The sequence below is a fragment of the Ochotona curzoniae genome, unplaced genomic scaffold (genome assembly GCF_017591425.1).
Source record: "Ochotona curzoniae isolate NIBS_2020 unplaced genomic scaffold, NIBS_Ocur_1.0 contig_2927, whole genome shotgun sequence".
NCBI lineage: Eukaryota > Metazoa > Chordata > Mammalia > Lagomorpha > Ochotonidae > Ochotona > Ochotona curzoniae.
Genome location: NW_024465654.1, coordinates 2,617,280 through 2,687,841, shown reverse-complemented (window position 1 = coordinate 2,687,841; position 70,562 = coordinate 2,617,280). Strand labels below are relative to the sequence as shown.

At 51.9% G+C, this 70,562-nt stretch overlaps 1 protein-coding gene across 1 annotated transcript; it reads right to left on the bottom strand.

Moving 5' to 3' along the window:
- Positions 1 to 37,913: 37,913 nt before the first annotated feature.
- On the bottom strand, positions 37,914 to 70,192 carry CD9 (CD9 molecule). Its single transcript, XM_040978765.1, has 8 exons — positions 69,954 to 70,192; positions 48,832 to 48,940; positions 42,005 to 42,102; positions 41,200 to 41,274; positions 40,581 to 40,679; positions 40,355 to 40,444; positions 39,447 to 39,530; positions 37,914 to 38,443 (listed from the first exon to the last, which is right to left on the bottom strand). The coding sequence occupies exons 1-8, from the start codon at positions 70,017 to 70,019 to the stop codon at positions 38,378 to 38,380; spliced, it is 687 nt and encodes a 228-aa protein (XP_040834699.1). The 5' UTR covers positions 70,020 to 70,192; the 3' UTR covers positions 37,914 to 38,377.
- Between the last annotated feature and the right edge of the window lie 370 nt (positions 70,193 to 70,562).

Sequence of the window (70,562 nt, the reverse complement as noted above, 5' to 3'; positions counted from 1 at the left end):
AAATAAACAATCCCTTCAGAAGAAAATGAATCTTTTCCATGATCCAGTCATTTTGGAGTGAAAGTTAATGAAGATTATTTTTTGGTAAGTCTGAATAAATGGTAACAGAGATATAAATCATGAAAGTGTCTCTGATGTATATTACTTTTCTTTGAAGATAAAATCTTCATCTGGTGAAAGTAGATGTGAAACTTTTCATTTCCTTGAGCTTGAAGTCATAAAAAATATGCAAAGGGCAATGACCCAGACTGGGTGGCTGAAAGCCGCAGGCTCAGCGCCATCTACAACCCAGAGCCAGGGCTCAGATCTGCAATGCCAGGTGCTTCGGAAGACACACAGGCATGCTATTTCGTGTTCCGATTGGTCCTCTTCCCATCCAGCTCCCTGCTGGTAGCTTGAGAGAGCAGCAGAAGATGGCTCAAGTCCTTAGTACCCTGCATCCATGTGGGAGAACTGAAAGATGCTCCTGGCTTCACATTGACTCAGTTCTGGCTTTTGCAGCATTTGGGCTGTGGACTAGCAGATGGAATATCTTTCTCTGTATGTCTGCTTTTTCAATAAAAAATTATTAAAAATGAAACGCATATGTAATTTTTTCATAACTGAAAATTTCATGATATATTTGCAAGACTTCTGTATGGCATGGGCTTCAAAATTTTCCAAACCAGAACAAACCTATCTTTTAGTTTCATCTTCTGTGAACAGTTTGAAATATCCTCGAATATAACAAAGACACCAAGCTCTCTGATAGGTTTGTGCTGATTTGATTAAACAAGAATGAACCAAAGCCAAAATTTACAAATCTTTTTAATCTGTTTGAAAGACAGAAACATAGGGGCTCATAGTGGGAGGGGGGGAGCAGAGAGAGAAAGATTTCTACCCAAATGCCAACAAAATGTAGGATTGGCACACTCCATCTCTCGCGTGGGTGACAGGGACACACTATTTGAGTCATCACCTGCCACTTACCAGGGTGTGCACCAGCAGGAATCCAGAGAGGAAGCGGACCAGCCGGGACTCCAGCCCAGGCGCTCTGGCAGAGTTCGTCAGTTGCCTATGTGGTGAGTCGCTGTGCACCTTTCAAAACGCACATTTTGAGATGCTTTTTTGTTGGGGCTTTGAAGCTTTTCCACTCCAAGCATTCTTACAGTCTGGGGGAGGAGGTTGTGAGAGGATGAGTTGTATGTGAAGTATCTGACACGGCTTGAATTACTTTTTAAAGATTTATTATTTATTATTATTTTTATTGGAAAGGCGGATATACAGAGGAGGAGAGACAGAGAGAAAGATCTTCCATCCGATGATTCAATCCCCAAGTGAGTGCAATGGCCGATGCTATGCCGATCCGAAGCCAGGAGCCTCTTCCGGGTCTCCCACATGGGTGCAGGGTCCCAAAGCTTTGGGCTGTCCTCGACTGCTTTCCCGGGCCACAAGCAGGGAGCTGGAAGGGAAGCGGGGCTGCCGGGATAGAACCGGCACCCATATGGGATCCCGGGCGTGCAAGGCAAGGACCTTAACCACTGTGCCACCGCACCACCGCGCCGGCCGGCTTGAATTACTCTTAAAGATCCTCTTCTACCAGACAGCATCGCTTCCAGCAGTGACTTCAGCAAAATGATACTTCAAGTTGGCTCTTACCCAACAAAATTCTTTCAACTGACCTTTTCACTGTTTCAAATTTTAGACACAAAAAAGCTCGAGTAGACAGAAGAATGATGTTATTCCTTTCTCTCTCTTTGTGTGTGTGTGTGGGTGGGTGGGTGGTATTGTAAATTTTTGAATTATAAAACAAACTTTATTGCTTGGAGCTCATTTAAAGTGCATTGCACCATTAGCAGATTTTCTTTAAGTGGCCAAACAGAGACAGAAAAGCAAGCAAGTAGCAGTAAGAGCAAATGCTTCTGGCACAGGACCAGAAGTACAAGAGACCAGCGCTGGAGCGCCTACGTAAAAGTCCTGTCCTGCAATCCTGCCACTGGATAATGCACCTGCTTTGTAACAGTGTGACTTTAAAGTATGTGTTGGTGCCTGTTCATAGTTCACGCAGAGTTATAGCTCCATGCTTCAACAATAGCATGCTGACAACTCAAAAAAAAAACTACTTGAAAGAAGGCCCAACCCAGACGGCTCCTCATTTACTTGACTGGCTTAGATTTGAGAAGCGCTTAGGTAATTCCAGAGTTAGTCGCACACATCCAGCTTCTGGCATGATTTCTTTCTTTCTTTCTTTCTTTCTTTCTTTCTTTCTTTCTTTCTTTCTTTCTTTCTTTCTTTCTCTCTTTCTTTCTTTCTTTCTTTCTAAAATACTTATTTATTTATATTGGAAAGTCATATTTACAGAAAGAGAAGGAGACACAGACAGAAATTTCTTCCATTTGCTGGTTCACTCCCCAAGTGGCCACAACGACCAGAACTGAGCTGAGCTAAAGCCAGGAGCCAGGAGCTTCTTCTGGGACTCCCACGTGGGTGCAGGGTCCCAAGGCTTTGGACCATCCTTTGCTATTTTCTCAAGCCACAAGCAAGAAGCTGGAAGGGAAGTAGAACAGCCATCCATATGGACACATGGACGAACTGGCATCCATATGGAATCCTGGTGGTTGCAAGGTGAGGATTTAGCCAATGAGCCAATGTGCTGGGCCCTGAATTGATCTATTTCTAACGTCAGGTTTCAGGACAGTGACAATAAAATATGGAAAGAAAACTCATAATTACTAGACACATATTTTTTGACAGTAAGGACAGACCTTTACAGACAAAATCCAAAGAAAAGGCAGGGCAACAAATTTGTACAAGAAATTTTGATTGATTTACTTTTTTGAAAGGTTGACAGAAAGAAATCTACCCTCTTGTTCATTCCCCAGATTACTGCAATGCTGGGGCTAAGCCAGACAGTAGGCAGGAGCTAGGAGCTTCTGTTGGTCTCCTATGTAGGTGCAGGGGTCCAGGACTTGGGCTGTCTTCCACCGCTTTCCCAGACCTTTAAAATGGAACCGGATTAGAAGTGGAGCAGGGCCCAGTGCAGTAGCTTAGTGGCTAAAGAACTCGCCTTGCATGCCGGGATTCCATATGGGCGCCAGTTCTAATCCCAGCAGCCTCGCTTCCCATCCAACTCCCTGCTTGTGGCCTAGGAAAGCAGTCGAGGACGGCCCAAAGCCTTGGGACCCTGCACCCACATGGGAGACCCAGAAGAGGCTCCTGGCTACTGTCTTTGGATCGACGCAGCTCCGACTGTTGTGGCCACTTGGGGAGTGAAGCAGCAGATGGAAGATCTTCTTCTCTGTCTTTCCTCCTCTCTGTATATCTGACTTTCCAATAAATAAATAAATCTTAAAAAAAAAAATAAGTGGAGCAGCCAGGACTCTAACTGGTGCCCATTTGGGATGTTGGTGTCTCAGGTGGTGGCTTCACCCACCATGCCACAGCACTGGCCCTTGGCTCTGATCTGAATTCCAGATTTCTGGAACTGTGCACTCTGGGAGGCAGGTGATGGCTCCAGTGCTTAGGCCCTGTGTCCCATGTGGGAGACTTGGGTTGAGTCCTAGACTTTGGGCATGGCGTGGCTCAGCCCTGAGTGCTACAGGCTTCTAGGGAGTGAGCAAGTACATGGCAACGCGTGACAGATTCTCTCTCTCTTCACCTTTCAAATACAAATAAGAAAATGTTATGATTACTCTATTGCTGCCTGTCCTTGAAGGGGTGGGAGACTAGTCCCCAGTCCCGTGAAGCTTACTCACAGGAAGAGGCTGGGGCTGAGTGAAGCGGGTGCCTGGACTCTGGGTGGGCACTGTTGCAGAGGGAGGTGTGCACACAGGTGGTCCCCTCGGCCTGACACCAGCAGCCTGCCCTGCTTCTTGCTGCCCTGCTAGATGGAATGATGGAGGAGCTCAGCCCAGGGCAGGGGACCCTGAGGGTTCCATGGAGAGCATGCTGTGATGCCAGATTGTCAGTGGGAGCGCCTGGTGCATCCAGGGTCAGAGCAGGTCCTGGCACAGGAGCCGACATCTGAAGGATGAACTGATGTTGGTGGCTCAGAAGTCAAGACATTTTGGGAGGGCAAGGAGTGGGAGCAAAGTGAAGGTGCAGGAGGCAGTGTGGTGGGTGTGAGTTTGGCCTGGGTGCCCAGGAGTGGGAGAACTCGACTCTGGAGAGGAGCATTCAGAGAGGAAGCTTGGCAAGGCTTACTGGGCACTGGCGTGGGCCCCAGGACCCAGGTCTGGGAACGTTGGGGTGCTGGACGCCTCTGTGACCAAACCCAGGAGCAAGGGCCCTGCCCTCCAGGCTTGTCCCAGGCAACCAGTGTTAATCCAGGCTTCTGTTTACTGAGTCTGACTCACTGTCACCTGGCGTTTCTATGGTTCCTAGCAACAAAGAGGCACAAAGCCATTAGTAAGGGGGGGTCTGCAGGGTGGGGCCGTCCCCTTCTCTCAGAGCTAGCGCAGCTTCTCAGCCTACAAGGTGTGGTGAGGCAGGTGTAGGGGGTGGCGGTGTGGTGGAGTGAGTTGTAGGTCTCCCTGGGAAGGGGAGGGGAAGAGAGAAGTTGGGACCAGGAATTGAGCGGGGTGAAGGGGTGCAGGCTCTGTTTGTGGGAGCTGTGGCCACGGCAAGCATGTTGGCAAGCCCAGCTCCTTCCGCACATTAGGGGAGAAGCTCAGGTGATGGAAAGAGGAGATCAGGCAGGGGAACTCCAGGAACAGGGCAGTAAGAGTGAGACTCAGGGTTGTTGGCCATGCTCTTCACCAGGACCAGCAGACGGTGGCCTTCCACTTGGTTGGTGGCAGTGGAGGCAGGTCTGGGGGGAAGCCGGGAGGGACTTACCCCAAGGAAGCAAAGGCAAGGGAAGCCTATGGGCTAGGTGGCCATGTCCGCTGGTACAGGCATGAGTCACAGGAAGTGCAGGCTGCTTGGGCTTTGTCACAGTAGCGTTAGGTTAGCAAGTGCAGGGACAGAGACAGGCTAGACTACAGTACCACCCGGCAAGTGCAAGATCCAGGGCCGGAAGTAGGCCTAATAAGGAAACTGTGGGCACCTCTCTGATGGTCTACAACTCTCACATGTGAGCTGAGAAGTAGACCTGGGGCCAGGCCGGACAGGCAGCAGCTCCTGCTGGCATAAGTCAGGTAGACAGTAGGGTTGGTTGGACTGAGCTAGGCTGCAGCATCCATTGATGTGTATAAGAGCTGAATGGGAGCCCGGAGCCTCTTTAAGATCTCCCATGTGTGTGCAGGGTCCCAAGGCTTTGAGCCATCCTTTACTGCTTTTCCAGGCCACAAGAAGCTGGAAAGGAAGTAGAGCAGTTGGGACAGGAACCGGCACCCATATGGGATCCCGACACATGCAAGGTAAGGACTTTAGCCACTAGGCTACCACACTGGGCCCCAGGTGAAGTTTCTTTGGGACTCCCCCAATTGAATCACTGGACTTAAAACTGCGGCCATGAGGAAAATCTTAGGATCTGTGGTTTGACCACGGAGTGCATGAGTCAGAACTGGGCCTCCTGGGTTGCTGAAGCCTGTGCAGTGAATGGCATGGCCGGATGCACATGGGGGACATGACAGGTAATTGAGGCCCACAGAGGACATCTAGTGCCATGGCAGAGGATGGAGGGCAGGACAAACTGGACAGCTTTCCTGGCCAAGCTTTGACAGCAAGTGTGTGGGCGAATGGGGACTCTAAGGTGGACTACGTCAGCCATTGGGCCTTGAAAGCATTTCCTCAATCTTGGAGCAACAAAATCAACAGCATCTTAGAACTGTCAAAACCACTTAAGCTATGTTCTCAGAACACGCTCCACACCGGGGAGCCTGGGATGACGTCGAGTGGCTGTTCCCCAGCCCGGGGAATGAAGTGGTCAGGTTGCTGAGAGCAGCCCTCTCCCCTCTCTCCCCACTTCCCCCAGAAACGGGAAGAAGAAAAAAAAATGGAAAGTTTTTGTCTCATCCACTTTCCCCCAAATCTTGGCCCTTCTCGCCAGGGCATACATCTTTCTCAATCATGTAAACGTCCTCAAAACCAAAATAAAAGCTGGAGTCAGGAGCAGAGGTGGGACTCGAACCCCAGGCTCTCCGTTCGGAATGTGAGTTTGTATTTCTTTAGATTTAGTTTTTGTTTCTTCGAAACGGGTCTCCAGTGTGAGTGCAGGGGCCGCAGCCCTTGAGGCATCCTGCTCTACTTTCCAGGTGCAGTAGCAGCGAGTGGAGTCAGTAGTGGAAGAGCTAGGTCTCCAATGGGCTCTCCTGTGGGATGCTGGCACCCCGGGAAGTGGCTTAACTTGCTGTGCCACCATCACGCCAGCTCCTTCCAGCCTGGCCTTGACTGCTGCGCCAAGCTTCTGTCCTTGAGACAATGGGGAATCTTTGGTGGATGTGGGGATGGGCGTGGAGCAAACATACCCTGTCCACACATGAGCAGCTGGTGAAAGCTTGCGCTGTATGAATTACGACTCCATAAAAATGCTGTGGCCAGGCCTGCGCGGAGCCGGTCAGCCGCTCCCTTCACGGGGAGGAAGCCGCTTCTTCCCTAGAGGCTGCTCCCCGATGAACACGGCGGGAAGAATGTGAGCTTAGTGAGTGCTCTTTGAGTCATAGGGAAGCTCGCTTGTATTTCCTTCAACCTTGGGTCTCCGAATCAGTGCTCAAAGGGGCACGTGGCCATCACCACAGCCAAACACTTGTTGAATACCTTGCAATTCAACATTAAAAAATAATAATAATTGCTCCTTTGAAAGGCAGAAAGCTGAAGCTGGGAGACGTGGGTCACTCCATGTCTCCTGTTACCAGACAGAAATTCAGCCCTCCTGCGGTGCAAGGCATATCAGCAGGAAGCTGGATTGGAAGCACAGCAGCCAGGAATCGAACCAGAGTCCATATGGGATCCTGGGTCGCAGATTAAGTTTTCAGGAGTGGTCCCTGCCTTGCCTACAGCCGAGCCCTGCCATAATGGAAGACAGCGGGTCCTGAAGTCCTTAGGTGACTGGGCTAAGTTACAAGACCACTTACATGTAAGTCCCAGCCTAGTGGTTAGCTTTTGTTGGAAAAGGGTGGGGGTCAGTGCCGTGGGGTGGCCCTTTAAGCCACTGCCTGTGGTGCCAGCATCCCGTAGAAGGTTCTGGTTTGAGCCCTGGAGGCTGTACTTTCCATCGAACTCCCTGCTTATGGCCTGGGAAAGCAGAGGAGGATGGCTTAGGTGCTTGGGCCCCTGCACCCACATGGGAGACCCAGAAGAAGCTCCTGGCTCCTGGCTTTGGATCAGCTCAGCTCTAGCTGTTGTGGCTGCTTGGGTTGTGAATTAGTGGACGGAAGATCTTCCTCTCTGTCTCTCCTCCTCTGTGTATATCTGACTTTTCAATAAAAAATAAATTTTAAAATCAATTGGGGGCAGAAAATGGGGGGGGGGAAGGGACTCGCAGACTATATAAAATTGTATGATAAATTTCAAGAATTAAAAAATATATACAATAATAAAAAATAAATAAATCTTAAAAAAAAACCCCTCCTTCCCAGGGCTGTGTAAAGCTACTGCTGCCAACGTTTGCATCCCATGTGAGTGCCGGTTCGAGTCCCGGCTGCTCCCCATTTCTGCCCAGGAGAGCAGCTGAGGCTGGCTCAAGCCCTTGGGTCTCTAAGTTCGTGTGGGAGACCTGGAAAAAGCTCCTAGTCATTGTGACCATTTGGGGGAGTGAACCAGCAGAGGCAAGATCTCTCTCTGACATTCAAATAAAATAGATAAATCTTTTTAAAAAAATTACTAAAATTTCTGGGACAGCCAGAAATTATAAGCAGGCATCAATTGATTGATCAATTTCCCCACGAAGCTATTAATCTAGTTGAGTACTACTGCCTTGGTGCTTGGGGAGGCATTCCCCTGGGCTAAGGCTGTGGGTGTGCTCAAGGTGAGTACCACTTGTTCTCCTCTGGACAGTTACGGTCCACCACCAGAGGGCGCTGTGGACCGGGGCCGCCAGCCAAGGAACCTGCGGGTTTAGCGCTTGCATGTTCTCTTCCGTGCTTTTTTTTCTCTCCTTCAAACATTGATTTCTTCACTTGATCTCCCCTCTGCTCACTGCTCACCCACTGGTTCGCTGCTGAAATGCTTGTAAGTGAAGACTAGATGCAGGTCTCCCGCACGGATGGCAGGAGCCCAGCTGACGGAGCCATCCTGGATCTGCATTGGTTGGAAGCTGGAGTTGGGAATCAGGGGGCACTCGGGCACCCTGGGGTGAGAGGGCCGGTGTCCTGGCTGGTGCCACGACCCTGCACCCGCGTGGGAGACCCAGGAGAAGCTCCTGGCTTTGGATTGGCTCAGCTACAGCCGTTGTGGCCGCTTGAGGAGTGAACCAGCCAACAGAAGATCTCCCTCTCAGTCTCTCCTCCTCTCTTTGTGTCTGAATATCCAATAAAAATAAATAAATCTTTAAAAGTAAATAAATAAAGAGGAGAACATGGGGGGAAAACTCATGGCCTTGGCAATAATTATGGACACTATACCAAAACCTCAGACCTCAAAAATAAAATGGGTATAAGAGTATATAAATATGGAGACTACATGAATTAAAAAGCTCTGCATGGCAAAGTGGACAATTGATAAAATGAAAGGATGCAGAGTGCACTGTGGTGCAGAGGACTAAGCTGCTGCTTACGCTCCATACCAGAGGGCAAGTTCAAGTCCTGGCTGCTCTACTTCCGTCCCAGCTCCCTGCTACTACACCTGGCAAAGCAGCAGAAGGTGGCCCTGCCATCCATGTGGGGAACCCAGATGGGGTCCTGGCTCCTGGATTAGACCATACTACAGCCCTGGCTGTCGTAGCCGTTGGAGGAGTAAACCAGTAGATGAAAGATGTCACTTTTATTCTACTTTTCAAACAAATAAATAATTAAAAGAGGAAAGAAAAGGCAGCATATACATTGGGAAAATGTTTGTGACCCACATCTCAATAAGGATTTAAAGTTTAAAATTTACCAAAGGGCATAGCATCGGCCGTTGCGCTCACTTGGGGAGTGAATCATCGGACGGAAGATCTTCCTCTCTGTCTCTCTTCTCTGTATATCCACCTTTCCGATAAAAAAAAAAAAAATTTACCAAAGGGGCAGGTGCTGTGGCACAGTGCATTAGCCTGCTGCTTGGGACTCTAGCATCGTGTATCAGAATGCTAGGTCCGAATCCTTCCTATTCTGCTTTTGATGCAGCTCCCAGCTAACGTGCCTGGGAAGCAGCAGATACTGACTCACATCCTTGAGTCCCTCCCATCCATGTAGGAGGCCCGGATGGAGTTCCTGGCTCCTGGCTTTGTCCCGGCCCAGCCCAGCTGCTGTGTTTCTTTGGGAAGTGAGCCAGCAGATGGAAAGGCTCCCTCTCTGTCACTCCACCTTCCACGTAAGTCAAGAACTCAATCTTGAGAAAAGTTGTCTGAAGGGATTCTATAACTCGACAGACAGTGGAAAAAATAAACTCAAAATACAGACCCAATCCCCAAGAGCCATCTCTCCAGGGAAGATGTGTAGACCGCCCTCGGGCACATGGAAGGTGGCTCAGCATGAGTCACCACCAGGAAAATGCAAATCAGAACCACGCTGAGGTGGCACCTTGCGTGTTTTGGAATGGCTGTTATCAGAGACACAGCAGGTGTTGGCAAGGGCAAGGCGCAGAGGGAACTCCTGAACACTCCCGACAGGAATGCTAAGAGGTCAAGTCATGCTGAAGAGTAGGGAGTTCCTAAACAACCTAAACACGAGAGCCATCGTGTGACCTGACAGCGCCCTCTTCTGGGCACCAGCCCCAAGAAAAAGAATCATCACTTTGTGGTGACACCTGCAGCCTTATTTACAGCAGACAAGCTACAGAAGCAACCCTAGCATCTTCCCACAGATGACCAGAGAAGGACGCGATGCGCATATACCACATGGACGATCATCCAGAGAAAGAACAGGCTCCTGTCATCTGCCATTCACGGGACATTACACTCAGTGAAATAAGCCGAGGGGCCAGAACTGCAGCACCATGAATTAAGCCGTTCCTTGCAGCCCAGCATCCCATAGGGGAGCACCTGTTGACTCCTGGTTTCTCCACTTTCCATCCAGCTTCCTTCTGATGAGTCTGGGAAGATGGGAGAGGATGGCCCAAGAGCTTGCGCTTCCGTCTTCCTCAGGATGGAGTTCCAGGCTCCTGGCTTCAGTCTGGCCTGGCCCAGGCCCCACTATTGCAGTCATCTGGGGAAGCAAATCAGCAGAAGGAAGATCTTTTTCTGCTCAAGGACCCTTCTGATAAATAATTTTTAAAAAGATTTATTAATTTTTACTAGAAAGTCAGATATACAGAGAGGAAGAAAGACAGAGAGGAAGATCTTCCATCCATTGATTCACTCCCCAAGTGGCCACAATGGCTGTAGCTAAGCCAATCCAAATCCAGGAGCCAGAAGCATCTTCCAGGTCTTCCATGCAGGTGCAGGGTCCCAAGGCTTTGGGCCATCCTTGACTGCTTTCCCAGGCCACAAGCAGGGAGCTGGATGGGAAGCAGGGCCTCTGGCACATGAGCTGGCACCCATACAGGATCCTGGCATGTGCAAAGTGAGGAGTTTAGCCACTAGGCTACTGTGCCATGCCCCCCAAATAAATAAAATTTTAAGAGAGAGACAGAGAAAGAGAGAGAAATAAGTCAGATACTGAAAGAAAAAATATTGGATGATTTCACTTATATATCGACTCTTAAAACATCAAATATGAGAAGATGGGGAGCAAATCAATGGTCCCTGAGCTTAGCAGGCAGGAAATGGGGGGGCGTGATGTGGGGAAGATACAGAATAGCAGATATATGTGGGTGGGAGACGGGTGACACATAGGATAACAGGTGACGCACGGGTCCAGTGTAGGTGGGAGCTTCTTGGGTCACCAGAACAAACAGATAATCAGTGACCGCGTAAGACAGTGGGCGTGCTGCTCTGCCTCACTGCAGTGCTGCTTCAGCGTGGGTACCATCCATTGTGTTCCATGCCGTAACGGTGCATAATACAGAGTGCCTAATTAAAAGACCCGGGCTCTGAGAGACAAGGAAGTGGAGCGTGGGGAAGGTAAGGGGCTTTCTGTAGTTATTTTGACTTACTTATTTTTCTGCAAGGCACACACACACACACACACACACACACACACACACACACACACACACTCAAGCACGCACACACAGTTAAGCTGCTTTTATCTGCTGGTTCACTCCTTCAACAGCAGAGAAGCCAGGAGCCTGGGATTCAATCTGAGGCTCCCATGTGGGTAGTAGGGCCCAAGTGCTGGCCTTACCTGTTGCCTCCCAGGTTGCCCGTTAGCAGGAAGCTGGAATTTGAAGTGGCACCTGGACTTGAACTCCAGGCGTTCCGACATGGGATGCGGACATCCCAAACAGTGTCTTTACCGCTGCTCCAACGCGCTCCTCCACCACTGTGGATCTTCAAATGCGTTGAGAGGCGTGTGCGGGTTTGGCTCCACAGCCAATGTGGGGTGTGAGGGTGGGGTGAGGGATGAGGGGCAAGGCCAGGACTTGCTTTGAAGCCCATGTGGCATGTCCTTTGCCTTTCCTGCTAGTGTTGTGGGGAGAAGCATCCCTGGTTACGCCCCCATTGGTTTTGCTTAACAGAAGGGGTGCAGAATCAACGGAGACTTCGTTTCCCTCCCCAAGTACAGCCGCCGCTGTCACAGCCCCCGCTCCTTGGGCACTGGAGATACATACTGTAATACACAGGGGTCTACCGTGGGACGCTGGGCACCTGGTGGCCACAGTCAGGGACTGGCCTGGTCCTGTCCTTTTCACCAGGGGGCACATGGACCACCGCCCCAAGCCAAGGGCTGGGAGTCATGGTGCTCGGCCTGAGTCAGTGCCCACATGTGGTGCCTTAGTACTTTGGAGGTAAGGGGGAGGGTGAGGAGGGAGAGGAGGCCCACTCATAAGGAAGTCTCTGTCTTCTGCCCTCTTCCTCGCATCCCAGACTTCCTCATCCACCCAGCGCAGGAGTGCATTTGACCAGAGGTCTCGGTGGGGACAGAATGGAGAAGGTGGCAGAGGAAGTCATGTTCTCAGTGCCTACGGGCAGACACAGAGGGACAGGGTGGGGTGGCCAGGAACAGCCTCAAGGTCTCAGATGCCTGGAGACTTAGGGCTTCCTTCAGCTCCACTCTGGAGGGTTAGGGTGGGGGGGACAGGCTGTCACAGCTGTCAGAGCCAGTGTGAGGGGGTGGGGCTTGGCTTGGGCTGGAGGTCGGGGAGGCAGGCGCGTGGGCAGGTGGCACAGTGCTTAGGCATTGCCTGGGAACCCTGCATGCCATATCATTGGTCTGGCTTGGAGTTCTGGGGCCTTTTCAGATCCCTGCTTTGGCTCACGGGCACCCTGGAGAGCAGCAGGGATGGTCCAGGCCTTGGCTTCCTGCCGGCCACATGGAAGGCCTGAATGGAGTTAAGTTTGCGTGGGGAATGGGCAGGGGGAACATCTATGTCTCTCTGCTTTTCAAAGAAAGAAACGAAGAAAGCTAGAAGCAATTGCATGCGTGGAGGTGGAGAGGAGAGACTGCATCCTCCATCGTGAAAAGGTTCCAAGCAACAAGAAAATAGGGGAAAAAAATAGCCCCAGAGGACCGTGGATATGCCTTCTTAGCTCGCCTTGGAGCTGCAAAGGGGAAAGACTGGAGGGCTCCAAGGCGGTGGAAGCCCGGGGTGTGTGTAGGAGGAAGGCGGGCGCAGCCGAGGCCCAGGCTGCGCGTCCCGCTGTGGTCACGAGGGGGCGCGGTGAGGATGGCCGCAGCTGGACGGGGCCTGGTCTGTGGGTGACTCACAGCGGCTGAGGGTGAGTCAGTCCCGCGCCGGGCTTCCCAGGCTCGGCCGCGCCCTGGCCGCTGGCACCGAGCCCGGATGTGGGCCGGCTCCTCCGGGGTCTGCCTGTCCCCAAGGCCAGGCGGCCTGCGGCTCCTTCCCACGCGCGCTGTGGGCCTCGGAGCTGGGACCCTGGGCCGCCGGTGCGCCTGCCTCTCCAGGCGGCTGGGGCCAGGGTATCCCTGCCGGCTCGGAGCCCCCTGCCTCGGCTTTCCCGCAGGCCTGGTGTGGGAAGCGCCGTGCCGAGGGGCAACACGGGTCCCTACCAATCCTGCTAGGAATTGGGGCCACCGTTGTGCTTTGGGCTTGTCCTAGGTCCCAGAACCCCTAAAATCTGCAAAACTTCTTGGGAGACCCTACCTGGCAAGCGACCCCAGGGCGTCCGCTCTCCTCTCCTCCACCTCACAGGTATTGAATACAGACAACTTACAAAAGTGCATAGAAAGCCTGATGCATATATTTCCAATTTTTTTTTTGCATCCAATTAGGCTTACCCTTTAATTTCATTTGTTCAGAAGCTGATTCATGTGCCCTCGTGTGGATACACAAATCATAAATATTAGTGGACAAAAACAGCCATGTCCACGGCGTCTGTACGCCCAGTAGCCAAGCTACGCGGCACTGCCTGTGCGTGGTATGTTGTTCCAAACGCTCCTTGGGTCTTAAGGCTGCAACAGGGGTCCCACGGAAGGGGAGTTTGGACAAACACCTGCCGCTATCGCTAACAAGTGTTCAACTGGGACCCCTGACTTGGGAGGCTGTGTTCACCCAAACTTCAGCTATGGGTGGGATTCATACTGTTGATGGGCTTCTGGAGGCTGTTCCCTGGAGCCCATGTTAACTTCAGCCCTCGGAGAAGGGGCCATCTTTCTTCTAGACAGCTCCGACCTGTTGGCTCTCCCCGCTTTCACCTCAGATTCAAGTGCTGGAGTTGTCTTCCCTACTCTAGGGCCAGAGGTTCAGCTGAGGAGTGGCCGGGCACCTGTGTTAGCCACCCCTGAGTCCCCAGGGCGTGGGGTTAGACTCACGCCGCTCCACACTGCTGGTGCTGTAGGCTGTAGCTGCTGCTTTGGGTAAAGTGGCCTTTCTCAGTAAGGTTTCCAAAATACTGGGCCATGGTGCGCTGTAGCTGCGGGCCGTGGAGCTCTTGGGCCCATGTGAGAGCAGCGGAGGTCAGCCCTTGCTGTGTCTGTGGTTCCCACAGACTTCGAGAGCGAGCTGCAGCCTGGGTCCTCCCTCCTCCGCAGAGAGCCTGATGGAGTGGATTTGGGGTTCAGCCTGGGTAGCAAGGTTTTATAAGCTTTCCGGGGAACTCCCTCGTTGGTTTGACGGCCAAATGCAGGGTTCTCCCTCCTAGTTGGCAGTGAGATGTCACTTGGTGCCTCTTGGACAACCCCGGCATGCCAGAGCAGAGAGGGTCTGGTGGATCCTGGAGTTTTGCTTCTTGCTTCTTGCTGAGTATTGACTGCGTGGATCCAGCACAGAGGTGTGCGTGTGCGGGGACTTGCGGGCTGCTTGTCGGGATGGAAGGCATTAACCTCAGCAATGTGAGAGGCTCACGCTGGGCGGAAACAGAGAGTGCTGGAAGCTGTGTGTGTCATGGGCGTTCAGAGGAAGAGGCCACACGTGGCCAAACAACGTGCATTTACTAAGAAGGATGAGGCAAGCCCCCTTCTATCCTGGGCCTCTGCTGCTCTCCCACTGGCAGGGCCCTGTCCCTGTGTCGCCAAGGCTGATGAAATCTGCCTGTCGATCGCAGTCTGGAGGTGTTGGGAGTCATGTCACTGTTCCTTGGCGACTGCCCTCCCTGGGCCTCCTCTCCCCTCCACTCTGGCTCTCTGGCGACCTGAACCACCTCACCTCCCTGGTGGTGTCTTCAGTGTGTGAGACGCATGTTCCGATGCTGATGGCACCTGAAGGTAGCAGGTAGTTAGATGGGGCCACCTTTGTGATGGCTTTCATGGCTTTACAGCAAAAGGAAGAGAGGCCTGAGCCAACTGCTTGCTCTGTGTGCCATGTGGTGCCGCCTCTGCCAAGTCAGGATGCAACAGAATGTCCCCTGTCACCCGGCAGGTGCAGAGCCACACTCCTGATCTTCCAGCCTCCAGAGCCTGCGAGCTCAGTTCACATCAGCTCTCAACCAGTTCTTGCGTCCCACGTGTTTTGTGACAGCCTCAGAAAACAGAGTAGGACACACCCCACTCACGTGCTCCCTGACATGACCTGGACCTCTCTCAGTGTCCCCACCTCCTTGCCCAGCAGTCACCTACCGTTCTCAGTAAAGCTTGCTTTTGGAATGGATGCCATAAGGGGACTCAGTCTGTTTGCGGCTGAGGAGGGAGGAAATAAAGTTGGAAATGGGATGGGAGTGGTGATGGAAAAAGTGATTTTCAGCCCTTCCTGGGCCTTGGGCTTGGGATGGCAGCCTGCAGTAGTTGCCATGGTGATGGGCAGACAACACTGCCCCACCTCCAGCTCCCGCAGGACCTGAGTAACGCCAATGTGGCTTTCCTTGCTGGTCTGATCCCCTAGGCCTTTGCCTGGAGTGGACTGTGGCCTCCCCAGGCACTGCTGCTCCTGACTCAATTCCCCAACCTGACAAAGGAAGCAAGATGGGGAGATGTACCTGGAATACAGAGGCTGCCCCCAGCCCCCTGTACGCCCTGTCTCGCCTGCTCGTGCCCCTGCAGGCTAAGTGTCATGGGCTGCTCTTGGGTTGGCAGCAGCTGGTGGGAGGGACCAGCAGGGGGAGAGGAGGATGGGGCAGTCCTCCTCGCGGCCCCACCCAGCCCTGGCAGGCTCTCTCCACTGGGCGGCCACAGCTTGTGCTAAAGTTCTGGGTCTCCCTGGTTCCTGCCCTCCTCTTCCTCAGGCCTCTAAGAGCCAGTGACTTCCAGCCACAGCAGAGGCCTCAACAGGAAGTGGCGGTGGGGAGCTGTCTCGGGGTTTCTGTCTTTGTGGGCAGGGCTCTGGCAGACTCTGTGTGTGTGTGTGTGTGTGTGTGTGTGTGTTAGGGGACCAGCTGTCAGGTATAGTGGGAGATGGCCTCAGGAGGCTGCCCTGCCCAGAATTAGCCAGAGGGTTAAGCCACCACCTCCAGTGCCTTATCCTGTACTGGAGGGAGTGCCAGTTCATGTCCCAGCTGGAAGAACAGCAGAAGATGGCCCAGTGCTGGGGACTCTGGAATCACATGAGAGACCCAGATAAAGTCCCAGGCTCCGGGCTTTGATCTGGCCCAGCTTTGGTTGTTGGGGCCACCGGGGGAGTGAATAAGTGGATGGAGAAAGTCTCTCCCTCTGTCACTCTGCCTTTTAAACAAACAAACAAAACATTAAAAAAAAAAAAAAAAAGAAACAAGAAAAATGCCCAGCCATTTGGAAAGTTAAAGACAGGGAGCGTTTTGCTGGACCAACAGCATTCTCTGAGCAGATGCCTGCTCCCCACTGTCTTGTGTGACTCACTTCTCTGTCTTCGTTTCAGGAGATAAGCAGCTTGGCGTGGCCCGTGCCTGGGGGTGGCTCAGGACTGGCTGAGGTTTACGCACACATTTGCAGACTCCATGTAGCTGCCACTCTGCAGGAGTTTCTTGAAGGCCTGTCCTAGACGCATCAGTCAGTGAACCAAAAGCCAGGCCCTTCTCGGCACAGTCACTTCCTAGACTTGTACGACTTGATTCTGGAACCTCCTCTGCCACCGACACCTGCAGGTGCTCAAGTCCTTCACAAGAGGCAGTGTAGGAGGGCAGCTGTTCAGTGCATTAGGTGAGATGCAGCATGGTGCCCCTCGCATGTCGAAGCACCTGGGTGCCACCCCCGTGAGAGACCTGGATGAAGCTCCTGGCTTTGGCCTCAACCAGTCCTGGCTGTTGTAGCCAAAGAGGTGTGATTTTCAAAAGATATAAATGAATTAAAAACATTTTAAAAATCTTACATATTTTTATTGGAAAGTCAGATTTACAGAGAAGGAGATACAGAAGGGTTTTCCATCTGCTGGTTCACTCCTCAAGTGGCTGCAACAGCTGTAGCTGAGCTGATCCAAAGCCAGGAGCCAGGATACTCTTCTAGGTCTCCCACGTGGGTGCAGGGGCCCAAGGCTTTGGGCCATCCTCCACTGCTTTCCCAGGCCACAAACAGGGAGCTGGATGGGAAGTGGAGCAGCTGGGACATGAACCGGTGCCCGTATGGGATCCTGGTACATGTAAGGCAAGGACTTTAGTCACTAGGCTATCGTAATAGGCTATGAACTCCAAAATTTTTTTATTTTAAAATTTTTGATGATTTTTACATAGTTGATTGGGTGCAAAGAGTCAAGGGCTACAAGAAGGTGAGTGAGACGGTTATTTCCACATTCTTTTTTTTTCCCTTCCTGTATCTGAGTATAAATGAACATTTTAAAAGATTTATTTATTTCTATTGGAAAGGCAGATCAAAGTTACCAAGAGGAGAGACAGAGAGAAAGATTCTCCTTCTGCTGGTTCTCCCCGTGGTCCCCTGCCCCAGCACGGCCTCAATGGCCAGAGCTGAGCTGGTCCGAAGCCAGGAGCAAGGAGCTTCTTCCAGGTCTCCCATGTGGGCACAGGGTTCCAGGGCCTTGGATCATCCTCTGTTGCTCTCCTAAGCCACAAACAGGGAGTTGGAAGGGAAGTAGTTGGGATATGAACCAGTGCCCATTTTGGATCTTGTCGCTTCCAAGGGGAGGATTTAGCTATTGAGCAATTGCTTCAGGTCCAGTGAAAAAAAAATTTTTTTTAAAAAAATCAAATTAATGTGTGAGCAGCCTACGGCAGGTGGGGAAGGAGAGTCGTGGCCGTGAGGGCGGAGCCAGGACCAAGGGCTTGGTGTTTCTGCAGCCTGCCTGGCACCAGTAAGGAGCAATAAAAGGGCTGGCAGGCGTGCTGGGAGTGCACTGAGTCAGGGATCAAGGGGAGAAGGTTTCCACACCTCGTACTTCCTCTTCCTGTCCTGCCTTTCCTTTCCAGCTCTCTCACCCCGCCCAGAGGCCTCTCCCGGCCACCCCCAGACCCCCTCCAGGCGGCCCCTGTTCTGCCGCTGTAAGCAGCCAGACTGACCCCCGCAACCTTAGCGCGGCTGATGCCAGAGGAGTCAGACTCCTAATAAATGAGATGACTGTACGGAGTTTCTAACTTGGTTATTTTATAACCAACCCCTCCCTAGAGGGGCTTAACTTAGTGTAACAGACTGTATCCGAACCGGCCAGGTGCTGTGTGGGTGTGTCAGTTATGGCTCATTTTATTTATTGGAAAAGAGAGAGAGAGAGAGAGAGAAAGATATCTTCCATCTACTGGTTCATTCCCCAATGGTTGCAATGGTCAAGGCTGGACCAGGCCAGAGCTAGGAGTCAGGAGCTTCTTCCTGGTCTCACATGGTTGGGAGGGACCCCAGGACGTGGGCCATCCCCTGCTGTTTTCCTAGGCGCTGTTGGAGAGAGGGTCCTAAGGAGGAATCTTTATTGGCCTAACTTGACATCAGCAGTTCCTGCTACATTCCAGGAGCCACTGTACCCTGTGGCCCAAGTCAGGGATTTTTAAGCTCTCCTCCTCCAGTCAGCTTGAGTGGTGCGCAGTACAAGCAAAGTTTCCATGCAAAGTGCAAAACATTCAATTAACTTAAGTGGCAAGAGTCCAGAAGGGAGTGGCTGGAGTCCAAAGTTGCAGGAGGGGCAGGGTGCTCAGAGCCTATTTCTGCTCACTCAATTAACCGTTCTTTAACTCAGCAAGCCTGCCCGCTGCTATGGGGTGCTGGCTATCACCCAGCTGCACCCCATCACAGTACATTAGCAAGGAGCTGGATCTGAGGTTGAGTAGCCGGGATTTGATGCAGCAGTGTGAGAGGGGATGCTGGTGCCACAGGCAGTGACTTAATCCGCTGTGCAGCAACACCTGTGCATGCCAGTGCATCCTTTAATGCTGATTCACAGCACTGGGCCTTTCTCTGCAGCTGTCCTCCATTGGGCGCGGCCTCTCCTCTCGACCTCCTGCTGTGCCTCCTCCGTGGTGCTTGCTCTCTCCGTTTTCCTTCATCCCCAGTTTTATTGAGTTGCGTTATACGCTCCTCTTTTTCATTCTCCCCATAGCTTTGGGAGAGAAGTGTCTGCTTCTACGACACGGGTGGAGAGCTGAGCTGAGGTGCTGTGACTTGCCTAAGTTCACGTGGCTGGTGAGTGGCTGAGGAAAAATCCTGTGCTGTTTTCTGTGGTTGGTTTGTTTTCATTTTTGTGCCTATGGGTTGTCCAAAAAACACTAAATGTTTCCACCCCTGCAGAGTCGTGGCTGAGGCAGCAGGCGGGGCAGTAGCCGAAGGCTGGGTGTGGGAAGGGGAGGGCCAAGAGTCTGCACGCCCTTTGAAGCCGGGGATGGATAAAGGTGTAGATCTGCTCCGTCCTGGCCAGGCCTCTGTTCACAGAAACACATCCTGAGGAGTGAGGTGAGGTAACGTGAGACCAAGCCTGCTGCAGAGGTGGGTTCAGACTCCTGCGTGGAGCTGTCCCGAGGGCGCGGACACCTGTTGGCCGCTCTCCCAGCAGCCCTTTGGAGAGAACCGGAGCCTTTGCTGGGTCCCTGGCACCTTTCTAAGGCCTGTGTCCTTCTATCCTGATCGACGTGGCCAGAGCTGATAGGGTCAGCATTATTATGTGTTCCTTTCCCTGCAGGCTGACTGGGCCATGATGGGCTTTTGGGTCTGCGCCGAGACCAGAAAGGAACAAACTTGTGAGGCTTCCTGGAAGAAGCAGCAGGAGCAGGAAGATGCACAGAGAGATAGGCCAGCAGGGATGTCCTGCGCTTCCAATCCAAGGCGGAAATTGAGGGGGGTGTGTGTGTGTTCCTGGATGCTGTGACTTCCCTAAAAGAATCCCCACATTTTCATTTTGGAAAAAAAAAATCAGTTTAAGTATTTTCATTTTATTTGAAAGACAGAGAGAGCTAAAGGTATAGAGATAGACGGACTGATATTTCATCTGTTGATTCATTCCAATAGAATCTCTAGTAGCCAGGGCCGGGCCAAAGGGGTACTGCAGTATTCAGGCCACCATCCGCCTCCCGGGATACACATTATCAGAAAGCTGGTTGGCAAGGGGAGCAGCCGCGATTCAAACTAGGCACCCCAAGTGGCTTTTGAAGGCGGAGTTACAGAGACACAGAGACACAGAGAGACAGGAGAGATCTTCCATTCTCTGGTTTATTCCACAAATAGCCATGCAATGGAAAGCCAGAAGCCAGGGTGCGGCGGGGAGAAGAGGGTGTCAAGTAATTGGACCATTCTCTGCTGCTTTTCTGGGCACGTTAGCAGGGAGCTGAATCAGAAGTGGAGCTACTAGGACCCAAACCAGTGTCCCTATGGGATGTGAGTACCATGGGTGGCAGCTTGATGAGCTACGCCATAGCACCACCCCTGCAAGTGGCATCTTAGTAGCTGTACCGCTGGTCTGCTCTTTGCTCACTTTTACAGTTACCTGTGTAAGAGTGAATGAGGTACTCCAAAGAGGCAAACAGGTCTAAGTCAGGTTGTAGCATCTGAGGTGGCCTGCCCTGTCCCACAAGGGACATGACTTGGGCCTGGGGCTGCTGGTTAATGTTCCACAGTGAGATTGTGAGAGCTTGGTTTGGGCTAGAACTAGATAAAAGGAGAGAGAGAAAGAGCATGGGGTTTGAGTCATGACATCATAACGTCCCTTGGTTGTAGGTCTGTTTCCCCCAGTTGGTTATTCACAAAAGTCAAAAGCACTTGGCTGAGCCCGAAAGGGGCTGGGCATGGCATGGGTCGTCTGGCCCGGGTTGTTTGACCTGTGTGTGCTTTGGAGCTGGGCTGGTGAGCCCCAGAAGGAGCCGGGTACGGCCTGGGTCGGGCAGCCTGGGGTGCCAATGGTGCTAGGTAAAGCCTTCGGGCCACCTGGTGGCATGCTTATGGGGTGTAGGCTTTCAGGGGGCCTGCAAGATGGCACACGTGGGGGTGTGCAGAGACTTGGGGGCTCATGTCCAGGTGAGGAATGACCTCTGAGGGACTTGCTTCAACAAGGCTACTGTTCATGCAGATCTGAACCTCCCCAGTGACTTAGACGGAGCAGTGGATAGCATACCCAGATGCTCATAGAGGATATGGCAGCCCATTGGGGCCTGCAGAGGACGTCTGATACCATAGTAGAGGATGGAGGACAGATTGCCCAGGGAAGAGGATGAGAGAATGTTCAGGATGGAGAACTACTGAGGGAATATGTTACAGTTGAGGAATGAATACTGAGGGATTTCCATCAATAAGGCCATTGTACTTGCAGGTAAGTGAGGGGGCTGATACCAAGTGGTTTGGAGGGGGGCAGAATTAGAGGATTTTTAAGGGTCAGACCAATGTACCAGCCCATGTAGGAAATCTGAGCTGGGCTAGTTAGCATCAACTACCACCAACTCACTGGTACACATTAAAGCTAGGACTGGGGGACTACATGGTAGGGTTAGATCATGGTACCATCAGTGAGAGTTGAAACAGGGAATAGGTAATGTTAGGCTGGGCCATGACACTAATCAGCATGTAAGGTAATCAGGTTTGGGGGAAGATTTGGGGTGCAGGGGTTATGTGGGCCCACCCCTGTGGGATTGCAATTTCTGCTGGTTTTCTTAGGAGCTGAGGGTAATGATGGGCTGAGCTAGGCATGACTCTGACACTCATGAGTACTGGAGTTGATCCAGGCTGGGCTGGTCCAGGCTGCAGCACCCAGAAGCACATCCAAGAATAGGGTGTGGGGCGGGCTGGGTCACAACATCCAACCAGCTCATGCATAGGCTGGGCCAGAAGGGACGGACTATGCTGGGTGAATGCCAAGCATCCGTTGGCATGTGTGAGATTTGGTCTGGGTGTGGGTATGGTGGGGGAACTTGGGAAACTCCCTTGGTGGGCCACAGCTTCTGCTATGAGCATATGATTCAGGCTTGGGTGTTGGTCAGGCTGGATAAGGTAGTTCTACCCATCAGCAAGTGTGTGGGTTGGTTCTGGAGAGGGGTGGACTTGGCAGGGCCAAACCTTAGCACACTGGCATGTGCAGGAACCAACTTGGAGTGCAGTCATTTCCAGGCTAGGTTATCACACCTGCCAGTTTGCATGAGCCAGGGATGGGAGCAGACTGAGCAGGGCTAGGCTAAAGCACCTGTCAGTGAGAGTTGGGACTGGGGGCAGGTCGTGACAGACCAGGCTGCAGCATCCAATAGCAAAAGCCAAGATAGGGGATGGTCTACACCAAGCTGAGTCAGAGCAACCACTTGCATGCACAAGATCTGTGGCTGGGAACAGGCCTGGCTGGGGAGATAAGAGGATACCCTGGCTGGGTTGTGGTTACCACTGGTGAGCACAAGAACCAGAACGGGGCAATTATCTGTGGCTTGGGTGTGGACTGAATCTGGGTTGTGCCATACTGGGCTAGATTCTAGTACCCACTGGTGTTTGTGAGAGCCAGGGTGGGTGTACGTTGGGCTGGGCTAGGTCTCGGTTCCTGCTGAACCATGTGAGATCTGTGTCTGGGTGTGGACCAGGTGTGGCTGGGCTGTAACACCAACAGTAAGAATCAGAATGGGTGTGGTCCAGTTGGGCAAGGCCACTGTTCCTGCCAGGAGAGGAGGTGAACTAAGTCAGCCCAGGCCAAGGATCCACCAGTGTGCATAAGACTTGCCGCTGGGAGGAAACCTGATAGAGGAGCTTGGGGCACTCCTCTGTCATGATGCAGTGCCTGAAAGTGAGCATAAGAATCAAATCAGGGAGCAGCCCAGACCAGGCCAGGTTATGGTACCTGCTGGCACACAATGGGGTCAGGTCTGCGGGCGGGCCAGTTCATGACACACACAGGCAGATCTGAAAACCAGGATGGGGGACAGGTCAGGCTAGGTTGGGCCACAACACCAGCCAGTTCATATTAGGGTCAGGAGTGGGGGCTAACTGGGTTGGGCTAGGCTGTTACACCTACCAGCATGAGCTGGAACAGGGGGCAGGCCAGGCTGGACCGAGCTGTAGGACCCACCGGCAAATGCCGAGATGGGTCATATCCTGCCAGACTTTGCCACAGCACCCACCAGCACATGTGAGACTCAGGGAGGAGGGGTGTGAGTCCTGTAGAGGGGCAGTGTGGGCTCCCCTGCTGGCCACTGCTCCCATTGGTAAGCATGAACATTGGGACTGGGGGCAGTCCAGGCCAGGCAGGGCTACAACACCTGTTGGCCTACATGTGAACTGGGTTGGAAAAGAACCAGGCTGGACTAACCAACTGCATCCATTGGTGCATGTATGAGCCAGAATAAGTGCAGGTTGGTTGGGCTTTGCTGCAGCATCAGCTGGCAAATGCTGGGACTAGGAGCAAATCCTGTCAAGCTAGACTGTAGAACCACCTGGAGAGTACAAGATCAAGGACTGGGAGTGAATCCAGTAGAGAAACTGTGGGCATCATTCTGATGGGTGGAAATCCTCACTGATAGGTGTAAGAACCAGGGCTGGGGGAGGGCCTGGTTAGATAGGTGGAGTCACCTGCTAGTATGAGTGTGGGTTGGATTGTGAAGTCAGTTGGGTTGAATTAGTCTCCAACCCTGTTGATGTGTATGAGAGCTGAATGGGATGTGAGACAGACTGGACCAGTCCCTTGCACATACTGGCAAACACAGGAACCATGGCTGGGGGAAGGCCTGGAGTGGGAGAGGGAGGTTATTGCAGGTGGCACTGACTAGGCAACAGTTCTCATTGGTGTGTGTGAGGGCCGAGTGTGTAGTTGGTTGGGTTGGTCTGGGCTGCAGCATCCATTGGTTTGTGACCCAGCAATGGCAACTACCAGTAAATGCGTTGGTTGATGTGAGTGACGGACTGAGCCAGACCCTGTACTGACAAGCACACACAAGGGTCAGGTCTGGGACCACCTCTGATGAGGGAACTTTGGATATCCCCTAAACTGAACTGCTGGATTTACAACTGCAGTCATGGGGAGAATTGCAGGATCTGTGGTCTGACTGTGGAATGCATATATCAGAACTGGACCTTCTCAGTGGCTATGACAGAGCAGTAGATGGCATGCCCAAATGCACATAGAGGATGTGTCAGTCCATTGGGGCCTGCAGGGGACATTTGGTACCATAGCATAGGAAGGAGGACAAAGCCAATTGGATAACTACCCCAGCCAAACAATGATAGCAAATATCTGGGCGAATGGAGACTAATGTGGACTATGTCAGCCAATGGGCCTTGGAAGGATTTCCTTATCTTTAGATTGGTGTGATTGACAGCAGAACCCTTGGAGCATGCTCCATATGGGAGACCTGGGATGACATCAGATGGCCCTTCCCCATCCCTGGGTACTGAGGTGGTTGGGAAGTCGAGTAAGGCTTCTTCCCTTGTCTCCCCTCTTCTCCCTGATACAGAAGGAATATAAAGAAAATGTGGATGCAATGGTCCCATCCACTTTCCCCTGATCCTCAACCCTTCCCACCCTGATCAACTATGTAAATTCATAAAAATAAAAATAAATAGTTAAAATCACTTGTTAAGCTGCAGCCTCTGATGCCAGCACCCAATATGAGCATTGATTCATGTCATGGCTGCTGTACTTCCAATCCAGCTGCCTTCTAATGCACCTGGGAAAGCAGCAGGGGATGGTCCAAATACCAGCTTTCAGGCACATTAGCAGGGAGCTGGATTGGGAGTGAAGCAAGCTGAGGCTTAAGCTGACTTCCATATGAGATGCTGGCATTGCAAGCGACAGGTTAATCCACTATACCACAGTGCCAACCTCTCTATCTTTTTGAAGATCCCTTTCTTAGCTGGGGTCTGTCAGAGAAACTGAGCCTATGATAGGACACATTGTATGCATTGTGCTTTGTGAATATGGAGATTTGGTTTAAAGAACTGATTCATGTGGCTATGGAGTCTTGCAGGGCTGGTGGTCAGCCTGACTGGTGGTGACTGCCTGGAAGAGTTTCTGCTGTAGATCAAGTCCCAAGGTCATCTCTGAGAACTCCTCACTCAGGGGATGTTCATTGTTCCCTTCAGGCCTTCAGCTGATGGAGTGAGGACTACCAACAGAGTCTGTGCATTGATCTCGCTCAAAAAACACCTTCCAGAAACATCCAGAATAACATGTGGCCCAACATCTGGGTGCTATGGACCTGTCAAGTGGACTGGGGACGTGAATCGTCATGGTGCCTTTCTGTGTAATCCTACAGCCTGGGAGGTAGACGCTGGTGTTCCCGTAGGCCAGGAGAGAGCTGGGGCTCTGGGAAGTGGCGAAGTCAGCAGGGACACCGAGCTCCGTTGGGATGGGCTAGTGGTCACACGAACAGCTTGTGAATGTTCTCTGCACTGAAAAGCCGGGGACCTGTGATATCGCCCACTGGAGGTGGTCCTAGCATGCTTTCCACAGAAGGGGGCCAATGGGAGCCAGTGCAATAAGGCCTTTGCTGCTCCTGTTTGTCAACCCAGCAACCAACCTCCTTCCTTTATTTCAAAATCCACCTTCTCTCTGTTCCCATGTTTCTGCGGCTTTCCTGAAAGTGTGGCTAGATGAGGGACCTCACAGGGCAGCAGTGAAAACTTCGCAATGGACAGGAGGCAACATATGCTTGCTTACACATGTGGCAGAGAGGGGATCTAGCCCCCTGGCTTACTTCCCAGCTGTGGCTAAGCTGGAGCTGAGCATAAAGTCTGGAGCCCAGAACCTGTTCCAGGTCTCCCACATGATGTCTGAACTGTAATTATTTGGGCCGTCACTGCTGCCTTGCTGCGTCTGCAGGAACGTAGCAGTCCAGGCTGGAGCAAGGAATCAAGCCAGGCCCTCTGATATGGGATCTGAGCCTCAAGGCTAACCACCCACTCCCTTGTTCTCTGCTTCTTTGCGCTCTCTTACCATCCTTTTCCCCTTAAACACAAAAAGCTGATACCTCCACACCCCTACTTTCTTTTGCAGTGGAATTCTGTGCTCTCCCACTCTGAGGCTGTGTTCTGCTCTGACCTCCCCCAGGGTATCCTGGCAATGGGTGAGAAGAGGCTGGGCTCCTTGTCTCTAGGTGCCATTGGGAGGATGGGATTCTGGTTCTTTCTCCTCCAGAAGGGAGAAGACACAGTGCCTGGAGGCCAGCGTGGGTGCTGCCTCTCACAGTGCCAGCCAGGTGAGAAGGGCCACCTCCGTCTGTCTGCCGTACAGCAGGTGTATCCCTGTGGCCAGGACAGATCCTCCATCACCTCAGTCCTAGACTCCAGGCTCTGTGTCCAAACAACTTGGTTGTTTGTCCCCAGGGAGTGGGCCCCTGGCCAGAGGGCTGGAGGGTCTGTTTGGAAGGTATCCTAGACATCCTGGGGTCTCACTCTGTGTGCTCAGGTGAACTCTGAGGTGGTGTACCTGAAGCCCTCAGTGTCCCTCTCTGCTTGTGTTCTCAGTCCCTTCTTGGCGTCTCAGACTCTCAGCTCTGTGTTCTGCTGGGGGCCTGGAAGGCAGCTTGCCCCCTTGCTTCCTTCTGACTTCTCCGCCCTTCTCTCTCTTATCCCCTCAGCTCCAACCTCTTTGGTCTTTTGATTCCTGGGACTTGTTGAGACTCTCCTGTTGTAAGCCTTTGTATTGGCTGTCATCTAAAAACAGTCTAGATTCTACTTATTTCCCTTTTTATTTCAAAACTATTGAAAGAGATTTTCCATCTACTGGTTCATTCCCTACATGCTCACAATGGCTGGGGCTGGGTCAGGCTGAAGCCAGGAGCCTATAACTCCATCTGGGTCTCCCATGAGGGTGGTTGAGCCATCACCTGCTGTCTCCTTAAGTGTACCTTGGAAGGAAGCTGGATAGAAAATGGAGCCAGCTAGGCTCTCTGATTGTGGGCACTGGCCTCTGAAGCATTGATTCAACACTGTGTTAAAACCCATTTCTAAAATAGATCAAAAGCTTTTAATACTGTTGTCTGCTTTGCCTTCCAATATAAAGGCCTGCACAGGCCTATGTTCTGGTCACTGCCCCACCTTCCTTCCCTAACCCCCAGAGCAGATCTCTTTTACCGAGTGAGCCATTGCCGAAGGACAACCTGACGACTTAATTATTTAATGATCTTTCCTGGCTGATTCCAGAATTGGGCAACACTTCATTCCATGCAACATGGAATGGTCTGGCTAAAGGAACTTGATTTTGTAGATAGAGAAGGGCTTGGGGGAAAAAAGGCAGAAACAATGACAAGAAGTTGGCCAATCTTTTCAAAGTCACTTTCCTTGCAGGGTAGGGAAGGGGAGAACTCTTGGGAAGTAACTGCTGGGTCACACGGGGTTCCAGCAGGCTCCTGTCTCTGGGTAAAGGTTGCAGCAGAAGGAGCTGCGTTGTCTTGGTGACTGTGGCCAGCTGCTTGGGGAACCGGTTGCTGTTGTCCTGATTTCTTTGTGTTGGCTCAAAGTCTCCTGGAACTCAGATAAGCTGCTTCTTTAGAGTTGGGTGACTTGAACTGGACTGCAAGTGACTTTATTTTCATGTTTAGCCTGGGTCTGTGGGGACCCAGGGCAGGAGCTCAGCCCTAAACAAGGGCCTCCTATAATTTTTATTTAATGATACATAATCTAAACCAGATAGACGGGATGTGACATCATGAGGCAGTGTAAGGCGTAGAGAGATGGCAAGGTCTGCTGTGGATTGGAGGCCCCAGGCAGGGTGGGAAACTGTTGTGTTTGGAGGACTAGAGGGAATGAGTTTGAATGACAGGAATAGATTAGCGTGTGAGGCTCAGGTGGTGCTGATGAAAGAGCTCTTTGTTCTTCTACTTTTTGGACTCCTTGGGCTGTCTTCTTTGTTGATTTCTTCTCAATGTTTTGGTCTTTAAAACCTGGAATGGGGCTCAGTGCAATGGCTCACTGGCTAAATCCTCTCCTTGCAAGCACACAGTATCCCATATGGGCACAAATTCTTGGCTCAGCTGCTCCACTTCTGACCCAACTCCCTGCTGATGGCCTGGGAAAACAACAGAGGATGGCCCAAAGCCTTGGGACCCTGAACCTGCATGGAAGACCCCTAAGAGGTGTCCGGCTCCTGGCTTCAGATTGGCTCAGCTCTGGCCATTGCGGCTACTTAAGGAGTAAACCAGTGGACAGAAAATCTTTATCTCCCTCTGCAAATCTGCCTTTTCAATGAATAAATATTTTAAAATAGTATTTTAAAAATACATATATTTAAGATCTTTTTTTTTTTTTAATCAAAGAGAGTTATCTTTCATCCATTGTTCCATTTTCCAAATGTCCTCAAGAGCCAGGGCTGGTCCAGGCTGAAGCCAGGAGCTGGGAATGTCATGTGTTTCTCCCACAAGGGCTCCAGGAACCCAATAGCCTGGGCTATCCCCTGCTGCCTCCCTGGTGTGTGTTAGCAGGAAGCCGGATTGGGAATGAGCTGGGACTTGAACTCACACACTCCAGCATGGCATGTGGGTGTCCCAAATGGCTCTTCATCTGCTTGGCCACACCCTCACCCCTATTTAGTATAATTTATGCCTCCTTCCAATTGTGAAATGAATAGCACCATGCATAATAGAAGTCTAGTCAAGATAACAAAATCCCAAATAAGGAATTCTTCAGTAAGACTTTGATACAGGAAGCTGGCTACCCAAGCATGGGAGAACTGAAAATCATGGTGAGAACCAGGGGCAGAAATAACAGTTAGCAGGGAGTTATGAGCCTTTGGTCTGGGATGGGAGGGAAGAGGTGGGTCTCTCGGAGGAGGGGCCTGCGGGAGGGGGTCGGAAGTGCCCGAGTGGTCTCCCTTTCAGAGTCAGAGGATTCCTGACTTCCAGGTGTGGAACGCATCTTCATGTTCCATCATCATCCACCTGTCAGCTTTCTTCACCATGGGTCATCTCCACAGAGATGAAACAAAGTGGATCAGAGATGATGGTCCAGGTGCTTGGGTCCCTGCCGCCCGCGTGGGAGACAGAATCACATTGAGCTCAGGCTCCAGTCTTCCATCTGGTTGATGTGGCTGTTTGGGGAGCACACAGCAGATGGGAGATCTGTCTGTCTCTCAAATAAATCAGAATAAGATGCAAAGTGGATCAGGCAGTTTGCTCCTCTTTTTTTCAAAATCCGAACAGTGGCATCTGGTAAATGCTGCTGCCTCCCGCCTCTCCACGGCCCAGCCGTCGGTGGCTGCCTCACAGTTTCTTTGTGTGTCTTTCTTCCTCCTTCTCTTTCTGTTTTTTTTCTTCAATGCTTTCAAACAGACTTCCCTTTATGTGTTCCACATTTGCGGTCAGAAGCTTCAGAAATATCCCTGCTTCTAGAACACTCTTAAACATTACTAAAAACACATGAGAGAGAGACTTCCCATATGCTGGTTCACTCCCCAAATGTTCTAATAGCTGGTTGAGGCTGGGGACCAAGAACTCAATCTGGTCTCCCATCTAGATGGCAGCGACCCAACCATGGGGCCACTCCTGGCACCTCCCAGGATCTGCGTTAGAAGGGACTTGTGGCCAAGAACCACAGCCCACTGTTGAACCCAAGTACTGTGATGTGGCCTACAGATGTCATACCTGGCATCATAACCACGAGGCTAAATGGCCAGCTCTTTCTTTTAATTTTTATAAAAAGATTTATTTATTTGAAAGTTGGATTGGGATCAGTGCATTGGCTCAACAGGATAATCCTCTATCTCTAAGCATTGGAATCCTATATGTGCTCTGCTTCTTAGCCCAGCTGCTCCACTTTTGACCCAGCACCCTGCTTATGGCCTGGGGAAGCAGTGGAGGATGGCCCAAAGCCTTGGGACCCTGCACCACATGGTAGACCAAGAAGAAGCTCTTAATTAGCTCAGCTCTAGCCATTGTAGCCATTTGGGTAGTGAACCAGTGAATGAAAGATATCTCTCTCTGTCTCTCCTTCTCTTTGTAAAATCTGCCTTTTCAATATATATATATATATCTATTTTTTTTTTTTTTAAATAAAGAGTTATAGAGGGAGAGGGGGAAGAGAGAGTGTGTGCACAGACAAGAGAGGATCTTACACCTGCTTCATTCACTCTTTAAATGGCCACAATGGCCAGAGCTAGGCAAGTCTGAAACCAGGAGCTTCTTCGATTCTTCCCGTTGGGTGCAGGGCCCAAGCACTGGGGCCGTCTTCTTCAGCTTTCCCAGTCACATTAGCAGGGAGCTGGATCAGAGGTAGAGCAGCTGGGTCTCAAACTGGAGGAATCCATATGGAATACTGGCATTGTAGGGGGAGGGTCAACTTGCTATGGCACAATACTGGCCCCGCATAGGTGAGTTTTGTAAATAAAAGTTAATTACACAGTGAAGGACTGTGTTATCTCTCCAGCCTCCACAGGAGAAACAGACTTGAGACCATGCTAGGTGAATGTCAGAGGCATGAATTGAACATAAATCTACTTCCAGCTCTACCTCTGGGCTGGTTGAGCTTTGTGGTCTTTCTCCCCATGAACTGAGGATACCTTTTGATCCACATGTCTCCCCAGCTCCCAGGGTCAACTGGACAGCCCAAACCATGTTGTGGTCTGTGGGTGCCTGCGGCCGTCCGTTCCAGGCATGTTGGGACAGCCCCAAGGAGCCGCTCACGACTTTGCTGGATCGCAAGGTCAGCTGTGGCTCTCAGAGGCGTTTCCACCCTAGGATGACATTTGATCTGCCTGCATTTCCACAGGGGAAGCAGATGGTTTGGGGAAATCCAATTTAAAAGGAACAAAATCAAATTAGTTCTCCAGGGGACCGATGGCCGAGGCTGGAGGGAGGACAATTACATTAGATACCCAGGCCTCCCTGAGACAGCATGAAGGCAGAGGTGCTGGTGGGTCACTTACCCCTGGGTGGCTTCAAGTCTCTTGCTGGGAGAAGAGGAGAGAGTGTGACTGACTCAAGTCCATGGGCTCTGCTGGTCCCTGGGACCCACAGACCTCTAGTAGCCTCTATTATTTGTCTTTCACAGTTCACAGACCCTCTCTGTAACTTTTCTCTTTTATTTTATTTTAAAGATTTATTTATTTTTATTGGAAAGTCAGATATACAAGAGGAGGAGAGACAGAGGAAGATCTTCTGTCAGCTGACTCATTCCCCAAGCGGCCGCAGCAGCCGGAGCTGAGCCAATCAAAAGCCAGGAGCCAGGAGCCTCTTCTGGGTCTCCATGTGACTGCAGGGTCTGAAGGCTTTGGGCTGTCCTCGACTGCTTTGGTAGGCCACAAGCAGGGCACTGGATGGGAAGCGGGGTCACTGGGGTTAGAATCAGCATCCATATGGAATCCTGGTGTGTGCAAGGAGAGGACTTTGGTTGCTAGGCTACTGTGCTGGGCCCCCTTAAAAATTTTATTTATTTTTATTGGAAAGGCAGATCAGACTTACAGAGAGAAAGAGAGGCAGAGAGAAAGCTTTTCTATCCACTGGTTCACTCCCCAAATAAACCATAAGGGCCAGAGCAGAGCCAATCTAAAGCTGAGAGCAGGAAGTTTCTTCCGCGTCTCCCATGCTAGTGTAGGGTCCCAAGGTTTTTGGACCATACTTGGCTACTTTCCCAGGCCACAAGCAGGGAGCTGGATGGGAAGTGGGGCAGCTGGGACATGACCCGGAGAGATCCTGGTGCTTGGAGGTAGAAGATTAGAGCCAATATAGCCATTGCAATGGACCTTTAGGAATATGGTCACACTCACAAGGAGCACCCCCACACCTCCAAGGAGGATGGGCATGTTTTTGCCGAGTGGCTCGGGTGCCTTTGTCCACATGGGAGTGCTTGGGTTTGGATCGGCTCCAGCATCTCATGTGCTGACTCAGGGTGGGGTGGGAGTGGGGGGTCGTGCAGTATGATGATGATTCAGGTGATTGGATTTCTGCCATCATGAGTGGTAGACCTGGGTTGAATTCTTGGTTCATGGCTCTGGTCCATGACCCACCCCTCAGCACCTCTCGGCTAAGGGAGCTTGAATGTGAGACACTGGCGGAAGCAGAGACATGAAGGGCATGCACTGCAGATTGTGGGACTCAGGCTACAAAGTGCGGGCACTTGGCAGTGGGCGGCGTGTGGCCACTGGATGCTGACTAACCTCCTGGTGAACCCCATCATTTAAGGATTTGGGTGTGGCCTTCTTTGTCTATTAAAGGACCCAACAATGGCACGCAATATAAAACAAATGCTGTGATTCCACTGACGAGACAGGATTGTGAATTCTTTCTGGGTTGCCCATAAAAATAATCCTCTGGTCCTATTAATGTTTGCCAAGGTCCTTTCTCAGTGACTCAACCCTTGCCCTCTAACCAAACAACAGAGAGGTAGAAAGTTTTCTGAGCACTTGCCTGGGATATATGCTATAAAACAAATTTTTTTCTTTTCCTTTTTTTTTTTTTTTTTTTAATTTGATAGGCAGTGTGGGAGGAGAAACAGAAACCTTCCATTCACTGGCTAACTCCCCAAATGTCCACAAAAGGCCGGGTCCGGGCCACGCTGAAGCCAAGAACCTGGTACTCCATCTGGGTCTCACATATGGGTGGCAGGGACCCAAGTACATGAGCTGTCACCTCCTCCTGTGTCCCTCCCAGAGTACACATTGTTAAAAAACTAGAATTGGAAGCAGAAACCAAGACTGTAATCTGGGCTCTAGGATGTGGGGTGTGGGTGTCCCCCGACAGTGTGTTCAATGATGCTCAGAATGCTCAGCCCTGAGATCTACAAGCTCTGTGAGACGGAAGTGTGTGTAGCAGCTCCTTAAGTCCCCACCCGTGCCGGGATCAACAGTTCTCACCTCCAGCACCTCCTGGGGTCCTCTTGTTCTCGGGCCCTGTACTCCTAGGGAGGAGTCCCAGGTTAAAAGGCTTGTCCAATCCATTCCCTGTGGGTTCTGCTCATTGATCCTCATGGCAGCCTCTGGGACGACGGAGGCCAGTAGTCTACCTCGAAGATTGGGGTGTTGTGGGCTCCCCCAGGCCCCAGGCCCCTTACTGTCATTTTAGATGATACCACACCACCCTCCACCAACACCACCACAAAGGTGTCTTCTGCAGGTTTCTGTAGTTGGCCACCTGCCTTCTTGAGGGATGCCCGAGGAACTGAGCATTCCCCTGAGACCGAGTGGCTGCCTCCAAGGTTCTCCTGTGTTCCTCTAGGGAACCCTCAGCACCCTCTCCCTTCTGCACACAGCCTGGAACATCTGGAAACACAACCTAGGTCTCCCCAGGTCCAACACAGAAAGAAACACATCACACGAGCCCTCATTGCTGCCTCTCTGGGTCCATGTTAGCAGGCAGCCAGGCTCAGGAGCTGGAGCCAGCTCCCTAATGCCCTGTAGGTCCCTTGTAGCTACCCTTCCTGGTCACAGAACGGCCTGGTTGTACTGTCATCCCATCCATACTCCCCCTTCAACTGAATCTAGAAGCCATGGGTTTGGAGAGCTGGGCTTTATTTAGCCAGGACAGGCAAGTGGGGTGATAGATTTTAAAATACCTTCAGCTGTGGTGGGCTACTGGTGAAGCAATAACCTCTTCATGTCCAGCTGTTTCTGTTTCTCATTTGTCAGTCTAGCTGAGCTGAGAGGCAGTCGCAGCTTGGCGGAGTCCACTCCTTCTCCAGGACCTGACCCTTCCTAAAGACCTTGGCTCCCATAGCAACGTCAGGTCCCTGAAAGCTGCAGGCCCTGGCTGCTTGCTTGTCACCCATAGAGCTGCACCTGCTGGGTCCACCCGCCCAGAGGCTGGAGGAGCTAGGTGTGGCCCAACTGACAAAAGGAGCACGGGCCAGCTGGCTCCTTCCTGGGGCTGGCCAGCTCTCCACGAGCCCTTTGATTGTTACAGGCCCTGACTACCAATCACAGAGGGTGGCTGAGACTGTAGCTTAGCCTGCGTGGACCTGAGTCCTCCGTATTTGACTGGAAGAGGGCTGGGTTTTCCTCTCTTCAGACTTTAAGTAGGTTTGTGGTGGCCGTCTCTCTGAATGAGCCTGGAAACTGGGCACAAGAGCCCTTTTCCCACCCCATGCAGGCAGAGCGGTAGACAAAGATGTTCTCTTTGGAGGCCAACAATGAGCACCCAGAAATGGAGCTGCAGGAGTGTCTGCTCCATTCTTCCAGAATCTTCCTAAGGTTCAGCCATGTTTTCATTCCTTGGATTCAGTAAACACCATTTGGGTCCTTATCTACTGCTGGCTTTTGCCTAAGCCAGCTCTTCCATCTAATATCCACAAGTAGAGGGACAGAATAAAATGTTGAGGGTTCTGGGATTTGAGCCTTCAGGAGCAACTAACTGCTCCAACTTTCCAGGGTATAAGCGGGACTTGTCTTTCTTGGAAAGAGCGCAGGGGGTTGGGGAATCAGAAGTAGGGCTGTGTGAACCAACCTGGGATGATGCTACCGCTACACTCCTGCACAAGTCACATGGTGCACCTGCTGTTTTCCCGGTGGAATTAACCTTCCCATGCTCAGAGGAACCAAGGAGCCAGGGCTACACAGTTGCCCTGAGACTGGAGGGGCGGGGGGAGCTGGTACAGCCTGCTTCTGTGTAGCGTAGATCTTAATAGCCAGCAAGTCACCCTTCCTAAGTTCACCAGGTGTTGCATTAAGGATATCCACAGGACTGCGTGATCATCACTACACATTTCTGGAACTTCAGGACGCCCAATGCAAACTCTGTACCCATGAAGCAGTAACTTTGTATTCTTCCCACCTCCATCTTTGGGTATCTCCAATCTACTTTGTGTATTCAAATTTATCTCTTCTCAGCAGTTTAAAAAAAAATATTTATTGAAATGCGGAGTTGAGAGAGATGTTCCATCTGCTGGCCATAATGGCCGGAGCTGGGCTGGTCTGAAGCCAGAAGCCAGGAGTTTCTGGGACTCCCATGTGAGTGCAGGGGCCCAAGCACTTGGACCATCCTCCACGGCTTTCTCACGCACATGAGCAGGAAGCTGGATTGGAAGTGGCAGAGCCCCAGGAATCGAACTGGCACCCATACAGGATGCTGACACTGCAGGAGGAAGCTTTACCTGTGGTGGCATAGTACCAGCTCCCCTTCTTGGCATCTTATACAACCAGAATTATAAACCACTTTTTTTGTGTCTGCCTTATTTCCCTTAGGCGGTGTCTTGTTCATGTATCTTTTCTGCTTTATTCTGTTTTATTGTTGTTATTTCCTATGATATAGTTTTGTAGGTATAGGGAATTCCCCTTTCCTCCTCCCCTTCCTTGCTACACATGTGCCCCTCCCACCATTTCCCTCCATATTATTACATCAGTGCCTGGGGATGGAGACAATCATTTGAGTTGACTTTAGAGACCCTTATGTAGGGATGAATGTTCTGAGGGTGCTGCTTGAGTGGTCTTGATAGTTTTGAGGTGTTGGCTTTGTTGCACTAGGGTTGAGAAAATCTCTGGATGAGCTACTTGACATTGCTTGTTGGCTTAGAGAAGCTGGCTGTCATGCCTCCCATGTGCATCATTTGGACATGCTGTTCACTGCACGGGCATCAGCAACTGAGGAGGTCCAGTTCTGATACATGCGCTCCAAGGTCAGACTACATATCTGTTTTTGCCTGTGCCCAGGGTTTGAGTCCAGCAGCTAGCTGAGGAATCCCCCAAGAAACTTGACTCCTGTGTGTACCAGTCAAGTGCAGGGTCAGGTTTAGTCTGTTGCCCACACCAACCAATGCACGTACCTGGTGGATACAGCTGCCTGGTCAGTTTTGCCTCCAGACCCATCTCTCATGTGAACTGGTGGATGCTGTAGCCAAGCCTAGCCCAGGCTGCCACAGGCTTGGTTCTTATGCACACCACAGGGTAATGTGGTCTAGTTGGGGAGACCACATAACTAATAACTTCCATGAGACCTACACCCAGCCCGTTTTTGCATGTGTCAGAAGATGCTGTCACCTAGCCTGTCCCGCCCCATATCTTGTTCAGCTTTTGTGTACACCCATATGTGCTGCAGCCTAACCTAACCTGCCCCATATGCATACTTGTGGGTGCTGCAGCCTAGCAGGGTAGTTCCCAAAATTCTCGAATCAGGCCTGCTCCCAGTCTTAGATCTTGTGCTTGCTGGTAGGGGCTGTGGCTCTGCCTGACAGGCCTGCCCCCAGTTCTGGCCCTCGCTGGTGGGTGCTACAGCCTAGGACACTCAGTCTATATCCATTCCTGGTTCTTGGTACAGCTGAACCCAGCTTGGCATGCCCCAGATCTGGCTCTCACATGAACTCAGGTGCAGTCTAGCGCACTCCACCTGTTCTACATCCATTCTGGGTTTTGCATATGCCAGCAGGTGCTTGTTCATGTATGTTGCAGCAGGCATTGGAATCAGATTTCATGGAATGTAGAACACTGTATATATTTGATGGACATTTAGGCTGCTTCTATTTTCCGGCTATCATGAATAATGCTATGAACATGAGTGTTCTGATTCTTAAATGTATTGGCATCCAAGGACATTGATTGTTTTTCTCCTCTACATTAAAAATGCAAATTGAATCAAGGAGTGGAAAATAAAACATAGGCTTCCTGTGCCTCTGTTCTTCCTCCTGCTTGTGTTTATCTCACTGTGCTGTAACTGCTGGTTGCACTGCCCACAGGATGACTGCCAGTCCAGGCAGGCACCATGGTGCCTGCACTGCGATGGCTTTGTGATCTGTCAACCAGTTAGGCTGAAACTCACTTTCCAAATGTTTCCTTCCTGCGTGGTTCCTGTTGGTGTGTGTGTGCGCACGTGCGCTTGTGTGATACCATTCTAGGAGGCATGGAGGGAAATGAAGCAGTAGGTATTTTGCAGCTCACCCCAATCCCTGCTTCTCCAACTCCCAGGCAAGGGGCGCATCTGGTGTTAGTGCAGAGGCCCCTGGTCTCTGTAGGAACTGAGCCAGCAGCATCAGAGAACCTGGGAATTTCCATGAACACATTTTCATGGGTGCCAGCTGGTTGCTTCCCACTCCCCACCCAGCTTTGGCATCCAGTTGCCCTTCTGTCCACAGACACAATAGCCTCACAGAAGCTGCCTCATGGTCTCTGATGACTCAAATTCCTGGAACAGATAGATTCTTACCAGTCTGTCTTAGAAGTTCCACTGCTCTGAACAAACCCTGAGGGGTACACATTTGTGTATTCATTCATTCAGTATTCATTCATTTACGAACAGAAATTATGAGAAAAAAAAAATCTCTGAGCATCTCCTACCCACCAGATACTTGGATCAAGGCACTCAGCATTCAGCAGTGATGAAAATCCCTGGCTACCAAGAGACTCTCATGTATCCTTGGTCTGTAGGATGCAACAGCGGGGGTGGCCAGCACTGTGAAGTAGCAGGCCACTGTCTGTCATGCTGGCATCCCACATGAGTGCTGGTTCAAATCCTGTCTGCTCCACTTCCACCCCAGCTCCCTGCTGATGTGCCTGGGAAGAGCAGAAGACGGTGAGCCCTTGCTACCTCTGGGATGACTCTAGGTGCCTGACCTCAGGCAAGCTCAGCCCTGACCATTGCAACCATTTGCGGAGTGCTCAGGAGGATGGAAAATCCATCTCTCCCTCTATTTTGTTGCTGTTTTAAATAAAATATACATTTTAATGACGCAAGATCCAGCAGAATAACGGAATTTGTGGGCTCGGTTCTTGCTCCAAAAATGGTGTGATCATAGAACAAAATTCTCTCTCTCTCTTTAAAGATTTATTTATTTTGATTGGAAAGGAAGATATACAGAGAGGAGAGACAGAGGAAGGTCTTCCATTCAATGGCTCATTCCCCAAGCTGCCATAATGGCTGGAGCTGAGCTGATCTGAAGCCAGGAGCCAGAAGCTCTTCCAGGTCTCCCATGTGGGTGCAGGTTCCCAAGGCATTGGGTGGTCCTCGACAACTTTCCCAGGCCACAAGCAGGGAGCTGGACAGGAAGTGGGGCTGCTGGGATTAGAAATGGTGCCCATATGGGATCTTGGCGTGTTCAAGGCAAGGACTATAACCACTACACTACTGCGCTGGGCCCAGAACAGAATCTCTTAATATATCTTAACTTCTTCCAACCCAATTGCCCTTAAAATGTAGTCAGGCTCAATAGTAGTTCAAAGACATTTGAAAATTAAATAGCCCTAGACCAACCAACCAACCAAAAACCAGTCCAGGATACTGTCATAATATTTTATTATGTATCAAATTGTCTTTAATATAAGTTACAACTTGATTAAATGTGATAGACTTTTTTTTAAATCTATTTAAAGACAAAAATTTCTTTTTATGTACAGTATCTTTTGTCTAGAGCCTAGCAAATACAGTACCTTTCATTGCAGGATTTCTGCTTAACACAACAAGCCAAAACAAACAACCCTCCCCAAAAAACTACAAACCAAAGTGAACCAGATCCCCACATCCTTTGACTGTCCATACTGAATAAAGCATGAAGAAGACAAACAAGGAGTAACTCATTTTGTTTAGAAATGCGGAATGAATACTAAAGTTAGTGGCAAAAACCAAACCAAACCAAAACTAAACAAAACGATAAACAGCAAAAAACAAACAAACAAAAGAAAGAAAATAAAAACCGCAACATTATTGAGGGGTGAACTCTCCTGCTCGGGTAGTTGCTGGCTCTTAGACCATCTCGCGGCTCCGGCGGATGGCACAGCACAGGATCATGCTGAAGATCATGCCGAATATCTGCAAGGCAGCGGGGAGGGGCAGAGGCGTGAGCCGTACAGTGCGGGATAAGACCAGAACAGCCCGCAGCAGGCTGAAACAGGAAGCAGGCACGATGTAGGTTGGAGAGCGGCGTGGGTCAAGATGCAAGTTAGATTATGGCTGGGATTGCCAGATGTATGTGCTTAAGTGTTGGGAGGTTACCAACACTTAAGCACCTGGCCTGGCCAGTGCTTGGGACAGAGCTCCATTTAATACTTAAGATGCCAGCTACTGCAATAGACCATCCAGGCTAATTTATTGGCTTCTTGGCATGTGCGTGTTTCATATGCTGCTTTCAAAGCTATTGTTAAGCCCTTTGCTGAAAGCTGCTTCTAGCAGAGGAGGGGTGCATCTGCAGTGGTCTTACAGGGACCAGAGGAGGACCAAGATTAAAGGTCCTGGAGAGGTTTTTTTTCAGTGAGCCAGGCCACCCTGGGGACTGACCATGGGCTCTAGTCATCCCTCATGGGAAGGGAGCAGGGAACCCCAAGGAATTGGTTGGCCCTGAATGTTCCTAGGGGAACAAAGAGAGATGGTTTGAAGCTCTGAACAACTTACACCCAAGCACCATTTTGTAAAAAAAAAAAAAAAAAAAAAAAAACAGAGCAGATACATGCCAAGACTGGCTCTGAGGCCCAGCAGCAGCAGCAGCAGTAGCATGCCTTCCCAAGCAGGGCAGGCTTGCTCCCACAGTTAAGACGCTCCTCATCTATACTGGAGTGCCTGGCTCTGACTCCTGGCTCTGCCCTTGACCGATTCCCAGCTTCCTCCCAATGCACACCCCAGTGGAGGCAGCAGTGGCGGCTTAAGCAGGTGGGTCCCTGACATAAAATGGAAAGAGCCCCAAGTTGGCAGGCATGGCGAGAGCTAAATGCGCTGATAGATACATGACACTCACTGACCACCACACTTGGCTAGCACATGTGCCCAGCACACACAGGACGCGTGGCAAGAGCAGCCCAGCCCCACACCCACCACTCACCATCACCACGGCAATGCCGATGCCCACAGCACCGATGATGTGGAATTTGCTGTCGAAGACCTCTTTGATGGCATCAGGACAGGACTTGGGAAGGCAAGGGAGATGTGGTCACACACAGATCCCATTGCAGGGGGCACCTCCTCCTCTCCGATAGCATCTATTCTCACACCTCAAGCCATGGTGGCCAGAGGACGGGCCAGGGGTGGGGAGAAGGAGGGGAGATGAGAAGGATGGGAGGTGGGCTTCTGAAACCTCGGCAAGATATCCAAGTGGAGAGATGGGTGGGTCTTGCTTTGGGGTCTCTTTCTAATATGCTTCTAGCATACATCATTGTTATTCTGGAATGTAGGCATTAGCTCACAATTAGAGCATTTATAAAATTTCAAGAACAGACAGGGTGGGTGCTTGGCCAGGTGGTTAAGATGCCCACATCTCCTGTTGGAGTGGCTAAATTTGATGAGTGGCTCTGTTTCTGACTCCAGCTCCTTGCATGCAGACCTGGGGAGGCAACAGGGATGGCTGTAGCAACTGGGTTCCTTGCCATGCAGGTGGAAGAGCAGGATTGAATCCTTGGCTTCACCCTGTTTCATCCCTGTGGTCATTGGATGGGAACACTGTCTCTCTGTGCTCTCTTTCTCAGTGTCTCTCAAATAGACAAAAAATTGCTAACATGAAAAAATAAAGAGCAGGAGCTAAAGACTAAGAACTATGTCCCGTGCTTAACTCTGGGGTGTCAACATGGGCAGTCCCAGGGTCATCTTTTCCTTGGTCTGACTTTCGTGTTTTGTGGCCATTGAGGAAGCAGCGTTGCTCCGGGCAGGGGAGAATCAAGATGGTCACTCTGTGGTCCTTCCATGGGAAAGGGCATGATGGAGGGCTTGGGAGCTGGGGGCTTGCTATTCACTTACCTTGATTTGGATGGTCTCCAGGACACCCTTTCCGGGGCAGATGTCCATGATGAATTGCTCCACGCCACCAACCACACCGCAGCAGTTCAGCTGCAGAAAGAAGGCAGGGATGGTCGGGGGGGCAGGGGAGGATGCGACAGATGAGACAATTGAACAGATATATGCCCAGCTTGTCCCTGGGCAGCCCGCGGCATGGCCAGAAGGCGCTGGGGCTGTGTAGACGTACCGCATAGTGGATGGCCTTGAGTGTCTCCCGCTGTGGCTCCTCTTTGTTTTTGAGCTTATTGTAGGTGTCCTTGTAAAACTCCTGGAGTTCTTTGATCACCTGGGATGGGCAGACAAGGGAGCAGACATTCTCATCTCATTGTACACTGATCATGCTCCTCATGCTCTTAAGGAACTCCTGTTCTCACATCTATCCCACTTGGCTCTCACACCCAAGCCCAAGTGACAGACCAATGTCGGGCATTCCCCTTTGCCCTCTGTAACTATCCATTCCTATTTCCTTTAGCCTTTGGATAAATACTGTTTTCTTGTCTCAAAATTCTCCAGGGCTCCCTACTGAAGCCCATGCTCAGACCCTCTCCCAGGCATGGTCTGGTTCAGCCTAGGAATCCACAAGCTACAAAAGGATGAGGAAGGAGCAGAGGCAGTCAACTGCACTAAAAGCTGCAACTCCAGGAGTTGAGCCAAGGGCTGTGGAGGTGTGAGGTGCACAGACACACTGCAGGTTTTACATCCACTGTGTGAGTGCCCTGACCAGCCAGGACCCCCTGCCCACTCTCTTTCCCACTTTCAGATGCAGACCACAGCAGGACCTAGGAGATCTCCTGGGAAAAACTCACCTCATCTTTGTGGGAATATCCCCAGACAGCTGCAGCAATTTCGATGGCAAAGATCACCAAGAGGAAGCCGAAGAACTGGAAGGCAACAAGGGAATGGGTGAGGCAAAGTCCCAGGTGACCCGGCAGGAGCCCAAAGGGTGTGTGACAAGGAGGGATGAAAGCTTTTTCTTTTTCTTTCTTTTTTTTTTTTTTTTTTTTTTTTTTGCGGGAGTGGTGAGGGGATGACAAGGAACAGTCTGGAAAGAAGGGGCAGGGAAGATGTTGGTGGGACAGATGGAGGAGGAGTTAGGCAAGGAGTAAGAGTTGAATGGGGCAAGGTGCCTACATGGGCATTTGAGAGGTGTCAGACAAGGGCCAATGAGTGGTCGAGCACCATGGCAGGCTGGCACAGCCCAGTTAGGGCCACCAGGGGAGTCCATACACCTCGCCGGGGTTGGGGACAGATGGTCCCAGACCACGTGCCAAGCAAGAGGGAAGGCAGAAGTACCTGTGGATTCAGGGAAAGAAAGCATGCGTTCTCCTCAAACAAGGGGCAGACAGAGTCCTGGCAGTGAGCTGCCTACAGGCAGGGAGGATATCAGGCAGGCGCTAGGGAAGGAAGGAGAGGGGTCCTAAGACAGGGGACCCAGACAGGAGTATGGGGGGGGGCAGGAGGGACAGAGCAGGGACAAGACACATGGCTGGGAGGCCCTTTGGGTCCCTCCTTTACTGCACCCAATGCCAGCTGTTCTCTGTGTGGCTGGGTCTTCTAGGGGTACAGGGCTTGCGGCAGGGGAGGGGCGAGGAGTCACAGAGCGGTACTCACCAGTCCCAGCATGCACTGGGACTCCTGCACGGCACCACAGCATCCCAGGAAACCCACCAGCATCATGAGGGCTCCGGCTCCAATCAGAATGTAGACTCCTAGGGAAGGCAGGGTAGAGGGATGCCATTAGGGAGACCTGGGTCTGAGGGTCCCACGCATCGCCCCCATCCCAGGGAAGACAATCTCCTTCCTCTTCCTCTTTGGTTTCCTGTTTTCTATCCAGATCAGTCTCGTTCCCAGAAACCTGCTTCATCCAGTTTATGCTCCTACTTAAACCTCAGACTTTGTGGTAGGCTCCCTGAGGACAAAGAATATCCCTTGGGAACCGCAGAATCTGCTCAGCACACAAACTGGCCTAGTCTGGCATTTCCAGTGAGAGCAATCTGTCCAAGTTAGTGAACAGACACCTTCTAAACTGGGACTCACTTCTTGCTGCTCCATGGGCCTCCCCCAGCCTCTGGGGAGAAGGCTTTTAGAGCAGAGTGCCAGGAGCCAGGGGCTGCATACACCAAAATACCCAGTCTCCAGACCCATGCACCTGGCTTGCATGCAAAGGGCACAGCTGCAGCATTGCCACTAGTGGCCGTACAGCCGACACTTCCTCTCTGGGCCTCAAGTTTCTTAAGGTAGTGACTTCTGCAACTCTGGCCCAGTCCCAAGTCATTCAGAGTCCCGGATGGAGGCAGAGCCCAGGGAATGGCCCGGAGAGGCTCAACCTGTGTTCATTTTTTGGAGTTAGCAGCAGCTGGCCTGCCGGGATGATTCTCACATGGGTTCCCTACCCTGCCCCTGGTCCCAAGGGAAAACCAGCAGCGCTATCTTGGTGCCTCTTGGTCTCGCACAAGCACTCCACTCGCCTTGCCAGAGGCTCACGGCAGGAGCGCCAGCTCTGAAGCCCAGACCACCTGGGTTTCATGGCCAGCTGCATCACCTTTCTGTGCGATCTGGCACGCGGTGACGATATTGATGGCTAACCTCCAGGAAGATTGTAAAGATTCACATGCAATGCATGCCAGCTGCTGTGCATGTCAGTGTGACAAGGACAGTCACAGGGCACCACTGCGTCTACTTCCACATACTACACAGCAAGCAGCAAGATGTGCGACGAGCCCTCTAGGCAGGTGAGCATGACCTCATTGTCCCCCATCTGCCCTTCCCGCACAGGGCTGAGGCTTTGCAGGCGATGATGAGGGACGTTGCAATCCGCCTGCAGCTGAGGCTCACGGGCAGCACGGGGCAGGCTGTACACAGGGAACGTTTGTGCCTCTCCCTTCTCCCCACCCCACATCTGCTGTGACGTCAAATCACGTGAGCCTGGCAGCCTCCGTGCCGCATGAATATGGCCATTGTTCCCATGCATGCCCAGCCCAGACTGGGGCAGAGGGACAAACGCTGCTTGTCCTTCAGTCAAGTTCCATCGTCCTCGGCTGTCAAATACCACAGGAACTCAAATATCATGGGGCTGCAGGATGGGTGTGAAGAGGGTGGGTCAGCCCATGCCAGAGGCCCATGAGGTGGAGGGGACACCAGCGCCTGGAGGCAGTGGGATGGCCCGGGTTTCTTCCATCTCATGGGGCAAAGACAGCAAAGGGAGGCCACTCCTTGGCACTCCAGGGGTGGATAAAACAGGCAGGTGTGAGCAGATGAGCAAGGTTTTCAACCCTAAGAAACACAGAAGGGTGGAAATGAACAGGCAGACACCATTTCTGTCCAACTAATTCCCAGTTTACAAACCCAGCAACTCTGGCACAAGCCAGTTGAGTTGGGTCAGCTACAGCTGAAGTGTTACTAAAGGAAATACATTTCCCATGGAGAGAGAAAGAAGAGCTCTCTTAATGGGCTTCTTGGTTAATATTACACCGTCACCACCCTAGGGCTCGGCAGAGGGAAATTCTAAAAGCGGGGCTGTCCACGTGAGCAGATACAGAGCCAACGGAACAAGGCAGGCCCAGCAGGAAGCAACACCAGAAGTAACCCTTGGGCACTCCTCCTTGGGAAAGCCACTCCCAGCCTGTACCCTAGCTTGTTAGCAAGGGCTGGCGATGACATATGAAAAGGGGCTCTCCACGTACAAAAGCATGCGACAACGGGCTTCATGGAAAAAGTGATTCGTCACAGAGCCTTCTTGGCCATTACCATATTCACTCACTGAAACACTGTTTACTCTGTTCTTTTGCAGGCTGACATTATAGGTTTGTCTCTCTCTCTCTCTCTCTCTCACACACACACACACACACACACACACACACACACGGCTATTCTCACGCACAACCACCATGGCTGGGAGCAGCCAGCTGCACTCCAGTTTCCTGTTGGGGAAATCGAGGCATGGAGAAAACAAAAAACAAAATTTCTCAGGCCAGCTGGCCAAGGGCAGGTGCAGTCTGTCCTGAACATTATCAGGCATGAAGAGAAAGATGAGGGGAAGATTCCTGCAGGCTGTGTGAAGCCCCTCTCCACGCCCTGGTGCTGTGATGGAGATTCTCGAAGGACATGGAGAAGCTGAGAGCCACTTGACCAAGATCAAGAAAAGGAAGCTCCCCAGCATGTGTGCAATTGTGAATGGGGCTGAGTGCTGAAGCCCCCTGGACCTCAACTGGAAAGAAGCCCCATATAAAGTTGTCAGCTGGTCTGGGATTAATATCACCCAGGAAGACGACGGCAAGCTTTATTCATTTTTCTGCCTGGTTTCCTGCTTTCTCTGCTTGGTAAGCTGTGGTTCCCCACTGAAGAAGAAAGACAGTCCTGGGTGGTTCAAGGTTCCCCCAGAGTCAGCTGCATGGCCAGGCTGGTTGGGAGCTTGTTCTGTAGACAGTTAGCGGCCCAGTGCAAGGGACTGGTCACCCCATGACGTCAGGAGTGACAGCCGGGGTGCAGCTGGTGCTTCAGGCTCACATGCCGGGAGAAGGGCTGATCTCACAGCCCAGTGGGGAAGGAGACACGTGGACTGTGAACTTGCGGGCCCCAAACCCATGGTGAGCATTATTTAGTTTCCCAGCCACACCCAAGCAGCGGGTGGTTCAAGCTTGCCACTGTCCCAGGGTCATTGGCATCTGCACCATTCCAGGAGCCCCTTCCCAACAGGGGGTCAAGCTGCAGGTGGTATGCACTCAGAGGGTGGGGGCAGTGGTCACCAGCTCCCCAACCAAATAGGTGGGTGGGAAGAGGGTGGACCTGCAATACCCACACCTCAGGACCTGAGCCTCATGAGGCTCCCAGGGGCTGGACCCAGCTCCTCCAGGCACATGGTCATGGCTCTGCTGCCACCTTGCATGGCTGTCCTTCTTGTCACCTGCTGGCTGGCACCCCTCTTCCTGAGTATAATTTGAGTGGCGTCCATTGGCCCGAAGAGCCTCGTCTTGCCCCACAGTGGGGAACCTCCAGTCAGGGCTGGTCTTCTCCACTCCTTCACAAGGGGACTCCCAACCTCCTTCATCCCACAAAAGGTGGCCCAGATGCCATAATGCAGCTTTCACAGGCCCACACTCAGACCCCAGCCCTCATGTTGAATGGGGAGCCGTACACGTTTCTCAGCAGCTCTGGATTTCTTCACCTGGGAAAGCTACTCAGAGTTAAGAGGACGAAAGGCCATCAGTGGAAGACTGGACGGTGCCTAAGCCGGGAGCTCCGAGATACAACTGCTCCGACCCAGCCTCATCGATTTCTCTACAACAGCCTTCACTCCCACATCTAAAGATGCAGAGTGGACTGGCGCCATGCATAGCACGCTAAGCTTCCAGCTGCAGTGCCAGCGTCCCGTAGAGGCACCAGTTCAAGTCCTGGTTGCTGTGCTTCTGATCCAGCTCTTTCCTCATGTGCCTGGGAAAGCAGTGGAGGATGGCCCAAGTCCTTAGATCTTTGCACCCACGTGGGAGACCTTGGAAGAAGTTCCTGGTGTCCTACTGGCTCCACTCTGGCTGTTGTAGCTATTTCAGAAGTGAATTAAACTAGTGAATGGAAGATCTTGTTTTCTCTTACTCTCTCTCTCCCTATTTTCTCCTTCTCTCTCTGTAACTTTGCCTTTTATAGGAAAAAAATAAAATGTTAAAACAAGAACCAGATGCACAAAGAGCCAGGGAGTTCTTGCTAAGACTGGAACAAGCCAGGATGGTGAGAGGACCCAGCATCCAAAGCTGAGGTGTGGACACTCGGGGCAGCAGTGACGTCATGGCTTGGGATGGCCATGTCCTGCACCAAAGGGCCTGGGTTAGAGCCCCAGCTCTTCAGAGTCCTGCCACTGTGGACCCCTGGAGGCAGCAGGTGACAGTCTAAGCATCTGGGCCTCTGCCATTTTTGTGGGGAGACCCAGTTGCAGGTTCCAGCTTCATGTTCAGCCTGGCTTAGCCCTGGCTCTTTTAAACTCTGTGGTTTCCATTTAAAAGAGGGAGAATCCTTGCAATCACCTTGAGCTCACGGACCCCTGAGGCTCCAGGGGGGCGGAGCACAGAGGGGCTCCCTGAGGACTGCCCAGGGCTCTGTATACAAGTGCCCTCCTTCCTGCTGTCCCCTGCCCCACAGGGTGGCATTCCAGGCCCTCTGAGGATGCATAAAAATGCTCTGTTGCTAGCAACAAGCCAGGGCACTATGGAAACCTGCTCCTGAAAAGCTCACAGAGGTTTTTTTTTGTTGTTTGTTTTGTTTTGTTTTACACACACATTATGTTTTTTTTTTTTTCCTGACATTCTGCTAATAGGAAAGACACATCTGAAAACAAAAAAAATCTCCACTCATTGACAACAACACAAAGCAGGAAAAGCTCGACGTTCAGGAGTGATACAAACAAATGGGCTGGTGCATATCCCTCCTGACCTGGCTCTTGGTGCGCCATGGCCTCTGGGAAGGAGGGAGGGGGGTCAGGGCAGTTGGGGGAGGGCATGGCCTCCAGCAGCAATGGGGGGGGGGCTGTGTTCCTGAGCCCTGGGCACTAGGCGATAACCCTAGAAAGATCACTTTCTCTCTTTTGCAAAAATAGCTTGGGTGGGTGGGAAGGAAGTGGCCAGGCTTAACACTTGGAGCCTGATGACATGACAGCGTAAGCCTAAAAATAGGGGGTTCTGTCTGCTTCTTGCAAATGAACTGTTTCCTGTCCCCCATCCACGCACACAGTGGAGCCACAGAGTTTGACTCAATTGTGGAAACTGCAGCTGGCAGGCCTCTCTCTCTTATTCCTTTTTCAGAAACCTTCCTGAGGCTTTTCGTTAGAGCAGTGAAAGTGGCGGGATCATTCTAGAAAGGAGCCAAGGAATCCACGTTCACAAAGAAACTGGCCCCATGCAGGTTGGATTGGGATGTTTCCCCTAAAGCAAAAACCAGTTTGGAAAATAAATAGAACCAAGCATCACCCTAGCATCGGGCAGGGTGTGGTCCACAGAATCCCTGGAGTCTCCCCTTCATTTTTTCAATTTATTATTTTTTAAGGATTTATTTATTTTCATTACAAAGTGAGATATTCAGAGAGGAGGAGAGACAGAGAAAAAGCTCCTCTGTCCAATGATTCACTCCCCAAGTGACCGCAATGGCCGGTATTGCACCGATCCGAAGCCGGGAGCCAGGAGCTCTTCTGGGTCTCCCATGTGGGTGCAGGGTCCCCAGAGGCCTTGGGCTGTCCTCGATTGCCCTCCAAGGCCACAAGCAGGGAGCTGGATGGGAAGCTGCTCCTGCTCCCAGGGACCAGTGAGTGAGGGGCCTGAAACAAGGCAGGGAGCGGCAGGACCCAGGTGCCTGAGGTAGGCTGCTCGGTTGCTGGGGCTCGTGGCTCAGGCACATGGAGCGGACTGCAAATGGCAAATCCTTTATACAGAGGAGACTTGACATTCAGATGGTGGTTTTAACTGTTTTATATTTGGTATACCGTTATGGTAGACATCAGTGGTAGTGTGGATCAAGTTTTATATCCACCGAGATGAAGCAACAGTATTAAATAGCATCAACACAGAGTGCTTGTTAAATGCGCTCATTGTCCTTGATTCTTAATGTGTTTGAAATTACATTAAATGAATACTATCATGAAAAACAGCAGGAGCAGCACCTTGGGAGTCACACAGTGTCTCCGGGATTAGAACCGGCAACCATATAGGATCCCGGTGTGTTCAGGCGAGGACCTTAGCTGCTAGGCCACCATGTCGGGCCCTCCCTTTCATTTTTAAAATTAATTTTACTTATTTGAAAGGCACAGTTAGAGATCTTGCATCTGCTAATTCATTCCCCACATTGGCTGTAAAGGCCAAGTCTGAGCCAGTCAAAGCCTTGAATGCTACCATGGTCTTCCACATGGTGGGCCAAGGGGGCCAAGGATTTGGGCTACCTTCTGCTGCTTTCTCAGGAGCCTTAAGGACGGGAAGTGGAGTAGCCGGGTCTTGAACTGGTACTGCGATATGGGACGCCAGGGTTGCAGGAGGTGGCTTAATGTGCTGTGCTACAATGCCGGCCTTCAATTGCTCCTGACCAGGCTTTCCAAGACACAGGTCTCCCTTGGGGTTTAAAATTCCTTAAGACACCTCCTTCCCCCTGCTGGCATTGCACATTCCCAGGACAAAGGTTTGTGAAGGAAGGAGATGATGGCCGTCCAAGCAGACGCATGTAATCAGGAGGCAGAGAGAGGTCAGGGTGGCAACCCCATGGGGTGGAGCCAGCTTCCCATCAGAATGCCAGATGCAGCCAGCGCAGAGTGAAACCACAGCAGTTAAATGCAAATGCCTGCGGCACAGCTAAACAGAAACCTACCCAGCCCAAAAGACATGTGACAGGCCAGAATGGAGTCCACCTAGAGCCACAGGAGGGGGGCACTGTGATTCATAGAGCACAGAGCGCCCCAGTCCCAGTCTCACCTGTGTAGAAGCTGGAGTGATTATTATTCGTTTCTTGCTCAAAGATGCTCTTGGTCTGGGAATCAAATCGGAGCCACAGGCCGATGGCAAGAACGGCAATCCCGGCAAGCTGTAGGACACAAGGGGTGCAGGGTTAGTTCCGACCGCCAGTGCAACACAGTGCATCCCATGCAGAAGGGTGACACTCGAGGCTCGTGGGAAGGACCTGGAGATGTCGCAGTCTCTGCTGCTGACATGTACCTGGCAGTAGCAGGTGTCAGCGATGGAGGGTATGTGTGTGTGACCAACGAGCCTGGCAGCAACCGGTCCTTATGAACAACACAGCAATAGAGGGACCACCTGATGGGTTACAACACTCCACAGCAGTGAGAAACAAGTAATCACAGCCACCACAAAGAAGCAAGGGCCACGAGGACACACACACAGTGACAGCAGACAGCCTAAGTTTCCTGTTCTATGTTTAAGGATGTACATCTACGCAGATGAATCTCTGTATACAGCTGATACAGAAAAGCAAAGCAAACAATCATCGCAAGTCATGCATTGAATTCTAGCAAATGCAGGAGTGAGCCCTCAGGGAGGAGCGTGTGGTGGCAAGGAACATGTCTAGCATGCTGCTGTGCTTTCGTTGTCCCTCCAATACCCACCATGGCTCCCTCTTCCTCCCCAACCCCAGCTGCGGCTGCAGCCCGGATTCATCATGGGTGTACCCATGAGTGCTAGGAGCCCTGTCACTTGAGCATCCTCACTGCCTCTCACATGCCTCCACAAGAAGTTGGAGTCAAGAGCAGAGAGTGAGATGTCAAGGCTGGGCACTCCCACATGAGATGCCAGTGTCTGAACCACCAGGGCGAGTGCTCAGTGGGCCAAGGCAGCTATGATCTTCCAGGAGACCACACTGCTTAGCAAATGAGAAACCATGGCCTTCCCTTGCTGCTTCACATGGATCTCATCCCTCTCTCCCAAGGCAAATCTTTGTGTTGTTGGATATGCCGAGGAGAGGAGGGGGAGACCTCAAGCAAAGCCCCACCCCAGTGCCAGCTCCATCATCACTGTCACCCATACCAGGGCTTGCTGGGCGAGTGACTCACAGACAGCTGGGGTAATGGCCGGCTATACACATGAGCGCTACGGGCTCCAGGCCAGCACCTGGTTCCCAGGTTTTGCTGCTCCTCTCTCTGCTCCCCTCCTGCTCCCATCCACACCAGAGGGGCCCTTAGGCAGAGTCCAGTTCCCCAGGGACCATGGTTCACTGTCCAAGGAGCTGCCAACAAACCATGGTGTAGTCAGGCCTGTCTTTGCTCCTCGCTCATTCCTCACCAGATGGCCATGAGTGGGATGTGCCCTGTGGAAAGTGGAGACTGTGATGATGGGTGGGACTGCCCCAGACTACAGCCTGTGGTGGTCACAGCCTTGCCTGCACCCCCAGTTGTATAAGCTGAAAGGCTCCCAACACAGAAGAGTTCCCACAGTGCGGTCTGCGAGCCTGCTTCTGAGTTCTGCTGTGTTCGTTTATGCGTCAGGAATGGCAGAATGGTGCCCACCTCTTCAAGTACGACTAACCAGCGAAGGCGAGTGCATCAGACAAACTATAGAGGAGCAGGTGCTCTTGGGAGAGCAACACAACTTTATCAGCACAAAGGCCAATGGCACGGCACCTGCAGCCCTGGGGACAGTCACTCAGCATCTTCCCAAACCTCTAGGTTCCCATGATAGAGAAAGCAATGACCTGCACAAGGTCAAGTGCCTTGCAATTGGAGCCTACAGAAGATGCCCAGGATGCCAGGCTTGAAGGGGTAGAAATTTTAGAGTTACCTTCCCGTTAAAGTGCCTGGGGAAGCAGCACAGGATGGACCAAGGGGTTAGGACCTGTACCATCCTGTGAGGGACGCAGATGGTATTTTAGACCCCTGGCTTCAGCCTATCCCAGTGCTGGTCATTGCAGCCATTTGGGGAATAAACCAGTGGAAGGAAGATTTCTCTCTTTCTTCTAACTGTCCTTTTCAAAATAAAAATCAGCAAAGATACTTGCATCCTATATTGGTGTTTGGGTTTGAGTTCTAGCACATGTCTTGATTCCAGCTTCTTGCTGCTACTGACACCATGAGGCAGCGGCTGCTGGTTTCATTAGTTGGATCCCTGCTGCCCGCGTGGAAGATCTGACCGGGTTCCTGGTTCCTGGTTCTGGCTTGGCCCAGTTTCAGCTATTGTGGAAATTACACTGGGGAGCAAACCAATGAGGAGGAAAGCATACGATCTCTCTCTTTCAAAACAAAACAAATAAACAAAAAGAAACTCCGAGAGCCTTGGGCTCAGTGGTCAATTCAGGTGCTTTTGTTCAGACCCTGGGTTCTCGCAGTCCCAGGAGCATCACTCTCAGAGTGCTCCTGATGTGTGGAGCCCAGCGGGGAGGAGCAGCCCAGGCTGGAATCTGTGGGCGTGACTTAGCACCACGTACACCATGCACGATGACAGTGATGGGGTCTGGACTCAACAATAGACCATGACCTTGCTGCTGGGCCTTTCCTGGGTGCACCGCAAAGTTAAAAGCGGGAAGTGATACCTTCCCACCCTCCACCCCAACTCTGGAGAAAACATGGGAGTTGGAAGGCTAAGTCTGCTGGCTTCCTGTTGGAGAATGCTCCCCTGCAAAATCAGCCTGGGACCCCTAAGGCATGCAGGTGCACAGGCAGTTCTGGGGTTGGAGTTAGCTGGGAACCCGCATCCTCTTGCCTTGGTCCTGGAGAGAGTGCCTGGCCACGCTCCTTGGGCTGCCATCTGCTCTGGGCTTGTGTCTATCAAGGACCACCTCCCCGACCACAGCACCTGAGCTCAGTTTCTGGCTCCGGCTTGCTGCTCATGCACATCCTGTTAGGAGATACATGATGCCTCAAGAAGTTGGCTGTCACCCGAGAGGGGGACCTGGATAGTTTCTGGATCCCAGCTTTGGACTGGCCCGATCCAGGCTGTTGCTCTGTTTTTTGGGTGAGTCAACTGGTAGATAGGGCAGAGGACTCTATGTCTCTGTTCCTTAAAAAAAAAAAAAAAAAAAAAAAAACAACAAAAAACAAAACAAAACAAAACAAAAAAAAACACAAAAAACCAACTTTGAAAAAGGCAGCAACTCAATTCTCAAGGGACTCTATAAAGCAGAATACAATTGGCCGCTGTGATTGTGGCTGCTGTGTTGATGATTCAACCCACCAGGCGTGGATCGGGAATGCATTCGGGCCCACAATGGTTGCATTTAACAGGGTCCCTGCAGGCTTCCCCTGTTCGTCGTTCCTTAAACAACACGACAACAGCGTGCCTAGCTGGTCTATGTTACTCAATCCTGTGCATGTTACCATGTCTCTGCTTAGATTTCTTAGCTCTGGGAGCTAGCACGGTGGCATACAGACTAATTCTCCACCTTCAAGCACTGGTATCCCATGTGGGTACCGGTTGCCTCACTTCTCATCCAGCTCCCTGCCTGTGGCCTGGGAAAGCAGTGGAGGACGGCCTCAGTTCATGGGACTCTGTACCCACATGGGAGATCTGGAAGAGGCTGCTGGCTCATGGCTTCAGATCAGCTCAGCTCCAGCCCTTGTGGCCATTTGGGGAGTGAAATTGTAGCTGGAAGACCTCTTTCTCTGTCTCTCCTCTCTATCTTTCAAATAAAAATAAGTAAATCTTAAAAAAATTCTTAACTCTATGGTGGGGCATGAGCCTGGATGCAAAGTGAGGACCCAGAGACCCATACCCCCCGCCCCCAGCTCATGGGCCCCTACAGAGGACAGCAACTGGTGGGCACAGAAGATTCCAGTGTCTCCACCCCCAGCCTGAGGGCTTGCCCAATCTGCCTGGCTGCCGCTTTTGTTTCCAACAAAAGCCAAATGGAAACATTCTACATTTGTTGGGAAATACTTCTTTGCCATCTGGCCAAAAACGGTTCCATCTATTTAACATGCGGGGGGTGGGGGGGAAGAATTTTTTTTTTCCTCTTCTTTGCTCTACTGGAATTTTTTTTTTTAAAATTCTGAGACAATGGGCCAGGAGAAAAACATGCAACTGACTACAGGATCCTTGTTGGGCACTTGTCAAAAGTCAAGGTCATGGACCAAGGCAAGGAGGGGAGGAGGAACAGCAAGTGGCACCGGAGCACAACGGCTTAAGGTCTGACAACTGGCCTGGGCATGCCTGGCACAGACATGGTACACGAATGGGAAGGAGGGGAAACTTGGGTTCCTCTGGGCTTTTGTAAAAGAGAAAGAGGCAACCAATGCTGCTTTCTGGGCTATAATAATGCCACATTAAGTCAGATAATGCAAAGTGACAAGTGGTGAGAAGTCGCAGAGAACGTGTCAATCTCTCCAGAACCTTTCTGTGGCTGTGAAAAAATTCTACCCTAAGCACCCACATCATGAAGAAACCTGTCCCGTGAGAGAACCTCTTTACTCTCCCTGTCACCTGTGGACAACAGAGGCAGGTTTCTGGATTGTAAAAACCCAGCAGCCTCCTTGCCCCACTCGTCATTGCTTTAAGCCCTGAGTCCATAGCAAATCCCCACCAAGAGTCCTCACCTCCTCCTGCCAGACCACTCCTGCCCCCACGCAGGGCAGTGGCCACTTCTCTGGAAGGTTGCAGATGGTTGGCCACTGTGGTCAGGGCAGCAGCCACTTCTCTGGAAGGCCACGGATAGCTGGCCACTGTGGCCCCCAAACCGTGACTTTTGCTTAGTCCTACCATGTTGTGACATCATTGAACCCTCCTTCCTTTTCCTCAACATCTCAGCCTTCTGTAGACCCCATTCTCCAGGAACAGCCCCCTAGACTCATGTATCCCCACCAAGAGGTCCACAGTCTCCCCGCCCTCCTGCCTCCCTGCCCACCCACCAGACCCTCTGACAGGGTGCCCATCTGGGGTCTCATGTGACCTCAAGATCCTTCTTACCCATGTTTGCATTTCCCCCACCCTAACCACATCTTGGACAAATAGCCACTAGCAAACAATCAAACAATGAATGATTATGTCAGTGAAAGTCTCCCACTGGGCAGGTGTTTGGAACGAGGGATTAAGATGCTGCTTGGGATGCCCACGAGATTTCAGTCCTGGCTCTGCCCCTGCCTCCTGCCAGCACACACTGGAGGAGGCAGCAGGTGACAGCCCGGCTCCCTCGGTCTCTGTGGAAACTTACACGGGAGACTTAGACCAAGCCCCCGGCTACTGTGGACATTTGGGCAGTGAAGCAGCATGTGCAAGATCTCTCCTTCTCTGTCTCCTATATACATAAAAATGAAAAAGACAGACTTTCCGGAACACCCTATCTCCTCTCCCTTTGCTTAAGCCTCCCTTCTTAATTCAGCTATTTGTCTTCATGTATCTTCTGATGCCTCACCTCAAGAGCCAGTGACCTGCCTAGAAACAAAAACAGAAAAACCAAACCCACAAAGCAAGACTACCGAGAGAGCTGGATGCAGAGTACTTGGCAAATGACTTTTCTTTTGTGGCTGGCACTGTAGCATGGTAGGCAACACTGCTGCCTGCAATGCTGGTATACTACCCAGATGCCCGTTTGCTCTACTTTCAATCTAGCCCCCTGCCAATGAATCTGTGAAAAGCAGCGGAGATGGACCAAGTACATCAGTTCCTATCACTTACGTCGGAGATCCTGATGAAGCTCCTGGCCCTGGCCTACCTCAGTCTTAGCAGATAAGATCTCTAATTCAGATTCTCAAATAAATAAATGCACCTTTAAAAACATACAAAAAACGAGTTCTTTTTAAATAAGTGATAAATGTCACAATGAAATTTCAGAGCAAATCCTTATAAATTCTTTTTTTTTTTTTAAATAGATTTACAGAGAGAAGGAGAGATATCTTCCATCCATTGGTTCACTCCCCAAATGTCTGCAATGGCCACAGCAGAGCTGATCTGAAGTCAGGAGCTTCTTCTAGGTCTCCCACATGGGTGTAGGGTCCCAAGGCTTTGGGCCATCTTTTGATGCTTTCTCAGGCCATAAGCAGGGAGCTGGATCAGAAGTGGAACAGCCAGGACATGAGCTGGCATCCTTATGGAATACTGGCATTGTAAGGTGGAGCATTTAGCCTGGAGCCACTGCACCGGTCCTATAAAATCTTATAAAAGTTCATGGCAAGTCCATGCCTTGCTGATCTCTACCTGTAGCTCTGGCCAGCACATGTGCCCCTCAAACGTCAGTTAGACATCTCAATTTTTGGGTGAAACCTAGGCAACCAGGGGCTGATACCAGCTTTAGGACGTCAGTCCACACGGCACACTTGGCTCTTGCATGCTGATAGCCTCCTCAAAGCAAAACTGAAGGCATGAGGGCCATGGAAGTGTCTGCAAGTCACTCAGCAGATCCTGCCAGAAAGCCAATACCGAGAGGCACACCTAGAGCTCAAGGAAAGCAAAGTGCGATCGCCATGGTGGCTGACATGACAACCACTGCAGCAACCGTTGCTGGAGACGGTGGATAAATGTGCAGGTTCAAGGATGCACACTGTGATGAAGATGGATAAAGAAATTGTTGGCACAACACTAGGCTTTGATGACTGTCAATATGGCGTTGGAAGAAATCATACCGAAAGGAAGAGGGATCACTAAATTGTTTTTTGCTAAACGGAAATGATATCACAATGCTGGTGCTGGGAGAAGAAAGGCCTTAAGTGTGATCAAACTTCCTTGGAATTTCCATTAGCTCCTGTGCTACAACACAACTTTTTTTTTTTTAAACCACCAAAACTTTTTAATGTTTAGATCCTAGAAAGCCAAGTTTCTTGTTAAAGGGAAATGTTTTGGATATAGTGTATGTCCATTTTTGGTAAGTTAATTATGAATATTTTGGAAAAAGAGGAATTTTCTTTTTGAAGACTGAAAAAAATAAATGTCTTGTTTGGTTAAAAAGAAACCAAAGCACAACAGCACTCAGGACCCCAAGATCCTGTGCCAAGTTCATAGAACTGGCTCCAAGCAGTACACAAGGTGGGGTGCATGCACAACAGGCCAGTGTGTCTGCAGCAACGAGTGGATGTGCAGAGATGAGCAGGGTCAGAGAGGAGCTGCCTGGACGAAGAGGAAATGTCGAGGTATGTGTACGGAGTGGTTCGAATATCGTTCCGGAGACTAAGACCCTGCCACCCTGGACCGGCGCCACTTCCTTCTCACAGCTCATGAAATTTAATGCAATTCCAGTTGTCCACCAATCGGATATAACCTCCTGGCGTCTTACCTGGGAACCCCACCCACCAACTCCTCGCAGCCCTTTCCCCAGCCAGGCCCACTTACCAATCCCTTGGGGCCTGCCTGTAGTCCTCTCCCAATCAGCCCCCTGTACCTTGCAGGCTCACCTGAATGACATAATGGAGCCCCCAGGTGTGACCCTCTCCCTTTTCCTCTTTGCTCCCTGACCCTCATCCCATTCCTACCCTGCTGGAATAAAAACCTCCTAAAGTACCTCGTAGAGTCTGGTGTTTTTGGTTTAAGGTAAACGAGGACTTGGCTGTGGGAATTAACTGCATTTAAAACCTAACAGTGATTGTGTGTTGGAGGGGCAGGCACCCCGTCCAGCTCTCAGCTGGGAAGATCCATGCTTGTCTACAGGACAAAGCCCACTTGCAAGGGAAATGTTTCCTTGGCAAACAACTGGGAGGTCAGCTCGTGCTCTCAAGTGCCCTTTTCTATAACAGGACCTCATGGCTGTCCATTATTTTTAAGATTTTATTTGTTAAGGGATTGTCTACCTGCTGGTTCACTCCCCAAGTGGTCAGAATGGCTGGAGCTGTGCCAGGCCAATTCCCACATGGGGACGAGCCTTGGGCCGTTTTTGTTGGTTTCTGGGGCACGTGAACAGGGAGATGGATGGGAAGTGGAGTAGCCAGGACTCAAACTGGCATCATTATAGGACGGTTGGAAGGTGATGGCTTTACCTGCTACTCCACGGTACCACCCCATCCCAGCCCTACTTTTTTTTTTTTCTTAATGTTGCTCATCCACACTTTTTCCAAACTGATTTCTATTTGAAGTGGCTGCACCCCAGGATTGTAGGTGTGTAAAGGTGCGTGGATGGGGTCTGTGTATCTTGTCCCGCCTGCCCATGATCTATGTAGAAAGTGAGAATACCACACAGCGGACACGGGTAACACTGAGTTCACACTGGGAGGCATTCTTGATCCCAGAGGCCGGCTGGGAGGGGGCTGGGTAGCTCGGGACACTGGGGTGTTGTCTGTTGGTTTCTGTGCGAGTCTGTTCAGTGATGGTTAAATTTACTCTGCTTTCACACACCAGCGGTTCCTGGGGCCTCCGCTGAAGCCAGCAGGGACTGGCCACAGAGAAGCGGGTGGGCAAGCAGTGCTGAGGGAGGTGGCAGCTGGTTCAGCCCGGAGGTGCCACCGTCCTGGGCAGATGCCTCCGTGGAAAGGAGGCAATCTTCCTCACTTTTTGAAGACACTTTAATTCCCTCCTTCTGTGAGATGCCTATCAGCCCTGGTCTTCAGTTACATTTTTCTAATGGGCTGGTCATGTCTGCCCTCCTTCCCCCCAGGACTTCCGGCAAGGTTTTCCCCTCCATCAGCTGTTTCCAGGCCCCCAGGCCTCCGCCTCACTTTTAAGAAAGTCACCAGAGCAGAGATAAGGCCGGCAAGGTCCACACATCCTTCAAAAACAAGTCAGGCCATCCAGACCCGTGGGCTCTGGCCTCACTCGTCTCCACGGCAACCATGCACACCACGGAATGCCAAGCCTGGGCCGGGCTGGGCTGACTCCCGGGAGTCAGGAGACTGGGCCTGGCAATTGCTAGCAAGAACAAACAGGATCCCTCTCCCTGACACCTCCCCACCCGGCACCCTCATCAGGGGCCTCCTCCCATCCTCTCCCAGTGTTCTCCTACTCCAACTTCCAAAGCAGGCACCTTGGGCAAGATCAGAGGTCTCCCTTCTCCCCAACAACAACAAAACCAAACCCATGCTAATCAGCAAGGGGGAAAAAAGACACAAAAACAACCAGCTATGTCCGCCCTCCTTAGCGAAAGAACTGACAGCGGGAGGACACAGACTAGCTGTCGTCTTCTTGTGTGAGTTGAAAGGCCCCAGCCAAGGCGGAAGTCTCCCCTGGGCACTAGCTGGCCACACATAGCTCCTGGTCTCCAAGTGTGTTGCAACAGCACCTGGGAACGACACACTTGGAAACCTGGACTTAACTCTGGACAGGGAGGGGCTGTGTGCTGCATTTGAACGGATCTCCCCAAGCAAGATTCTGATGCAATCTTAAGTCGGGGTAGGTACAAACACTTGCTGAGGGCAAGTTCTCCAGAGCCTGAATAGCTTTCTGTGACCCCAAGCTGAGAAGTAGCTTAGGGCAGGAGGTGTCAGCTTTCTGGCAGCTCTAAGTGCCCTGGGTAAGGGCTTCCAGCCACTTTACACTGAAATCTGGGGGAGGGGGCACTCCCTACACCTCTGTAAGGCCATGGGGTGCCACAGAACAAGGAGGAGGCAGGAGGAAACCAGAAGTAGAAGCTGCACAGGTCCATGTTAAACCCAGAGGTCCTGGAAGTCAGTGGGGTTCAAGCTGGAACCTGCATTTGGCGCTCAAATGCACACTCACCATGCAGGCTGTGTCCTGTAAGCCTCCTTTCCTCCCTCCAACACGAGGTCCCACCCAATGAGGGGCTGACACTGGGTACAGTGAGGGAGCCCACCTCTTGGGATTTCTGCATTCTCCTATTGGAGTGCCTTGGTCTTGGCCCACTCTGGGACTACAACTTCCTGCCAATGGGCACTCTGAGAGGCAGCAGGTGGTAGCTCTCTGTTCCAGCTCCAGCGGGCCTTTGGGGGTGAATTGTCTGTCAGATAAATAAATACATTAATCATTGAAACAGGAAGCCCTAATAATGAAGGCGGCAGGTGAGTGCCTCCCACCACCTGACCAGCACATGCCCCTGCCTTCCTAAGCCGGACTGCCATTGCATGTGAGTGGATTTTATTCCTTCCAGTACACCAGGCTCTGAGCAGAAAGGGCTTTGTTGGATACGGTGAAGGTTACCTGGCTGCACTGTTAATTTCCGGCAGAAAGGACAAAGACATCTCAGCCACAATACTACTACTTCTCTGTGCTCTAGGAGGTGGTTTACCTGGACAGTAGCTCATCCAATCCTCTCCTCACCCTCATTTCCCAGGTGAATCAGGCTCAGAGCTGTGAAGCAGCCCGCTCAGAAGGACACAGCCAGTGTAAGAAGGTGGGGCTCAAACAGGAGCAGGTGCATGGGGAGGACCCTCTTTCCCATATTGTGTTCCCTCCCTGCCCCCTTGGTGGGTGGGGCCTCCCAGGGAAGGAGACTGGCCTGGACACGCTTAAATTTGGCATAATGCTCTGGCTCACACTGAAGCCAGGTGGTGAGGGTTCCTCAGCTTGCCACTGCTTGTCCGCTGCTATTTAGACAGAGGGTGTTAGCCACAGACTAAGGGGGAGGGCCAGAGGGCTCTGACCACTCCCCATCCCGCAGTTACAGGGTCTGCTATTACTCAGCCTCTGATTTTTTTCACAAGGTGTCCACACAAGAGGCAATGGTGGCTTCTACTCTTCCCCTTCCTGGAAAATGTTTCCTGGGTGTTCTGAGGTTCTAGAATGTTCTAGCATTTTCTAGGTGCGAGTACTCTATCCTGGTGGGAGGCACAAGGAGTGTATTGAAGGAGAGGTGCTAGACCACCCTTCTTTTTTTGGAAGCAAAGATTTTTTTTTTTTCCTTTCAAATTTTAACAGGAATCCAATGCCAAGTTCAACTGCACCAGGCGAGGAGGCATCCTTCCGGGGCATTTCCAAGCCAACTGAGAAGCTGGTATGTCTCCCAGCCACTTGCTGCAAACTGGGAAGATGTTGGAAGTGTTTTGGAAACAGATGGAAAGATAAGTCCCCTGCTAGTGCTAGAAAGTACAGAGGGCTAGCGGCAAGATTTCAGTTTGAGTAATCCCGAGTGACAATGCGGTTTCGTGGATACGAAACAAGAAGACACGGGTGGCTGCGAACCTGGAGGACAAGCTCTATGGCTGAAAGAAGGGTAGGCCAGAGCCACGCACCAAAGCACCTTCCCATCCTGGGGCTCTGAAGCAGCCGCACTTCTCCTGAGAACTTTGCATTGCAAATCCCGTCATTTCACTCTCCAACTCAAAGGCCCTAAGTGGGCTGTCATTACCTTTGTTATGCAGCTAAGGGCGGGAAGCTTAAGGGCACTTAGGGAGGTGCTGCCTCTCCAGGGGAACCTGTGTCCTAGGGGAAGCTTCTGGCACTACTACTCAGAGCTTCTCACACCACCTGTGGCAGGTTAGGAGAGTGGGGGATCCACATCCAGCCAGGAGAAGCTAGGTTTTTTTGGGAGGCTATATGTGGAGGTGAGGGAGACAGACTTAAGTACCCTAAGCCCCAAGGAGATGATGAGGTTTGTTCCCCACCACTCAAACAATTCACCACGAAGAGGAACAAAAACAATCAAGATTGCAAAAATCATAAAATTTCAAAAAAGCATTTTCTTGCCTTGATTGCTAGGGCCTATCCATACTGCTTGCTGACTATGGGCCTTCAACTTAGGGCTCCCCAAGACAGCTGCAGCCCGTGGGCGCCATCACTCTGCTATGCTCGGCTCTCATGGGCTGTTAAAGTTTCCAGGCTGGAGCGGGTCCCTTGCAGGGGACATTCCCATTAGGAGTGTTAACAGTAAGCGGCTTTGGCAGGAGGAATGCCGGGACATTGGCTGCTCGGTAAGCCCGGCTGTACCAGTGCATTCTGCTTTCTCTTCTGGGGGGAGAGGTTATACTCATCCCAGAACTGGACGCAACAGGTTCAGGGAGGCCAGCAACCTGTGTTGCAGGCCCAGATCCCAAGCCACTCTGCCTCCTGCACTCCCTGGGGCGTGGCAGGGGATGGAGGGTCAGGGAAGCTTGCTCTCAGCAAACCTTTATGGAAATGAGGCAGTTACCTGGTCTGAACAAGTTCAAGAGCTGAGAAAGGACCAAGTCAGCACCTGCCTTCGGGGCTCATACCAGTGTGTTCCTGCTTAGGGGTTGCAGCTGCCTGGCGAGGGTGAGTGTAGGGTAGGGTAGGTGCGGAAAGTAGGTACCACCCAAAGCAAACTTCTTTCTAAACATCAAGAATTCTGATTTCAAGTGTCCACTGCCAGCCTGCCAGGTACCTAGCATCTGCTAGCTGCTCCAGAAAGAAATCTCCTTGCTGTGGATCTCATCGTAACTCAACGTCAACGTTGGTTATCCATCGTATGTATCATGCCGAGAGGCCTGGCGATTGTGTGTGCACCCACGCTGGCTCATGTGTTTTAGCATTCCATTTGGGGAACCACTCACAACAGGGCCTGCACCGTGAGGTGGGTGAAGTCCCTTCCTCTTCAGCCTTCAACGTGATGCCCTGGGGCACATGGACAATGTCAGTAAAGGGGAGCTCCCAGGTCCACCCTGGGGTTGGGGATGCCCTGATTCCCACACTCCTGGATCTAACCTATCCCCTCCTAATGTCCCCCTGCCACTTTCCTGCCACTTTCTTGTTCTTCTTCTTCTTCTTTTTTTTTTTTTTGTCTTTTTCTTCTTCTTTTAAAGATTTAATTATTTTGATTTGAAAGGCAGATTTATAGAAAGAAGGAAAGACAAAGATCTTCTATCTGCTGGCTCACTTCCCAAATGGCCACAACGGCTGGAGCTGAGCCAGCAGCTTCTTCTGGGTTTTCCCAGAAGTGGGTGCAGGGTCCCATGGCTTTGAGCCACCCTCTGCTGCTTTCCCAGGCCATAAGTAGGGAGATGGATGGGAAGTGAAGCAGCTGGGACACACACCAGTGTTCCTATGGGATGCTGGTGCTGTAAGCTGAAGGATTATCCTGTTGAGCCATCTCACCAGCCCCTCCCTCTGCCACTTTCACAATAGTTCTCTGCCTTGTCAAGCTAGCAGTGCTCAATTATGTGCTATCTATAGTTCATACCCCACTCAGGCACTTCACCTCAATGACTTAATTTCTGCAGCAAGGTCAACAGGTAGGTCATATTCTTTTCTTTTTATCAAGTGAGAAAACCAAAACCAGGGCACGGAAGTTAAAATGCTTGTCTTGGATCACATGGCAAACACGGCAGAAATAGAACTTGGACCTGGAACTGAGTGCCAACTCCACATATTTAGTTGAACCTCTTATTGTACTGTTTTCAAATGAAGGGTAGAGTGAGTGAATGATGAGGGGAGGGAAGGGACAAAGTTTTGCATCCACTGGTTCACTCCTTAAATGTCTGCAACAACCAGGGCTCCAGGAACTCTATGCCAGATTCCCATGTGGTTAACAGGAGCCCATGCACTTGGGCCATCTTCTGGGTCAACTTCCTGGGCCCATGAGCAGGAAATGTGATTGGCAGCAGAGCAACTGGGACTTGAACTAACACTCAGAGATGGGACGCAGACATCCCAAGCAGGGCTTTCGTCTGTTATTCCACTGTTCCTTCTATTTCGGAACCAGGATTTTCTCCTTGTGTCCTTTCTCCCTCGTAGCCATAAGTGACCCATTTTAAAAGTGGTACCGTATATGGAAAGGCCCAAGGGAGTCCACCTGCAAGGGAGGGTGGGTACCTGTAGTGGATACAGGATTGGAGGTGCCCACTGAGCCTGGCCTGGCCAACAGAGAACCACCAGACTAATTGAGGCTTCCTCCCACTGGCTTCTGGCCCCAGAGCTTACACCATACCCTTGTTCCAGTGGCCAGCAAAAAGCTGACCGGACAAGAGTAGCACTTTGGGAAATGGCTTCTGCAGAGCCCTGGGCACTGTTTCTTCTCAGCTGGCACTGCTACTGCCACCCCCTCCACTGGGAACTTAGCTCCAGAGGGGACTGTGGCCATCAAGTGGTCATTGTCCTTGTCTTCCTGGAGGCACATTGGAGCCTGGAGCCTTTGCCCTTTCCCTGTAGCACCAGCTGCCAAGCAAAGGGCAGAGGGCACCACCACAGGCCCCTTACTTTGGGCACACTCTTGTGATACAACACAGATCCCAGAGACATCCGGGACACAAGAAAGCAGCTGCCACATCACAGAGTGCCCATCCCTAGGACCAGAAGAGAACCTTATTTCCATGGCCAGTGAGTTTTCAGGTCTCTAAAGCATAACCTATTTTAGCAGGGGTCAGGGCTAGAGTCTGGTTGGAGAGGTGGAAAGTACGGAGTGATTTTCCAAGGCTGGTGGAGAGAAAGTTGAAAAGTGTTTGGTAGTGTCGAAATGGATGGGGAGTAGGTGTTTGGTGCAATGGTTAAGGTGTTTGCTTAGGAATCCACATCCTGTATCAGAGTGGCTGATCCAAGTCCCAGTCACTCCATTGCCAATCTAGCTTCCTGCTGTGTCTGAGAAGGCAGCAGGCCCTTGCCACCCATATAGGAGACATGGAATGCATCTGGGCTCCTGCCTTCTCTCCGGCTCAATCCTGGTCATTGTGGTGGGTGTTTGGGGGAATGAACTAGCAAATGGAAGCTTCCTCTGTCCATTTCCCTGCCTTCAAAGAAACTACAAAAAAAATTAATAGTAATGTATGATGTTTGTGAATCACAATAGATTTAAATCCATAGCCTCTACCCCAAGGTGTCTGCATCACCCAAGGGAGAGGAAGTTATCTTAATGGGAAGCATCTCCTGTCCTTGGGGGTGTATGATCTTCCCTGGGGTGGGGCTGCTCAGGGGAGGTTGATGGCCAGCTCCTACCCCGAGCCCTTCCCGAGTTGGATGAGGCGTGCATGTAAGGTGGCATGCTGCCCATTCACCTAGGGGGTTGGCTTGGACACCAGCATCAAAGCTCTACTGACCTGCTTTGCAGCAAGGAGGAGCCCAGGCAGGGTGAGCTTGCTGATCGTCCCACTGGGAGCCTTAATCCACCAATCTGGTCATTTAGCAGACTCTACCAATTTCAGACTCTACAAACGCACATGTCCAGGAAACTCAAACAAAATGCTCCAGCAATCTGTTTTGAATTGAACAGAGCTGCCCGATTTCTTCTATAGTACTTCTAATGTCCCAATCGGGAACTCTCCTGGGACCTCAACTCTCAGCTCTCACTGGGAGGATAAGAAAGGAGCATGAGCAAGGAGTGGCCTCCAGGCACTGAGTAGCTCAGGCTTGCAAAAGCGGAGCCTTTGGCAGCAATTGCGGTCCACCGGTCTGCCCTAGCGCAGGACCATGAACATGTGCTGGCGAGGCCTTGGAGGGTGGTTGTGCTCACAGAGGCAGCAACAGTCATAATTTCTGCTCTCGCGTGCCATGTGTGGCAAGAGGATTGAACAAGAAGGACCCTTAATAAAAACCAGGTGCCTGAGCTTTCTCCAAATCTACTGTCTCCCACGGACCCTCTTGGGAGTCAGATGGACCTGGGCCACTCTGTAGACCACACATCCTCCCTTGTTCTAGAACTATGCCGGCTGTGGCCCAGATCCCCTAACAGTTCTCCTTCCCCAGAGATGAGAGCAAGTCAGGCAGAGCCTCCTAGTCTCCCCTGAGTGGGGAGGAGGAGCACAGGAACAGCAATCTGCTTTTCTCAAGCTAGGTGGTAGGGGCAGGGGTTCAGTACACCTAACTCACAAGGCAGGGCTCAGCTGGACACTCAGTGAGTTGGGCTCTGGGTAGACCAGAAGTACATAACACACATTAAACTGTTATGGAGCCACAAGCCACTCCTTAAGCAATGATTAAGCTGAGAGTCAGAGTGAGGAGTGGGTGGGGAAGCAGCACTCCAGCCTGGGTCACACTGGACTAGGGAGAACTTGGGGTTCCTGATGCTTCTTGCCAAGTCTCCCAAGGAGTCACCCCAAAGGCTACAATTTCCCAAAGCAGTGCACAGTACTTAAAAACTATCCAAGGCTAGGTATTTTTGGAGGGAGTTGCAGGGAGAAGGAAGTTACTGGATGGCTACAATTATGACAAAATTTCTCTCATGGGGACACAGGGCTCTGTCTGCCCCAGCTGCATGCCTTTGCTCGATGACAAGTGACAATGTTGCCTGGGACAGTGACAGGAACAGCACTCTTCTCCCCAAGAAATGAGAACAACTGTTGGTCTACTTCCAAAAAAAAAAAAAAAAAATCCTCCAAATTGAAAAAAAGCCAATGCGATGAGCCCATGCTACAGCCCAGATGGGTGGCTGGGGTTCATGCTGTAGCAGTCTACACAAGAGAATGGGCAGGAGGAACCCCATGGGTACAAACCTCACACTCAGGTCCGTCTGTAATGAGCTGCTGCTGAACAGCCACCCACGGGGTCTTTGCAGAGAGGCCACAGCCAGCCCGAGACCTCAGGTCCCTCCCCAACCCCTCAGCCGCGTGCAGACAAGAGCATCAGGGACTGTATTGCTAGCACAGAAAGCACCCTTGTAAACCCAAGGTATCATTAAGCCACACTGGGCGCCCAGTCCTAAGGCTATACCCCCTTATAAAATGGAACGGGAAAGCAAACAGACAGACAGACAGACAGACACACACACACACACACACACACACACACACACACACGTCACAAAGCTCTGTGTGCAAAAGGGTACAACTCCCACCCACCACCCATCCCAAAGGGAGGTGTGACACACTGATGGATGTGATCAAAGCCACAGAAGGAAGGCTTGACGGCTCCAGGGGGAGTGGGCAAAGAGAGGTTGGGGTAGCCTGGGATGGTTTCTTATCCAGACAGTGCTAATGTTGGGGCTGCACCCAGCAGCTGCTTCCTTTGAACACAAAAAGAGTAGGAATGGGGGCCTGGGGCCACTTGAAAAGAAAGAGGCAGAGAGTAGAGTGAGGGAGTGAGTGTGTGCATGCGAGTGTGTGTGTGTGTCAGAATCCTCTTGCTACAGCCAGATCTACAAGCCAGGCTTTCAGGGCTGGAGCCTGGACAGGCTGAAGCCTTTTTTTTTCCCCTTGCAAATGGAGACACCTGGCCTCAGCTCACCTCTGCTGGAACCTGCCAGCCTTGGTACAAACAGAACCAGCTTCCCCAGCAAGCAGCCTGGGCGGTCTGGGCACCAGGGGTGCCAAGCCAATTCCCTCTGTGGTCTACACTTGCGCAGCCCCTGCTCCTCCCCCGCCCTCCCCCACCAACCCCCTTCCAAGCCAGCCAGTTTCTGCCAGGCGCAACAAAGCTGGAGGAGCTCTGGCTGCTGCTGCCTTGCTCAGCCATACTCTGTCCGTGAACCCTGCTACCTTAGGGCTTCTCTTTAGAGCCATCCACCCCAACCAAATGTGTTGCAATAACACAAACAAGTGAGATGGAGGCTGACGCAGGGGCAGTAAGAGGTAGCAAAGAAGGGAGCATGGTAGGGGAGGGGAGGAGTGGTTTCCTGGTGGAAGCGGCCTGGGGTAAAGCAAGACCATGCCATGGCCCATACTGTTCAGCCATCAATCACAGCAGCCCTCCCACGCCCTGGGACGCTGAGGGCCGAAGCTGGTCCTTGGGCTCCTATGGGCGGCTAAGGTGCTTAGGAAATGAAAACACAATCTTTCGCCAGATAGTCAGCCTGCCCAGGGCAAGTGGTGGTGGTGGTAGGTCAGCGCTGTGAGGTAACAAGAAGAGCCATTTCTGATTTCTGGACTTCCGTTTGGGGCTGGGTGGTGAGGTGCTCTTGCCCTAGGGGTTGGGGTGGGGCTGGTTTCAAGGGATCTTTCCAGACCATTTGCTCCAACCTGTTGGTTTGACAGATGAGGAAGCCAGGTTCCAACGCACCAGGCCTCTCTGTGCATACTTTCGCCACCCCAGCTCAGGGCCAGGCGATACTATTTCTCCTCTGGGAATGAGAAACACCTGCTGTTTCCATCCCTGGAGGGAGGGCTGGGGTGGGGGAGTTACAGAGTGCAAGGGGGAGATGGAGGAAGAGGAGGGACTAGGTTCACTCATTCTGGCCAAGTTTTCCCCTCCTTTGTCCCAAGGAACTCCAAGAAAAAGGCAGAAAGCCATGGCCATGCAGTTCTAGGACCTAGTCGGTAAATGAGAACAGCATGTCTCTGGGTTAGCCCTTAGCCCTGCACAGCGCCAAGTCCAGGGCTGCTTATCACTCTGACATTAGGAAGATGTTTTCCTCCCTTGACTGTTTTTTTTTTTTTTAAGATTTTATTTATTTTTATTGGAAAGGCAGATATACAGAGGAGGAGAGATAGAGAGGAAGATCTTCCATCTTCCTCCCCAAGTGATTCACTCTCCAAGTGGCCGCAATGGCCCGAGCTAAGCCAATCCGAAGCCAGAAGCCCAGAGACTCTTCTGGGTCTCCCACGTGGATGAGAAATGGAGCATCTGGGATTAGAACTAGTGCCTATATGGGATCCGGGAGTGTGTGCAAGGCGAGGATTTTAGCTACTAGGCCATTGTTTTTGTTTGTTTTAAGGAGAGCAGGGGCAGTGGGCAGGGAAGTTGGAAGAAAATACAGAAAACCACCAAGACAGAGTCAGGAGGTTTGGTTCTGGGGGTGTTGGAAAAATGGCCTGATTGCAGGTCTGCCTGTGGGCATCCCACGCGGGACACGGAGCAGTGGGCAGCGGATTGCACAGCTGCCATGGCGTGACCCTTGCGACTGAGAGCAGGGCCAAGGAAGAAGCACCCTGGCCCACTGCCACCGAGGTGACGTTGGCTTCTATCCCGGCCCGAGACCTCACACGGCCCAACTACAGCAGCCTCTGCACAGGAGATGCAGGGAGGCGGGGGATGCTCTTGGCCTCACCACTCCTGCTTTTCAAGATCTCTATCAGGTTCCAAATGCCAAGTGTATCTCTCTCCCTCTGGCCTTGGAAGAGAAAGGGAACAGGTGACATCACCACCACCAAGCAGTTCTCCTTAGATCATGCTTTCCTTACAAGATTCCTGGAGTTGGCGTCTGGCTTGGCTGTTAAGACACCTACATCACACCCTGGAGTGTGGGTTTGGTTCCTGGCTCTGCTGCTGTCACCAGCATCCTGCAATGGCAAACCCTGGGGAGGCAGCAGTGGCATCATGGGGGAAAGAGACCTGGAATGAGTTTCCCAGCCCCTTGTTTTGGCCCAGCCCGACCCTGGCTGCTGTAGGCATTTGGCATTTTCAAATGAAAATTTGGAAAGAATTTTTTTTTCTTTTGGGGATACACAGCTTCACCCCACCTGTTGCATTCCCACTGGGGGTAGCGGTCAGGGGAGGGGGTGGTAAAGTGATTTATTTCTGATCTGCTGCCACATGAACCTGGATGAGTAACTTAACCTGGCTGGGGACCAAGTTGCCTGGTCATCAGTCAAGGAGGGGATGACATGTCCTGCTCTGTATTTGAAAAGCAGACAGGACACAGCCCAAAGCTGACACCACTGGCATCTCCACAGGGAACCCCTAACACATGACGAGCAATCCAAATATTAACTCAGGAACATGTGGCTCTGCCCATCTCCCCAGCAAGATGGATGTGGCAGAGAAGAGGGGAATGGCAAGAGACCAAGGGGTTATCACAGAGGTGCTGTCCCTCTGGGATCCAGGGCAAACTCTCCAGTGTCTAGCTCCCTGCTTCCTCGCTGTGAACAAGAGGGCTGGGCTGTGGGAGCTCCAACGCCATTCCCAGCTCTCAACCCAAACATTCCCAGAATGAGTCATCCCCACTGCAGACCAGACGGCACTGCTAACCAGCAGCAGCACCTAGCCCGGCAAGGGGTAGGGTGGGGTGGGGGGCTGTGAATTCGACTGGGGTGGCAGGCTGGAGATAGTCATGACAGATGGTGGGCCAGCAGGCAACACACCAGGCAAGCACTGGGTGGCTCCCAATGGCATTACTGCATGTGCCATGCCCGGCGGGGGCGGGGGTAGATGTGGGGGCATGTGGGAGCTCCCTGTGACACACAGCTGACCCACAGACTAGCAAAGGATGGAGAAAGCGCCTCAAACGGCAAGGGTGGGGGTGGGGCAGGGTGACTCGCCTGCCCCAAACATTCTTTTCTGAGACACTAGCTTGGGGGAGAGGAGGAAGCTGTTGCTGGACACAGCAGCAGGAGGGTGCCTGGGCGGGCACGCCTAGGGTTGGGCAAGGGCACTCCTATGTGCTGTCCTCTGTAGGGTGTGCTGAGCTCATAAAGGCAGACTGACGTCCTAGCTTGCAGTTGATCCCCGAGGGTCTCAGGGATTCAGTCATCAGCTCTAGGGGAACAAGCACATTTTGGGGTCCCTGTCTCTAGTGATCTCTCCTAAGGGTAGGGCAGCCAATCACCTTCCCAAACCCTGTCCAGCCTGCGGGAGTGTGGGAGGGGGCACACACTTTCCTTCAGAGGCCGCGGATGTGGTCACCAGAGTAGGTTGCAAAACTCCCCGAATCCCCCAAGGGCCTGAACACACTCTTCTCCCACAGCCTCTAATGGCCAAGTGGGTGTGTTGGAGTGCCCTGACCTGGTGGCGCCTGCAGGTGAGCGTTCTCTGCCCCACCTGGCTTTCCGCTGGGCTAGGCTGGCGGACCGGGCGAGCCGAGGCAGGCAACCTCAGGGCACCTGAGCCCGGCAGGAAGTGCCGAAACTCCGGACTCATCCCATTGCTGGCGCCGATAGGCATCTGCTCCCACTTTGCTCCCGACTCCGGTAGAGTTCTCTCCAGTTAAGATCCTTATCGCCCTCGGGGAAAACAAAATCAAGCCCAGCTCGTCTTTCAGGTCGCTGCCCGAGAGTGAGGGCGCGTACGTTTCTCACCGCAGCTCCATCGGGTTCCCCCTCCTCCACACCGAGGGCGCACAGGGTTTTTCTAGGCTTTCACCAAGGTCTGTGGTCTCCCGGGAAGCCGGACCCCTTTCTCCCGCAGTGGTGAAAAGCAGCGCCCTCTCCCTCCGTGGGACCCTGCCCAGCTACCAACTGCATTGCCTTTCAGGCCTAGGGTTCCCGAAGCACCGGTGCCCCGCTTCTCCTGGCCGCCCGCCCCTTGGAGTGGACCCAGACCCGCTCCAGTGCGCGCCAAGCAGAGAAACGGGCTGGTCCCGCGCCCCGGCAGAGGTGCCAGCTGGCAGCCTCTTAGAGTCCTCCCGCCCTGCCCAGCCTGCCCGGTGCGGTCCGTGCCGGCCCCCGACGCACCCCACCTCCTCGCCGATCCCTTGGGAACAGGTGGGCCTGAAAAGGAGCGCGCGCGGCGGCCGTGTGGCGCTCACTCACCCAGAAGATGAAGTTGAATCCGAAGAGCAGATACTTGATGCACTTGGTGCCTCCTTTGACCGGCATGGTGGCGAGCTGGGCTGACTTTCCCCGGACGATGTGGTGTGGACCTGCGGGTGCGCGCGGCTAAAAGTGGCGGGGACTCAGCGCTGGACAGAGAGGTGCCGGTGGTAGCGTGCTGGCCTCGGGCTGCACTTTTAAAAAGTGCCACTCCTTACAGAACACAGCGGGCTCCCTGCGCATGTGCCGGGCGGTCACCCCCGCCCAGCCCGCCTCCTGGCCCCACCTGCCACGCCCACGCCCCGCAAGGGGCCCTGCCCAGGTCGGGGCGGTGCGGACCACTCCTTCCCCCTCGGCTGACCCTGCTCCCTGATCCTCTTCTCACCACCTCCCGTCTCCTTTTTACCGCCCTGGGTCTTTCCTGGCCCGTCTTGATCCATCACTGTCACCCAGGAGTTGTCTGGGAAGCCTCGCCCTTCCGGTTCTCCCTGGTGGAGCTTTTACCCAGGGGCACCTAGGGCCCTCCGGTGGTTCGAATCTCGCGCTCCAGGTGGGAGCACACCGGAGGATGGTGAAAGTCATTTATTCAGCGCGTTCGCCCCGGGCTGG

What these genes read in the sequence shown, in the direction of transcription:
- CD9 (XM_040978765.1), bottom strand. Translation starts at nt 70,019, where the DNA reads ATGCCGGTCAAAGGAGGCACCAAGTGCATCAAGTATCTGCTCTTCGGA. An exon ending in TCACTCCAGCTTCTACACAG is followed by an intron (nt 42,103 to 48,831) that starts GTGAGACTGGGA and finishes TGCCTTCCCTAG; the next exon opens with GAGTCTACATTCTGATTGGA. An exon ending in TGGAGACCATCCAAATCAAG is followed by an intron (nt 39,531 to 40,354) that starts GTAAGTGAATAG and finishes TGCCTTCCCAAG; the next exon opens with TCCTGTCCTGATGCCATCAA.